The sequence below is a fragment of the Hibiscus syriacus genome, unplaced genomic scaffold (genome assembly GCF_006381635.1).
Source record: "Hibiscus syriacus cultivar Baekdansim isolate YM2019G1 unplaced genomic scaffold, ASM638163v2 tig00112339_pilon, whole genome shotgun sequence".
NCBI lineage: Eukaryota > Viridiplantae > Streptophyta > Magnoliopsida > Malvales > Malvaceae > Hibiscus > Hibiscus syriacus.
Window position 1 is genome coordinate 444,315 of NW_024063304.1, and position 72,089 is coordinate 516,403.

The window sequence follows — 72,089 nt, forward strand, 5'->3', positions numbered from 1 at the left end:
ATATAACACCTACCCAATCATGATATTTACCCGAGCATGTTTTTATTAGATAACAATCCTACCCAGACATGTTTTCTACCCACAATGATTTTTCAAGAAATTAATCCTAACCACATGGTATCTAGTTCGCATGCTTTTATTCAAAAAGCATAAATATATTCTACAAACTTAAATTAAAAGGTAAAGGTTTAGAAACGCTCCTCCTTTTTTGTACACTTAATTTGGCACCCACTGAAGGACAGAGGTTCAATATAGTTATACCTAGGGTGACCGTTCTACGGTTCACTATATGTATGGTTTTGGCTCTAACAAGAAAAGGGGGCTCGAATTGTCCTTGATGTCGGTGCCCCTTTGGGCTGCCAAACCCTTGATCCTCACCCATTACAAGTTTTGAACAGAACGAGTTCAATTCGAGGGGATTCACTGCCTTATACCCATACGAGGAATAAATCCATTCGAAGATATAAGGTATGTTATTTGCTAAAACTCATACGAAGAATAAATTCTTACGAGAGTAAAGCATTCACCTCGACTTATTTGGATCGAAGCTCATGTCTAGAGCTCATGTTATGCAAATGCACGTGATGTGCGTGAGGAGGAACGTACCTACCTTTGACTCAAAAATGGAAAAGAAAGAAAGAAAAAAAAACTCGGACAGAGCTGAAAGCAAAAATTAAAAAGTTAGTATGACAATTAAAAATAAATCAATTAAAAACTTCAATAAATGGATCATAAGTTAACTAAAGACTCAAATTCATAATTTCCACCATGACGACAATGTGTAAGCGACATACAACCTGACTCTCTAAAAAAGAATTTCCCAGAAGAGTCGCCAAGCTGTAATAATCATTTTTAAAAAACAATTAAATATTATTTTAAAAATAGTTATTACATTTTTATTTTGAAAAATTAGTGATTTAGGAATAATTGGAATTAAATTGAAAAAGAGTCTCCATTGACCTTTGGGTTAGGTAGGTCGAATACCTAAAAACGTCTTTTAAAACAATTTTAAGGAAAAATGGTTTTTAAGACAAAAAATTGGTTTGCGTTAACAAAGATTCGATTTAAAAGGGTTCGGGAGTTGGTAACGTGTAGGGAAGAGTAAGCACACCACAAAGCCCAAAAACTGGTACTGAATCACTTACACGTTGTCGTAAATGGTGGAAATGATTAATCGAATATAAAGTTAACCTATGATCCGTTTATTGAGATTTAATTAATTTGCCTCGAATTATTTAATTAGGGAAAATTCTTTAACTTGAAAAGAAACTTCGAGATTAGCAATCGTCCATCGGAAAAGCTATCTCGTCTATTTATTATCCGTATAAAATATTCCCTCATAGATAAATATGCGAATCAAATAAATAAAAAAATCAATGTTTACATACAACAAAATAAATTGATTAACTAAAAAAATGAATCGAATATAAAATGCAGAATGAAGATCGATAATTTGCATGAAATGAAAAAAAATTATTATTTAGAGACATTCATTGCAATGTTCGACTTAAAATGAAATGAATTAATAATTAGCAAAATACAATTAATTTATTTCAAGTTCGTATTTAGTTCCCGAATCCCTCTCTTTTTTTGTTTTCTCTCTGTGATTGTTGGTGATTTGAGTGCTCAAATAGGGTAATAATATCCTAGACATTTAGGATAATATTTTCTGATTTTCTGACTTGGATGATCACTGTTTGATGGATGTTGTCACTATTGGTGCAGGTTTGTCGACGACGGTGAGGGAAGCAATCGACTTGAGCAGCTCGACGACTGAGAAGTGTGGCGGTGCAGTGCACGCGTGGCTGGAGGTTGGAAATGCTGTTGGCGGTGGCTACTGTTGTTGGTGAGAGGAAACCTAATGGGTTTAGGGTTATCACATAGGCTCGGGTCAGATCCCCCTTCGGGTTGGGTTGGTTCAGGTCCACGGGTCTGGTCAGGATCCAGATCATTGCAATGGGTCAGTTGGGTTAGGTCTAAGTTGTAATCGGGATTGAGTTTGAGTGTAATATGGGTTGATGGTGTAATGGGCTTCTTTTGAGCCTACACAAAATATGTAACAAAATAATTAATAATAATAATAATAAATAATAATATTAATATAATAATATTTTTGGTAGACCCGGACAAAAACAAGTGTCTACGTAGTGCATAGCCATAAGATCATAATGACTACTCATATGCTTAGCAGGCTAAACAGATATGCTTAGGTGACAATGGATTTGGTTTTGGGAGGTTATATGGGTCTGTTGTAAGTCATATCAATAAGTCGTAGTTTTAAATATTTAGATCTTCAAGATCTTTCCTCCGAATATGTTTCCCTTATGTTTTATGCAGGTTCTTAGGTGTCGGAGTTTCGAAGATGCTCCAAAGCACTTCAGAGGTCCTTTGGTATAGAGTTGATGTGTGGAGGGTCTTTTAAGGGGGTGCAATATTTTCCCCCCTTAATAGAGGGAATGACATGAAGAGACTTGAACCAAGACTTTGAAGCGTTGCACACGTTTAATAAGTTGTTTATGGAAAAACATTGCCATTTCTATATCTTGAACGTCTCAGTAGCTTAAATGTGTGATGCATAATGTTTTGCGCTATGTAATGACGCATTATCCCGAATGTTGGAGACTTATCACTTCGTCCTGTTATATAAGGAGGATTTAGAGTGGCAGTCGTAAATCTTCTTGTATTGGTGTTTTCTCTTTGCGGGATAGTTTGTGAGTTTTGAATTTACTTTTGTGATGGTGAAAATGAGCCTTAAGAAGGCAGTGAGAAAAAGAGAGGAGATGATAGAGGCTAACTATCGACGATTAATGGATGACAGTACTTTTGAATGTACAACTTGCCAACTCGATGTTAAGAATCTCTTGATTCACATTGTATCAGTAACCATGAAGATGATAGTGATGGAAACCAGACATGGTTTTACCTTATCCTTTTCATTTTATAAGTTGGGTTTCACTTTCTCTTTGAGTGAGGTGTTAGATCAATATAGAATAGCACTGGTTCAATTGATTAGAGCTTCGTGGTGTATTCTTGTGAGCTATTTTATCTTCTGTATAAAGAAAAAGTGGATGCCTTCGATAGTCGTATTGTAGAATCTTTTTACCTTCAACATTGTAGTCCAAGAAACATGCGTAAGGTTCTTATGTTTAACGTCACAATAAAGGTTTTAAGATTGAGGAGTCAATTGTTGGTTGGATTGATGGGTGATGTTTGAATCTGGATTGCTCGAAGGTCATCAAAGTGACTCGAAAATTATCCAGAGGGTTTAATTTTCTCCCTGATTAATTATTCTCAATGAATGAACTAGAACTTATGCTCCAAAATTGGAGAAGAGTAAGAGAAAACAGTTTGATGCTATGAAGAAAAGTGGCTGACTAGACGTCTTGAAGGTGATCTTTGTATGAAATGTCTTCAAGTGATGCCTTAAAAGAAATAACACTAATGAGTTTAGGATTATGAGCGATATTTTTGGTCTATAAGTCCTCTAGGCGTTAGATATTGTTAACAATCATACCAAGTATGAGAACTCTCTTTTGTCTTGATGTCTTTCCCGTGTTATTCTATTTATCTCCACCCCTTGGACATCTCAATCCAGAAATGAAAGGCTTAACAGCCAAGTGGCTAAAGGCAATCAGAATAATCTGATTTCTTATGCTACAGTTTCGAGATTAACTAAGAATTTTCATGTCTGTATAAAGTTTTTAATTCTAAACAATAATCATCACATATAATAACAAAACCAAACAACATATAGATTAGATTCATGTGTTTATCAGGTTCATTCAATGTATGACAGCAATATGACAAATGATCGCCCCACTTTATTAGTTATTACTCTGAAAACTTTGATTTTCTAAGGCAAAATTTTAATTGTTTCAGTCTAATCGACGGAGAATTTTATTTCTAAAAGGACTAGATTTGTTGAATCGTTGAGACCCTGAAATCTTACCAAAAGCTGCTAAACAGCATACCATAAATCCTTCACACTGAACTCAAAGCAATTGCCATTACAACATTAATACGCGAAGATATTATAAGTCCATGGATGGTATAAAATTTTATGTTATAAGACGAATTTATAAATTTTAAGGAAGAGATTATAGACACATGTTTTTGTTCGGATTTTGTTTTATTAATTAATAATAATAATAATAATTTTAACAATACATTATATTTTGTAGGCCCAATACTGAAGCCCAAGACAGTTACAAGTCCCAACCCAACAGCAAAACCCAGGACCCATCAGACTTAGCCCAATTACAAGACCCGTAGCCATATTTGACCCAACCTAGCTACAACCAGAAGCCCAGATCCGACCTGAAACCCTAAGCACATTAGGGTTTCTGGTAGATTTCCAGTGCTGCTCAACTATTGCCCTTGGATCTGGACCCATCCAACGATCCAAATCACTTGAAGCTAGGGTTTCTGGTATGACCCATCTGCTGCCGCCTTGTTTTAGCCGTTGAATTTATCCATATCCAACGTTCTAATGATGCATAGGGTTTGAAACCCTAGCTGCTCTCCACTGCCGTCGCCTAGTTGTTCCCTACTGACGTCGTTGTTTCTACTTATAGAAGGAGAAATCAACATCAACAGTACAAAGCAGACATATCAATCAGTCTAAAAACCCCTAATAAAAAATGAAAACAAATCCTATTTGTGTCAATCAAGGGAGATAGGATAATGATATCCTATATCCTCGACAACAGCATCCATCACACATGCAAGATAAAAAGAAAGGGGAGAGATTAGAAGAGACACAGAGAGTCCAGGAAAAAAAAGAGAAAGCCCAGAAAGAAAGAGAGAAAAAAAAACAAAGAACTAACTAAAGAAAAAAGAGAGAAATAAGGAAAAAAACGAAAACTCACCTTAGATCTGTGGTCGTGGCCTCACCGGGGTTTGAAGAAACCATCACAGAAGGTAAAAAAACCTTCCTTTCTTAGATTTAGGGTTGTAAAGGGAGGGGGTTTTGGTTTTAGGGTAGTAATGGGTATATTTTAGAGGATAAAAGAGAGGGGGGAGGCCAAGGGTTGGTTTTCCACGCCGTCGCCACCGACTACGGCGGCCGGGGTTTCATTTTTTTATCTCCACGATGGAGAGAGAGGTAGGGGAGAGGAGAGAAGTGAGAGCATTTTGCTCTCTGGTTTGAGGAGAGATATGAGGAAAAAGGAAAATGGAGAGTTTGGCCGAGTTTAGACCTATCGTGGCCTTATATCCAAGGTCCTAAACGGTGCCATTTGGATAGGGGTGGGAGTGTAAGTTCAGCGCGTGGGTAAATTATGTATTGGGGCCTCGCGTTTTTGGGATTTTCGTTTTAATCACTTGTTGTAATTTAATCGTTTACATTTCATGCCTCACATTTGTAAATCTTGTATCATTGTCACCTGGCTGTTATTATATATACTTCGTGGATTTTAGACATTGTCCTTGGTGATTATGAAACTTACATTTTGGTCATTGTTTCTGTATTTTGGGTTAAATATCGAATATATTCTATATGTTTTACTATCATTATCGAATGTATTCTTGTGAGCTATTTTATCTTCTGAATAAAGAAAAAGTGCATGCCTTCGATAGTCGTATTGTAGAATCTTTTTACCTTCAACATTGTAGTCCAAGAAACATGCGTAAGGTTCTTATGTTTGACGTCATAATAAAGGTTTTAAGATTGAGGAGTCAATTGTTGGTTGGATTGATGGGTGATGTTTGAATCTGGATTGCTCGAAGGTCATCAAAGTGACTCGAAAATTATCCAGAGGGTTTAATTTTCTCCTCTGATTAATTATTCTCAATGAATGAATTAGAACTTATGCTCAAAAATTGGAGAAGAGTAAGAGAAAACAGTTTGATGCTATGAAGAAAAGTGGCTGACTAGACGTCTTGAAGGTGATCTTTGTATGAAATGTCTTCAAGTGATGCCTTAAAAGAAATAACACTAACGAGTTTAGGATTAGGAGCTATATTTTTGGTCTATAAGCCCTCTAGGCGTTAGATATTGTTAACAATCATACCAAGTATGAGAACTCTCTTTTGTCTTGATGTCTTTCCCGTGTTACTCTATTTATCTCCACCCCTAGCACATCTCAATGAGTAAGAACACAAGACACACAACAAAAATAAGAAGAATTTAACTAAGAATAATCTGATTTCTTATGCTACAGTATCGAGATTAACTAATAGTTTTCATGTCTATATAAAGTTTGTAATTCTAAACAATAATCATCACATATAATGACAAAACCAAACAACATATAGATTAGATTCATGTATTTATCAGGTTTATTAAATGTATGACAGCAATATGACAAATGATCGCCCCACTTTATTAGTTATTACTCTGAAAACTCTGATTTTCTAAGGCAAAATTTTAATTGTTTCAGTCTAGTCGACGGAGAATTTTGTTTCTAAAAGGACTAGCTTTGCTGAATCGTTGAGACCCTGAAATCTTACCAAAAGCTGCTAAACAGCATACCATAAATCCTTCACACTGAACTCAAAGCACTTACCATTACAACATTAATACGCGAAGATATTATAAGTCCGTGCGAAGATATTATAAGTCCACGGACGGTATAAATTTTTATGTTATAAGACGAATTTATAAATTTCAAAGAAGAGACGATCTTATAAGATTTTAGGAACGAAAATAAATTTTCAATAAAAATACAAATGAAATATCTAAAATAAGGAATTTGAAATATTTTAAGAGCACAGCTATCCCAATTGTCCCTCTATCTATCCTTATTATATTTTGTAGCCCATTAAGTTAGCTTAGCTCCATCCAACCCCGCCACAAGAGAGACAAAAGTCAAGCCCTGAAAGAGACATTGGGATAAGGTGAAATTGGAAGTCCTCAAGGCCTTCGACTGTAAAGTGTTTTCCACTTCTTATATGCATAAACTACTGACCGACTTACAGACCATATAATTTATTAATTATCTCTTTTATTAATTTTTTCTGTCCTAAAATTTAGTCTATGTCACATTCACATACGAAAATTTTGTATAATTAATATATGTGTACTCTAAAAAACATTTCAATGACCTGTTGTATAAAAAGAAAGGCTTTGTCCCTGTTAAAAACATTTTATGTCCCTTATATAATATTTTAAGAGTCTTTATGCTAACCATAAAAAAAAGAGTATTTATGGTACAACTACCCATCCCAGCAAACCCAGCTTGGAGTGCCGCAATTTAGTATACAAAGAATCAGCCTAACAACCACAATCATATTGTTGGCAGCCAACTTCCAACACGTTTACAGTAGATAAGGGCAAGACTTAGATTGAGTATGCTTTTAATTCATTTCAAACGAAATTGTTTGACCAAAAATCCTCTTCCCATTCACCATTTGCACACATCAAATTGTACCTTAGCATCTTCCAACTCACCAGTACAACTACTCAGAGATGCATGTAGAATTTAACACTAGAAGGGATCATTTTTTATAATTTTAAGCATGCTACTTATGAAATTTGAAACGACAAAATATATTATTAATAAAAAATATTTTAACTCAAATGGTAAGTAGTTTGATATCGCTCTAGTAAAGTCTCTTGTTCGAGTCCTTGTGTATGTAGAAAATCCCTATTAGGTGATTCACCCATCAAAATTAAGTGTGCGATTCGGATTAATCCCGATTCATCATCACGAAACCTTAGAACTGGGAGGATAATAAAAAAACTAAATAAAAAACATTTTAAATATATTATAATTCAAATTTTTTAATTGATTCTCGTTATTTCATCCCTGTGACCACTGATTTTTGCCGTATCAGTCGGCTTCGTTCTTTTCCTAGAACAAGAGTAACGGATCCATTAATTTAAAATTAAAAGTCTAAAACTTTAATATATTTTTGATAAATAGGTATATAATTTTTTTTATTTTCTCTCTTAATATATTAAATTATATTTAAAAATTTATATAAAATAATAGACATTTGACTCATAAAGGATATTTAAATATTTAACTCATAATATTTCTTAACAAAAATTATGAACTCTTATTTATATTTCTTAACAAAATATTTAAATAATATGAACTCTAATTTAACTCATAATAAAAAAATAAATATTTAAATATGTTAACATATAAAAGATATTAAATTTAAATTAATATGAACACTAATTTATATTTCAATAGTAAAAATAAAAAACTCTAATTTAATATATTAAGTAAAATTTAAAAATTAAAGATTACATGAAAAAAATAGAATAACTCTATCCACGTTGTTAGTAAATATAACTTAAGCACTCCACTATGCCTATACAAACTAATTTCATTAGTCTTTTAAACTCAATGATCTAATTTATATCAAATTACATGTTAATCTTTATAGTTTTATTTATTTAATTTGTTTTAAAGTATTTTTTTTAAATATACTTTATGGCAGACGTGCTTCCCATATGTCATGTCACCTCAATAAAGGCGTGCCCGCTGTTAGTTTTTGGCAAAAATTGGCCAAATCCCACATTGGAAATTAAAAAAGGATGGAAAAATTCTTAGCCTATAAATAGAACATTTCCCTTTCGTTAAATGTATGTCAATCACCAAAATACAAGTGGTGTACTAGAAAGCTATTAGCTATACTAGTAGAGAATTTAAAGGGAAATTCTCTTGGGGTGTACTTTAGCTTTTGGGCATGTGTGAGAGTTAAATATTTTGTAGTGTGGTTGTAATAATTTTCCACATAGTAAATATTTTTTTCTCTTGGTTGTCTTTTGACAACGCCTGTGGTTTTTCTCCATTTGGTAGTTTTCCACGTTAAATTATTGTGCTTTTCTCTCTTTTATTTTTCAAGTATTTTTGTTAATGTTGTGATCTAAAGGGATTGTTGGATTGCAAGGGGTTTATTTTCCCAACAATTGGTATCGCAGCCAATGGTTTGGTAAAAGATAAACTTTAAGGCGGTGTAGGAATTTCTTTAAAATTCTTAGTATGCTCTGTGGTTGCGGCTTTGTCCGATCTTCTACATCAGAAAAGATTTTTTAGAAATTGTTGTGGTCCAACTGGAGGTCCTTTAAATACGTTATTGTGTTTATTAGTGTGGTATTGTGTAAGTAAGTGCAGCCAAGAAAGTTTTGTTACAAAGGCTATAATCGCCTAAGGAGGTTGGGACTTAAGCGGTACCATTTGTGTCCCCCAATCTTTCCTGGAAACTTTCTTTGTGCATTTTGTAGACACAATTGTTCACTCATTATTCACGTGTGAGATCACTGTAGCATTGTTGAGCAAAAATGAGTTTCAGATTTGATATTGAGAAATTTGATGGGAAAATTAATTTTGGGTTGTGGCAAGTACAAGTCAAGGATTTAGTAATCCAGTCTGGATTGTATAAGGCCTTAAAGGGAAAGCCAGCTTCTTTGTCCGAAGGAAAGGAACCAGATAAACCTAGTGACAGAAGTGGAGACAACGGAAAATCCAAGATGAGTGAAGAAGAATGGGAGGAGTTAGACATGAGAGTAGCAAGTCAGATTCATCTCTGTCTAGCCAAAAATGTTCTTGCTAATGTTGCTAGATGGTCATCAACAAAGGAGCTTTGGGAAAAGTTTGAGGAAATGTACCAAGCTAAAAGTCTTTCAAATAGGTTATATTTGAAGGAGAAATTTCACAAATTGCAGATGGAAGAAGGTACAAAATTTTCTGACCACCTTAGTGCACTCAGTGTGATTGTTTCTGAACTGGAATCTATTGGAGTGGAGATTGATGATGAAGATAAAGCATTGAGACTTATTTGGTCTCTTCCATCTTCCTATGAGCACATGCAAACCGTTTTAATGTACGGGAAAGAGAATGTGAATTTTTCAGAAGTGACAAGTAAGCTGATTTCGGAAGAAAGAAGGCTGAAAAATGGAGAGAACAAATCTTCTGAAAGTGGAGTATTATCGGTTTGTGGAAATAGGAAGAATTATAAAGGCTCCAAAAGGAAAATTATCTGCTGGGGATGTGGGCAACTTGGACATCTAAAGAAGGATTGCAAAAACGGTGGAGCTAATTCAGCTAATGGCTCCAAAAGTGAGGCTACTAATGTAGTCGTCTTTGAAAATGAAGACGATGAATTTGCTTTGTAAAGAAAGATATATCCTCATGGCATGATAGCTACCAATTGAGTTGCCATGGAAAAGGATGTATGAAAAGGTAGCATGTCCACATTTACACATGGGCATTGGTTGACAGTTGATGCAAGGTGTGTGGTGGAATTGATGTCGATGGCTAATGAACTTCCTAGAAAGTCAACATTGGAAGTTGCACCATAACTTATTAGCAGTTTTTCGACATGAACTGGTCGAGGTAAAAATTCTTGGAGTTAGTGAATTCGAAGTGTGTATACTCTTATGGTGGAGTATGACAATTCTTGTTTTTAGAATTGTGACTATCATAGCTGATGGTGTTATTGAGGTAGCTGTTGTTTTTATGGTGAAGAATTATATGGAATTTTTGCCAAGGTGAAGATTTGTTAGTTTTTGGCAAAAATTGGCCAAATCCCACATTGGAAATTAATAAAGGATGGAAAAATTCTTAGCCTATAAAAATAACATTTCCCTTTGGTTAAATGTATGTCAATCACCAAAATACAGTGGTGTACTAGAAAGTTATTAGCTATACTAGTAGAGAATTTAAAGGGAAATTCTCTTGGGGTGTATCTTAGCTTTTGGGCATGTATGAGAGTTAAATATTTTGTAGTGTGGTTGTAATAATTTTCCACATAGTAAATATTTTTTTCTCTTGGTTGTCTTTTGACAACGTCTGTAGTTTTTCTCCATTTGGGAGTTTTTCACGTTAAATTATTGTGTTTTTCTCTCTTTTATTTTTCAATATTTTTGTTAATGTTGTGATCTAAAGGGATTGTTAGATTACAAGGAGTCTATTTTCTCAACACCCGCCACATGTATAAAGTGAGTTGCCTCCAAACGTGTCTCTATCTTGATTTTAGAAAGAGTGTTAGTTTTATAGATATTAAAAAATTGTCGGAATGATATTTTTTAATTATTTAGATGATTTTCGAATAAAATTACCGATGCCAAGAACATGCACCTCTGTTGAAGGATCCAACGTCGTGTAATTATAAGGAGTCTCATCAATCACAAAAGGATGAGACTTTCATTTCTACTATGCAGTATTTTTACTGAAATATACTGAAAATGTAATTTATTATTAAAATAATATTTATTCTAATTAATACTCGATATGAAATTTTGTAGTAAAAACGTTTTTTCTTCAACAGTACTTTTCAAAAGACGCATAAATCAGAACTACACGTTTTACGTTTTTAGGGTGTTTTTCCTATATGAGATGGTGGTTATAGCCTATATGTTCCAATTCAAAAATTGAACAAGTATCTTTTTTTTTATAAATTTTTAACGTATACTTCCACATCTACAATGAACCTTTATTCATAGATTTTAGGTTTAATTTTTCGATCAATTTAAGTGATCAATGTTATAAACATTATCATTTTAAGTGTTTCGGTCATAACAATTATTAAAAATCTCGTTAAATGACATGTGTAATATTCTGATAATTTTAAAGATTTTATTTAAACAAATTAAAATAAATTATTATAGTTTAAAATTTTTTAAAAAAAATCCCTACCCCTGTCCCCTCCCTCTGGTCTACCTCCCTTTCTGCATCTCTCTCCCACCCTTTGTCCCTCATCCCTTTTATTCAATATTAACATTGGGTGACGATGGCTAGAATGATTTCAAAGGTTAGGGACGGTGATTGTGTCGTCGCGTGGCTATGTCATCAGGTGAAGGTTCGATCGATAAAAATGGCAACAAACGATGGTGGCCGGCATGAGTATAAGGATTGGAATCAAGATTTTCAAAATTTTGAGGTCTTTTAAGATTTCTAAATATTTTGGGTTTTTTTAAAATAAGTTATATATTAACTTTTTTATTTTAAATATTTTAAAAAATTACCATAACTTGAAATGTGTCATTTAATAGAATTTTTAATATTGTTACAGTTATGTCAGTTAAAATGATAACATTTATAACATTAGATACTTAAATTGACTAAAAAATAATTTAGATACTTATATAAGAAAAATGATATAGTTTAAACACATTTTTTGAAAGAAAGACGGACCTCATTAAAAAAATCCTTCTACCAACAAAAGGTTAGGGTCCTATAAGGGGAAAAGAGTTTCCAAACACCATTAATCAATCCGGAAACAAATCGTTCTTTATAATAGTTGCAATGAACTCAAGAAACTCGGCCTCAAAGAAAAAGTAAGTATTATTATCGAGGGCTCGTTTAGCTAACGTACGAGCAACCTTATTTGCTTCCCTACAAAACATATGTTACAAAACAACTATTAAAACCATTACATTGCCACATATAGGTTGCATATGCATACCAATTGTAGAATTTGTACCACTCGCATTGTTGTACAGATTGACTACAATGGTGGAATCCATCTCAATAATGATGGCATGTCATCCCTCCAAAACCAGATTAATAGCTGCAGCAAGACTATGAAGCTTGGTTAAACCTAGCTTATAAATACCACCTGACGTAGTAGCTAGGTCACCAAGGACAAAATCAGAGGCATCACGAGCAACAACACCTACGGTTGTAATCTTAGTTATCAGATAGAAAGGACCATCCGCTTTTACATTTATAGTCTATCCAGTCGGTGACCTCCAATGGTTTGGAGGATAAACCTGTGGCACATTGGAATAGGGTATCTGCTGGGCCTTGAGAAAATCAGAATTCAGCACCTTTACATTGGCAGCAATGACCCAAGTAGGTTGTAAATGACCATCATGCACCAAGGAATTCCTTCCATCCCATAATAAAGCTAGAAAGCATGCAAACTCATCAAGTCCAAGCATAGCAACATCTAATTCCAACCATAATAAATGAGAAGTAGTAATGGAATTAAGGAACGTACCTGATAGACCTGCAACCCTGAAAACTTTATTCACAAAGGAACAATCCCGAAGCACATGGACTATGGTCTCAATATCTATCTTATATAAAGGAAAAATCTCATCACCTAGTCCAACCACTTGCATTTTACTACCGATCGGTAGTGCCTCTCACACCAATCTCCAAGAAAAGATATGTACCTTAGGAAGAATTCTTATCTTTGCGACAGTCTTCTAGAGAAAAGATATCGTTTCAATTGTGTGAGTTGGTCGCTAGAGCCACCAGTGAACGGAGCGAACAAAATACATACCCGAATCATGGGTTCCCTCACACTATAAAATCAGTAAAGCAATGTGTTATTAGAGTTTGAAGAATATGTTCAGCATCTTGATTAGCAAAAAACTCACGGACCTCCATGCTATAATAAATCTATTAAATAAATTCTTGGGTCGACACAAAACTACAAGACCAGTCTCCTCCCAAAGAGAAAATTATTATTCGTCGAAATTTCCTCAATGGGAATACTAGCATAGACATCCAAGCCGCACAATGTTTACTTCTCGAGTCTTCAAAGTGGACTTTATTAAACGCATCCCGATGCATTCGGAACTCATCACAACGGATCCCAACACTTCTAAAGGTTTGAAAGTTATTCTACCACAATGAACTCATAAATTCTTAGTCAACCAAATTTCTGCAATGAGATCTTCCCAACAAAAGAGTAATCTTCCTAGGAATATGCACTTAAGTGAAATATTTCTGAATACTTAGTAGATCACCATCACCAAAGAAATACGATGACAGAGTAAGATGACATTAATAATTTTTTCTTACACCATGAAATTGCAAACTCACGGGAGATTTAGAGATATTGGTCAAAATTTATTGAATTGAGACATATGATGTCCTTGATTTATAAATATTCCTTAAACATGTTTCACGATACTAAGGCTCGAATAAATACATCCTAGAGGAAATAAGGATAATACAATTGAATGTAGCATCAAACAAAAGCTAAACAAAATTCTAACAACAAGGTAGAGACCAATACGGTCGAGGGAGTTTTACCATACCCAAATTGTATAAAGCGTAACATGGAATAAAAATGAAGCTTACAAGTATTTTGTTTTCTCTAATAGAACTCAAAGAGAAATTTATAATAACTTGTTAAAAATTAGAGTTGATTGAATCATCATAATGAAATAGAACAATTGAGACTTAACAAAAGAAAGTCAATGAAGCACCCGAAGGATCTGAGGAATTCACAAATATAAGTTTCCACCCTCTGGGTTGTTTCAAGAATATGAGACATACTTTAAGGTCTAGCTTGATTATCAGACTCCATCGAGAACTGATCAAGGAATACCATTTTAGGATTCACGAGAAGGGATTAATCAAGGTCAAGGAAACTTGAATCTGAGTGAATTCAACAAGTTATGAGAAATTTTATGGTGCACAATTTGTAGAGATCCAAACACACATGTCTGATTTTTTTATAACAAATTTATATGTTGGAAAATGAATCCCTTAGTAGCTGACATACGAGTTACCACAATAACAAAACTCTTATTAACAAACATATAGATTATCACATTAACGACTCTTCTTAGAGCTGAATGTGATTATTTTAGAATTAATACGACCACTTACCTTTATAGGACATCCAACGGAGGACTATTATTAGGACCTTCAAAGTATTTATTTAGAAAGGCTAAAAAGATACTTGCTTATCAAAGCAAGGAAAAGATTTATTCGTCTACATATGAATACCAAAGATCACAAGTAGATAATCTTCAAAATTGAGGAGACTGTTTCATTAACGAAATGGTTTACTTGATTGTTTTAGATTTAAATCGAACACATAAGAACACCATTGATGGAATTAACCGACGAAATAGCACGATCATAATAAGAAATAGAATTCAGGAAGATTATGGAGACATCTATCATAAGGATCCTCCTCTAAGATATAATTAAGGACCTACTGCCTATAAAAAATCAAACAAAAGATTTCTTTTGATGACATACAAGTTTTATGAAATTTTCTCCTCACAGGTCATTGACTTAAAGGAATAACATATACCTTTTCCCCACAATGGTTTAGTTAGTTGAATAAGATTCACAAAAACGAAGTTCTAAGAGAATCTTAACTTCTAATAGAAATATTGGCACGAGTATAATCATTTTCGCTGCACACTCTGATTTTTCTAGACATGATCGAAGGAGAACTTAATCTCACTTACGTATATAAAGCTGATGAAAAGGTGATAGTCTAGTAGACTATTATTTTAATGAATCACTCATCATCATCATGAGATCATCCTTCCACACATATCTATTGCTGAGGTACAAACTTCTTTTTTTGTAACACTTTCTACACTTTTATCTGAGTATTTTTATTCATAGATTCACAAAGTACTTTCTTAGTTATATTTACCATGAGAGACTAGGTTCCTTACTCGAACCCTTTTCTATCTCACTAGGTTTATTAACCCCAAATTAGTCACCTCAACATATTTTATTTTATAGATTTATCTATGTTACTCATTTATTAGTCAATACTATCATATTAACTTACCAATCAGTGATGGACGAATGATATCAGAGTCTCAGTCTGCGAGTACACTTTGCAACTTTGAGGGCATGTAGGACTCAACTAGATTAACCTAGAACGTACTAAACTCTAGCTTTGATACCATTTACAAAAACTTTTTGTTTAAACCTTACTCACTTCAAAATATTTATATAAAGTATGAAATCATAACAATTTACAAAAATGGGGCCTCTAATTTAGAAACTCGGTTAAATAAAATAAATAAAATAATTACTTAAAACGTTACAAGATGACTCATTTTTAATCATGAATTCTATAAGCCCCACTAAGTCATCATCATTGTACTCTAGTACTCCACTTAGACTCCTTTGATGATGTCATTCTCCATTATACCCACGAAACCCGAAACCTACGAACGGAAACATATACCGAACGTTGAGCTCGCAAGCCCCACGACACACAATACATTTACCATATTAAATGCATTCATTACATGAGCATTACCATACATAAAATCATGAATATGCATAGATAAACATAACAAACACGAGATAAGACTAGCAATGTGGTCAGAGGAATTTTACGTGCATCTCGAACAACACACTAGCCTATCTTGAGACGTAGCAGTCTCAGGGTAAGAGCCAAAATTTTACGTGCGTCGGAACTTATCTCCCTCGTCTATCCTGCCTACCTGATAGTTTTCGGGGTGAGGACCAGAATATTACGTGTATCGAAATCTCACATCCTAAACCCATAGATACGGACTCTCGAGTGTTGGGTACGATTCAAAATTTTACATGCATCGGATGCGTACTTGATCATATAATATTCGGATATTTCATAAATAGAGGATTATCGTCATATAGCTAGAGTAACTTAGGTATCCTGACTGTTTTCAGAGCATCATGCAAATACCAATCTTATGTCACCCTAACTTGTTTGATTTTTAGGTTTGTTTTAAGTTAGCTTAACTATTTTCACTTGTATCGAATACTTGAGGCTTATCCGAACTTAAAACACCCCATACTCGAACATCTAAACAAAGGAATCAAATTCCCAAAAATCAACGATGGTATCAATATTATGCTAACATTATCAATACTGAACCTTGGGTATCGATACTCAAGATAAGTAACGATACCAAAAATGGCTTCTATGTTTTCAAAAATGTCTCGGTATCGATACTCCTATTGGGAGTATCGATACTCTACCCTTGGTATCGATATTCTCATGAGTATCGTTACCAAAATTGGCTACTGGAACTCTAAACTTACCACGAGTATCAATACCTCTTAAGGAAGTATCGGTATTGCCTTCACAATTTACCCTTATTTTTACACTACACGAAGAACAATAACAATACTAATACTGATGACCTGGAGTGCCCTGCTTTGGGCACAAAATTGCATCCAAGTCTCTCCCATTCACTCCCTTAGACTAGAAAAAGGTTATTAAAGTCTCATTTAAGGTCTTATGGGTCAAAATGTACCATCTTTCATGCTTACAAACACCTAATGTGAAATTTATCATGAATTAACTCTAGCATGTTTCATGAGCTAAACAAACTATAAATGTACATTTAATGACCTATTTGTGGCATGGTCAAGTTAGAATCATGTTACATATTGATTTGACTCTCACTAACATAGGTTATTTTATTCAGTTAAGTCCATATGGGCAATTTGGTAATTTCTGTAACATCCTCAACACTAGGTTAGTGACCAAATTGTAAAATTTTATAATTTAGTGATTAAAGTAGATAAATTGAATGGTTTAGGGATTTATATGAAAAATTTTATGTAGGATTGAATTGTAAAGAATGATAGATAGAATGTCAAAGTGGTCATTTGGTAAAGAAGGTAATTAATCTAATAGTGGTTATATTATAACCACGTGGATTGAAGAAAGGCAAAAATCAAAACTTCAGAGAATTCTTCTTCTTCCTTCTTTCAGTCGTGAACCCCAAGCTTGTTAAGGTGAGTTTCTTTTAGCTAGTTATTTATTAAATTTAAGTTTTGTTTATGTTCATTGGACAATACTTAAGCTTAAGGAAAGCTTAAGTTATTCTAAGATCAAAAGGTGAGGGAGTTAGGAAGAATTAAAGATAAGAGGGTGATAAGTGAAATCTTGGAAGAGAGTTAGTAAATAAAGTTTGAGACTAGAATTGACTTGTCATCAACTTAATTAAGAAGTATAAAGTGTTAGAATTGAGATTAGAATATGTTGAAAAATTGATAGGATTCTTGATTTCAATATATAGGAGGAGATTTTGAAGATAAGGATGTGTTAGATAAATAGAAATTGGTTTGAGTATGTGTACTTGAGTTCAGAGTATGAAAGGGGAATAAAACATGAAGGGCTTAAGCTGATATGGGTAAATATTTTGGGTTTAAAAAGTGAATTATGGGCTATGCGTATCGGTACTGCTTCATCCAGTACCAATACTTCAAGAGTAAAAAGAGTGATATTTAGTATAGGGATATCGATACTGATTGAACATTATTAATATCGGTTGAATAGTATCGATACCATAAGCCCAAATTTGACAAGTTATTCATGAGGTATCGATACTTGAATGGTAGTATCAATACCAAGGGTATCGGTACCATTTTTGAAATGGGGATTACAAAATACAAAATGGGTATCGACACCCAGGTTTGGTATCGATACCACAGCTAGGGAAGTATCGGCACCATAACTTGGGTACCGATACTACTTCAAATGGAAAATAGAATTAAGCCTTTCTTTTAGCCTAAGAAATTAAAGATCGAATTATGATATTTGGAATGTTGATACGTATATAAATGTATGATTATGAGATATTGAGAACAAGCAAGTTCTGGAACAACCGAAAAGTTAGGAACGATCAAGAAAGAGAAATTAAGTCATTGAAGTGATTGAGATCAAGTAAGGCCAAGGTGAGTGCATACTATAGGTGTAGTTCAATGGAAATGAGACTTGTGATAAGTTTATTTCCTATGTTAATTTCCATGGTCCAATAGTTATGAACATGCATATATTATGATCATTATAAACACATGCATAAATTGTATAGGTTTATATGCTTTGGTATATGATATATGATTCATGTGAACATACTCAAATAACATATGTTATATGATATGAGATTGATGGTTATATGTACATGTGATATGTGACAGAATAAAATATATATGTGATTATAAGAGAAATGACATGAGTACATGAAGATGTGGTGAAGTAATGATTATATAATGTATGGAACATAATGATAATGCCCATGTTATGTGATATGAGAGTTATAGGTATAGTTGGCATGCCAAGAGTCGAGGGTTACATATGTCCTTCGGGATATATACATAGGTCTTTCGGGACATACATGAGGTCATTCGGGATAGATTTCACATGCCACTTAGTAGACCCTTATACGAGTTGTGGTGGCATCATATGTGCAAAATCTCAATGTACTCGCATACCATAAGTTCTCAGTAATGTACATGGGTTTATAAAAGCTATAAAAAGTATTTATATGATTATATGCTATCATGCTATTATTGTTTACACTGAATCATATATGACATGATTAAACTATGATATGATAAGTATAATTGTATTTGAATAGTTAGATTGCATGTTCATATTTATAGGAAATGCATTGTTATATTTTTATATCTCACTAAGTCTATGACTTAGCGTGTAAGCATTTTACACGTAGGTACTAAGAAGCAAGAGGATCAGGCTTAGAACTAATAGAACTGCATACCTCCATTTGAAGATCAGATCAGAAGTACTTTGTACAGTATGTTTTTTATGTAATAGATATGTTGGCATGTAAACAAAGTCGTGAAGTATGTATGCTCTGATTGATTTTGTAATATTTTGAACATATTTATGTAAATGATTAACTTTATATTAATGAAAGTTTGAATTTTCCATGATTTCTATAAATGTAAATGTTTTGAATAGTCAATGTGACACCTCATATTCGTATCCGGGTCGGGTACGGGTTGGGGTGTTACATTTAATGGTATCTGAGCTATGGTTTAGCCGATTTTAAGCATAAATCGGAGTCTAGAGTGTTTTTAAATGTGTACATGCCAACATAATAGTGAGAACTTCTGATCTAATAAGAGTAACAAGTATGTTGTTATGCTAATAGAGTTATATGGTTATATCTCATTAGATGTCCAGACATGATAGCTCCCGAAGTGAAGCGGGAGATGATAAGCCAGTCGAGAGTAGTAATTCACCTACCCTGGCCAGGTAGTGTGAAGAACGGGCACCTTTTGGAGTGCCTGTACAAGATCAAGACGTTTTCTTCAGAACGTTGGACGCCGTCTTGATGCATTTCCAACCTCATGCCTCTTCAACTCAGAGAATGAATGTTGCGAATGAGTTGAAGGGATTAGGATCTCCAGAATTTAAAGGTGAAGACGAGGAAGGTCCTGTTGCTACGGACCTTTGGCTCAATGATGTGAAGATTATGTTAGATGGACTCCACTGTTCTGATGTAGAAAAATTAGATGGAGTAGTCTCCTTGCTTCGTGGGCAAGCGAAAATCTGGTGGACAAATGTTACCCTGAGAATGACTACTGATCAAGTAATATGGACCTTGTTCTTAGAAGAGTTTAAAAACAAGTATATAGGAGATCAATTCATTAAGCAGATGAAGCAATAATTCTTGACCCTGAATCAATTGAATCGTGTTGTGTATGAATACGAGTGCGAGTTCAATAAGTTGCATGTATCATATGGGAAATTATCATTTCCTAATGGCCGCCATTGTGCACTTAAAATATGAGATGTATTCATTACTAAAAAGGAACGGTCTGAAAACGCTGCATACTCGAAATTGGGGGTAAGAAATTAACCAATCTATCGATACTACATAACGGTCCAAACGTTCAGCAATTGTGTTGTCTGGATTGTTCCCGTGGAACCAATTAAATCAACCTTTAGTTGGCCTGCAATCCGATAGTTAATTCCGACCGATCGACATTCGAAATTTCATTTAGTTGTACTCTTGGCTTACGTCTTCCACCAACCTTTTCAGAGTCCGTCAATATCTCATTAAAATCACCACCGATTAACCTTGGTAATTAAGACTATCGTTTAAGCGTATCAATTAGTTCTCATGTTTTATGTTTAAATTTCGCATTAGAATGACCATAAATCCCTGTAAAGTGGAAATGTTTATTTTTATATTCAATAATAACATCGATATGATTCGAAGGGTATGGCAATGCTCAACGTCAACTTTATTATTCCTAACTTGTTCCTAACCTCACCTTGATTTCGACAAAGCTTGCTTCACTTAGAATATAACATGAATGAAATTATTAACTAGAAAGCGATCTAAATCTTGAACTGTTTTAAATTACCTAATCCTCCGCAATTCCAACATAATAGATTTTAAACACATAATTTTATATAATGAGCCTAGATTTTAAATGACAATAAAGATGCATTACTTTTGTTATAGAAAGTAGTGAATAAAGTTTGGAAATAGTAGTCTGAGTCGTCATCGATGTCTTTACTCGAACGAATTGAGGAAGGATGCTAGAGCTATGGAAAGCAATTTAACTTAAATCTGATAGGTTTCGATCCGAATCGATCTGATAAGGTCAAATTTTTTATCAAAAAAATTGGGTTCGGGTCGGTCAAGTCGAGGGTAAAAAAACTCCAACCCGGCCTGACCAGATGATAATAATGTAATTTCCTAATTTTTTTTAATTAAATCCTTAATTTATACCGAGTCAGGTCAGGTCAGGTTGGATTTATATTCTAAAAAATCTGGTCGGGTGGAGGATATATATTTTTCAAATTGAGTAAGGTCAGATGTAGGATATAAATTTTTCGAATCGGGTTGAATTAGAGTAGAGGATACCTATTTTAGGTTGGGTCAAGCTGACAAAAAACCTGACCCGTTACAATCCCTAACGCTAACCATTAACAATAGAGAAAATAACCTCAGTGACCAAAAATCCCATATAATATACGATTTTAACCAACTTTTTCCGGATTTGCCAAAATGACCAACAAAATCGCAATGCGATCGCTAATTCGCAACGCGATCTCCATTATCGCAAATCAGTTTCCAGATTCGCAACGCGATTATTACTATCGCAATTCGATTTTCCAATTTCGCGTTGCGATTTTCCCAATTCGCAATGCGAATAAGTAAATCGCAATGCGAATTAGGAAAATCGCAATGCGAATACGTAAATCGCAATGCGAATCTGACTATCGCAATGCGATTTACATAGCGCCATTCGTATTAACGCGTATTTTTTTTTCAAATTCCAAACATGAATTTTTTCTTAATATATCAGAAACTGAACCGTCCACAGTAATCGTAACTCATAACCTCAAACCTAAAATCACAACACTCAGTCTCATCTCCATCTCTCACTCTCTACGGCAAAATCCGTCCCCATCTCCGAAGATTTCCGTCCCCATCGCCGGCAAAATCCCTCACAACCATTCACGGTCAGAAATCCCTCACAATCATTCAGAAATGGAAAATCAACCTCCGAGGGTTAGTTTTTTTAATTATTTTTATTTTGAAATTTTTGCATTATTTTAGGTTTTAGGTTTTTCATATTGAAATTGATGATAAGTTTACTGGTAATTTCAATAATAGATTAACTATTTCACTTAGATTTCTTATTAAATTCATTCGATTGCTGCCAATACTGCTAAACTGTTTAGTATTTAACCCTGTGAAGTTAGTATTTGTGTTTGTTTTGTCTTTTGGTTGAAGTAATGCAGAAGAAGAATAGCTTCGAGAATGACAATCGCAACGCGGAAATGACTATCGCAACGCGAAACCAAAATCGCAATGCGATTTTCATTTCGCGTTGCGATTCTCTCGTTGCGATAGTCATTTCCGCGTTGCGATTTTCATTCTCTCGTTGCGATTTTCATTTCAATCAAAAGACAAAACAGTGTTGCAAATTTTAGTTTCAAGAATAAACTACTATTTATGTTTATTGTTTTTGGTATATCTTCATAGTGTAGTTTTTGGTATATCTTACTTGGTATGTTTATTGTTTTTGTAGAAATTTTTTTCGGCTTCATTGACATTAAGGAATAAAGTTAGCCTAGCCACTACAATTGCTTCGAAGCTTTCACTTGCACAAAGAAAATTGTTTGAGGAAACCTGCTTCGGGCCATGGCTGAGAGTACAGCATCCGAGTGGAGATGCTAATTTGACCCATTTGTGGCTTCAGACCATGACTAGCGATCTTTCTGACAATATACAACGTGGTGAGGAAGAGATATGGTTTCATTTTCCACCGACGTACACTTGTTTTGGGTGGAAGGAGTTCTGCTTAATCACTGGTCTACGATTCGGACACGATGATGTAGGCCAGTACACTCGTCATATCACCCGCCCATCATGGTTATCCAGGGTTTTTCCTGATGAGTCAATAGAGAAGCCGAACTTACACGTCGACGACATGAAGAAATTGTTTAATAAGAAAGATGGTTTTACTCGGATGAATAACGTCGATGTTGTCCGAGTATGCCTTCTACTACTTTTGTATGCCGGCTTTTTAGGCAGAGAGGCCAGACAACCTATTCATCAGGAGCTAATATTATTGGTAGAGGACCTAAATGCATGGAATCTGTTTCCATGGGGTTCGTATATATGGAAAGCTACATGGACTAAGTTGTCGTCTGCCTTTGATGACCGCAAAAGTTTGCGGGGCGATTGGTCGAAATACACTTTGTCAGGCTTTGTTTGGGCCTTTAAGGTAAGAATTTCTATATAATGTTTTCAAAATTATAATTAATTATTTAACAATTACTAATGTTTGTTATTATATTGTTTGTAGATTTGGATATTCGAGGCTTTCCCCAGCATGCGGATATATGCATTAAAAACCTCAAATGATATTCCTAGGGCTATTTCCTGGAAGAGGAAACGTCTGTTGGATTGGGAAGACTTAATACCATATGCGACAATAAATAATGTAATTTAACACAATTACTATCATATATAAACAAGTTATTAATAGTAGACGTTTAACTTTGTTTGAGTTTTTATATTTTTAGGAGGCCAACACTCCATTAATGAGACTGACACCCACGAAGGCTGAGCTTGCCACTGATTGGTGGCAAGCTAGTCAACGTTTTCTTGATGGCACGAATGATGAGCAACCTCCACTTCGAGAGCCATCACCTCACCCAGAGCCATCACCTGATCGACCCGACTATACACCTCTACAACGAGAGCCATCACCTATCCCGTCACATCATCGAGCCTCTTCTCCACCATCACCTCATGATAGGCGACCGGAAAAGATGCCACGACTTCTATCTCCCTGTTCTCCACCTCCACGGGATTAGTCAAGGGAGTTACGTGATGAGGTCAATGCCTTGCGTGAGGAGATCGGTACTCTACGCGATAACGATGGTGCATGGCGTGTGGAGGTGTCTACTTTACGTGGTGAGGTTGCCGCTCTACGTGAGATGGTAGTATCGTTGCAGAATGAGGTTCATACTCTATGCAATGAGGTAAGTTTAAGATTTTCCATATTTAACTTGATGATAAATTTACTCGTAATTTCACTTAGATTAACCATTTCATTTAGATTGCTTAGTAAATTTATTCGGTTGCTGCCAATACTGCTAAACTGTTTATTAACACTGTGAAGTTAGTATTTGCCTTTTGTTTTGTCTTTTGGTTGAAAGTAAATTTGTTCAGTTGCTGCCAATTCTGCTAAACTGTGTATTCTTTAACACTGTGAAGTTAGTATTTGTCTTTGTTTTGTCTTTTGGTTGAAAGTAAATTTGTTCGTTTGCTGCCAATTGAAACTATTCTTCTTCTGCAAATTGAAACTTGAATTAATTGCATTACTTCAACCAATAGACAAAGACAAATACTAAGTTGACAGTGTTGCAAGTTTGAAACATATTTGCCTTTGTTATCTGATGCATTTTGTGAACTATGATAGAATAATGACTTGGGTGAATTCAATGCAAGTTTGAAACATATTTGTCTTTGTTTTCACTGTTTAAATATCATGTCTGTTTATTTACTGATATTTGTATTTAATTATTTAGCGGACCGATAAGGTGGATGCTTTACATCGGGTTTTTCTTGTACGACAGAGTTCACGCATCAGACGGCGTGCACGTGCTATTAAGTCTCCGTACACCCCAATAGTGTGAAGACACTGCAAGAAGAAGCCCGACTCGCCTGTCATCCCTCAAGAGTCCACTCCTATCGTTGAAGAGGCCCCTATCATTCCTCGAGAGTCCCCTCTCACCGTTCAAGAGGCCACTGTCATCGTTGAAGAGGTCCCTCCCACCATTCAAGAGCTCGATTCACATGGCATCATATGTAGGATTCTTGACACCATATGAGCTTTGGATTTTGATGAGGATCCATATTTTGGTAGAGGAAAAGATGATTGTGATGGCACTGGTGATCCACATGTCAACCTTGTATGACCACTTTCCTTGCACCGACTATATGTCGATCTCTTCTTCTCTTCACCCTTAGACGGTATACGATCATGACTTTTTGGTCGGCCAGGTAGCCTTCTGTCCATGGCTGGTGGCAAAACTGTTTGTAAGTCATCTGGTATGTCCCACTCAGAAGGATGTGGAATAGGGTAGACAATCTCGCCATAAGTCTGTCGATATACTTCTGTAGTGTAGCAATCCATAGCGTATGAGCTTGAATCATCTTGGTTTAGATGAAGAGAAACTTTTATAACATGGCCACACGGATAACCAAATGTTTGCCATTTCATACAACTACACGTCTTTGCATTTAGATCGACAAGCCCATTTAAGTTATTATCCAGTACTTCAAACAAAGTGTTTGAACATGGGTTCAACTCTCCATGACGTTGACTTCACAACACGTTTCGTTATCTTTTTTTCTGTCCATAGTGTAACACGATGTTCCAATGTTCCTGTAAATTTAAATAAATAATACTTAGTAAAATATATATGATAAGTTACGAATTTAAAGAAATAATACCTGCATGGTTTCTTTTCTTGTAGTACCACTGTTGAATAGAGGCTCGAAAAAACTCCATTAACATAGTAATGGGTAATTTCCGGGAATGACGACTTAGAGCGTTGATTGATTCTGCACTATTATACGTCATGAAACCATATCTTGCTCCAAGTTGATGTACTCTTGACCATCTTTCAAACCCGACATCTTCTAGTGTTTGAGCACACTGAGGCAAAACACGTCTTAAACAGTTTATATGCTTATTAAAATCCACTTCCCGATAAGCTTTTACAGCCTTCCAGTATGTCCATTTGTGATTTTTTACACCAGCAGACCTTGATTTTAGATTTGTATACAAATGAACACCACAAAGTCCATGAAAAGCATCTGGGAAACACCTTCTAACAGTGTTGTCAATTGAGTTTGCCCTATCGGATATGATTGCCAGATTGCTAATAGGACCTATGCAATCCCTAAGATGCCCTATAAACCATGTCCATGAATCAGATGTTTCAGATTTGCCAACCCCGTAAGCTATTGGCAATATCCTATTGTTAGCATCCATGGCTACTGCTAATAAGTTTACTCCAAGGTATCGACCTTTCAAATGTGCTCCGTCAACTATAATAACTGGGCGCATGCAAGTAATAAACGAACGAATCTACAAAATAATATACACAAGAAATATAATCATTTAAATGTGAAATGCATGTAACTAACAAAAATGAGTCAACAGAATTATATTGATTTACTAACCGCAGCACCAATGGCAATAAACATCAACTCAAAGCGTCCATCTGTATCTGTTTTGATATGAGTTACCGACCCAGGATTTTTCAGCTTTAAATTGTGACAATAAGCCGGCAGTTGGGCAAACGATGCTTCTGGCGACCCCCTCAACAATTCCAAGGCATAACATTTGGCTCTCCAAGCTTGAGAATATGATATACTAATCTTGAACCGAGCATTTATGTTAGTCATAATTTCATGTCCCCGATATACCCTGCCATTCAAAAACATTAACTCAGCCAGAGAACCACCCAACACCTTTTTGTTTGCCTGTCTATGGTGAGGAAAAACTTGGGTTCTTGAACATGTATGTTTATCAATAAAAGTCCTAACTTGAAACATTTCGCAATCTTTTATCCTCTTTGCAATCATACGCCACGTACAGTTTTTGTCAATCATACACCTTGTTTCGAAACGATCTTTGCTTGATTTGTTAACTTTTAGTTGATAGCCATCTTCCACACATTTCTTATACAAAGCTATCTTCAAGTCTTCCTTTGTATCAAAACAATCATCTTTCTTGATACGAATAACTTTTGTGTAACAATCAACTGCTTTCTTTACCAACTCTTCTTCCGGTAGCTGAAGTAATTCTGGCATATTCCAGTTATACTCCCGTGGCATTTTCTTTTCTTCGGAGCCTTTTTCTTCTTCTTTTTCTTCTTCAGGATTATATGAATTACATAATGGATGTTCAACATGTTCATTCACAGTCGTAACTTCCTCCTCATTATCATCAACAACATCTTCCTCGACAACGGCTGTTTCATCATCAAAATTCGGGTATTGACCAATATCAAAATCATTACACGCAGGGTCTGTTTCTTCTTCTGAAACATCATCAAATCCGAGTATTGACCAATATCAAAGTCCGGGTATTGACCAAGATCAAATTTCGAATACTGACTAGTACTCACAATTTTTTCTCTTGGCTCATCATCGTCTAATTGGTCAATACGAAAACCGAAATTTGGTGCTGAAAGTTGATTGGGATTTGGATTAGAGAAAGGTTGTGGGTTTTGAGAAAAACTTAGTTGATTACTACCCGCTACTGACCCAACAATACTACTTCTAGGTTCAACAACATACAATGTAACATCATCACTTGAAACACTAATGTAAGCAATGAATCGTTCAACATCTTCATTGTCGGTTAACAAATAAACTTTACCATTTCTTTGATAAGATAACCTAAATCCACTTAGGGGCTCTAAATTCAATTTCTTTGAAACACGTAACATTAGAGTTTCATAAGTTAACTTTTTTAATGACAGTTTTAGTTGAAGATTCATGTGTAAAGGCATATATTGTAAAACACCATGAACATTCTTCCATGACCCTCCAAAACACAAATCTATCCAAACATGATCAACATTAGATGATTTCATGGTTGTAAATTAATTTACTAAACAAACGAGCTGCGAAACTAAGACCTGTTGCCGGATGGGGAAGGATGTCGTTGGATATAGGAACGGATGTCGCCGGAGAGAGTGATAGATGGAGATGGAATGAGTTGCGATTTAGGGATTTAGGTTATGAGTTGTTGCTGCTGCGTAGATATATACACAAAAAATTTGTGTTGCGAAACTAAAACCTGTTGCGAACTTTGAAAATCGCATTGCGATTCTCTATTATCTCGTTGCAATAGTCAGAATCTCGTTGCAAAAGTCAGAATCGCGTTGCGAAAGTCAGAATCGCGTTGCGATAGTCAGTATCGCATTACGATTTTCCAAGTTCGTATTGCGATTTTGTATTATCGCGTTGCGATAGTCAGTATCGCATTGCGATTTTCCAAATTCGCATTGCGATTTTGTTATTCGCATTGCGAATTGGGAAAATCACAACGCGAAATTGGAAAATCGCATTGCGATAGTAATAATCGCGTTGCGAATCTGGAAACTGATTTGCGATAATGGAGATCGCGTTGCGAATTAGCGATCGCTTTGCGATTTTGTTGGTCATTTTGACAAATCCGAAAAAAATTGGTTAAAATCGTATATTATATGAGATTTTTGGTCACTGAAATTATTTTCTCTTAACAATAACCTCGATGTCGGAGAATCTTTCTATCCATGGACAGAATTAAGAATTTAGCACAGCAGAGATTAAAATATTTTTCGTTTTCGTAAATACAATTTCTTTTAAATGATGATACTTGATAAAAAAATTATTTATTTTTTTAAATATATATTTGATATTAATTAATATTTAAATAATAATAATTGACCGTAAAGTTGCGGCCCGAAATCCTAGCTCACCAGCTGTGTCAACGAATTGGAAAACGAAAATCTAATATTATAAAAAGTCGTACATTTTGGCCGGAGATGAACAACTGTTTGACAGAATGAAAGTGTAGACCACACAATTAAGATTAGTCCTTCACACAAAAGCAAAGAAATTAATATGACTTCTGTTATGAGATTAATCTTTATATTGATATAAGGGCCATGTCTATTTCAGTGGTTACAACGCTTCAAGCTTCTAGATGGGTTTGGATATGAAGTTATATGGACATCATTTTTTACTTTTAGAAATTAATAATTCACGTGTCATTCACCTATGCTGGTATTGGTTAAAACTGAAGGAAATAAAATATGAAGTGTGGGAGTCGAACCAATCAAGTAATGGCTCTAAATAAATGATCCTAAATCAAGACTTTAAATGTCATTTAAATGATTCTTAATCAAGACTCCGTCACATTCGAGGTCTTCATTTGAAGGCTTGTGAGTTGTGACTGATAAATGAACAAAACACAAATTTTAAAAATATAAGTAGGTCATTGTGCCAAAATGCAGGCTCACGCATCATTTATGTAAGCAGAGAAAATTGTTTTAAGCTGAAAGAAACAACAACAAAATACCATCGACACTCGAGGAGCACAAAGGCTCCCCAAGCTTATTTGTCTGTCTGATTTCACAACTTAATTTCGATAAGCAGCGGCACAAAACCAATAATTAAAAGAAAAACACTATAGGCCTGATATCAATACCCAAATTCACTCTCCTGAACATGGCACAATATACCACAAGGCTATTCTTAGTATTTGTAGTCCTTGACGTGAAGGCTTTCGGCAGCACCCTCACCAAGCTTCGCATCACCCTTGTAAGTACCAAGGGTAGCCTCCGAATTGGCCTTGCACCTAACAAGGAGAGCATCTTGTGCCTTCTTCAAATTCTCCTCCTTTCCGGCCCACGCCTTGAGAGTGCTCTGCTGAAGGGCACGTCCGAAAGAGAACGAGAGTGACCATGGCTTCTTCGTCTGGAGCTTGTTCATGGCGTTAAGGTTAAGGGTAGCCTCTTCCTCACTTTGCCCACCAGACAAGAAGACAATAGCTGGGACTGCAGCAGGGACTGTACGCTGCAAGGCGCGGACGGTGTACTCCGCAATAACCTCTGGTGCAACCTTAGGAGAGTCAGAACCTGGGGTCACCATGTTGGGCTTCAAAAGAGTACCTTCAAGCATAACATGGTGGTCATTTAGAGCCTTGTAGCAAGCAGCAAGGACACGCTCTGTCACTTCAGCACACTTTTTGATGTTGTGTGGTCCGTCAACAAGAATTTCGGGCTCAACAATGGGGACAAGGCCACACTGCTGGCAGATGGCAGCATACATGGCTAGCCCGTTGGCATTTTCTTGGATTGCAAGTTCAGATGGCTCATTGGCGGCAATCTTGAGAACAGCACGCCACTTGGCAAAGCGAGCACCGGCTTCGTAATACTTCTGGCATCGTTGTGCGAGGCCATCAAGACCCTGAGTGAAAGTCTCACCATTGGTTCCATTCAGCTCAACAGTACCCTTGTCGACCTTGATGCCAGGGAGGACACCACCTTCCTTCAAAACATCAACAAACGGTTTGCCTGCATATTGTAAATCAATATCAGAAACCAATAACCACCCATACATTGTTTTTAAAAAGAATATATTAACAATTGAGTTCTGTAATAATACCTGAGGCAGTTTTTTGGTAGAGGGTTTCCTCAAAGAGGATAACACCGCTAAGGTACTGAAGTGCTCCAGGAGCGGTGAAGAGGAGCTCACGGAGAGCTCGCCTGTTTTCTTCTACATTCTCTACATTAATGCTCGAAAGACGCTTGCCAATTGTGCCAGTGGATTCATCAGCAGCAAGGATACCCTTTCCCGGGGTGCCAATGTAGGCAGCGTTCTTAGCTAACTCATCTACAAGATTCACAAGTCAAAATAAATAATCATGTCAACAACTTCCCATTAAAGATTTAACATATAGATCCAATTAATTAAAAAAAAAAACTGGAGCAACTTAAGGGTGAATGGATAAGTTTCAGGGATCTCAGATCTAGAATGGAAACACCACAACGCAAATAATTAACATTATCAACTTCATCAATCTTCCCCCAACCCCTTCATCTTGAATCGGATGATATCATGACAGTTTTAAGAACATCTAGGACTGATAAATAGACTAAAAATTTTAAAAATCATATATTGATAAATATCGCTCAGTTTAAAAACATGAAGAAAAGGATAGATTGTATGTATAAGAAGCGCATGCATGCTGATCTACATCTTCAGTTCAGAAATTAACCAAATAAAGAAGAAAACAATTTGAACGGATTTACTTTAAATTAAAACTTACGAAAAATCTGTCAAGTTTCTTTAGATTAAAAATCACCGAATAAATTTAGTCAATCCCCGCTGACAATCAGATCGCAACAACAAATGAATGATACTTAAGAAGATCTTAATAAATCTATATATCACTCAACTAATTTTGTTAAACAGTAACTAACAAAGTATCATCGTCAAACCAACCAAACAACTAAGAGATCACTCAGATCAATCCAAGAGATAAAGACTATAAACACAAAATTAACTACAAATGAAAGGGAAGAGTAATTACCGGCGTATTTGCTAATGAAGCAAGACATGATTGAGGTGCAAAGGATGAGAAGAAGTAATAGTTTTTTTTTTTTTTGAAGGAAGGAAGGGAGGGGTTAGGATTAGGGTTTTTTAAAGAGAAAAAGACTTAAAGGGTAAAATGGACAGTGAGAGAAAATAGCTTCGAGATTGTCGCTATTTTTCTTTTCCTTTTCTCGTCTTTTGCAACAAACGATGTATTACTGCCCCTTGGATCTCTTTCCTCGCTTATTCGCAGCTGTTTTCCTTTCTCTTTCGTTTACTCTTTTACCCCTCCCACCTAACCTTTTATTGGTCCACCTAACATTTTCGTCCGTTTTTATATACTTATAATATAATAACAATAACACCATTTTGACTAAATAAAACTTTATATTATTTAATAATATATATTAAAAATTTATTTAAAAATTTAATAATTATAATATGTATTTGTACATGAATAGAATTCTTGTAGGGCACGTGAATTATATGAAAATAATAATTAAAATTTATTATGGTATAGATAGAATTATATTAATAATAAGTTATAATTATTGTTTTAGATTGTTCATCAATTAAAACATAGAATTTATCTACTAATTAAAATTGAAATTTAACATTATACATAGCATTAATCAGATTCATGTTTATAATTAAATAACGCTACAGAAATCATTAATGAACAAAAATGAAGATTATCATTGACAAATTATAAGCATCTCTAAACGGAATGGAGTTTCAAAGAAGTATTGAGTTTATATTCCAATAATAATGGTGTTGAAGAGAGATGGAAAGTCATTTTGATCAACGATGTAATAATAAATAAAGTAATTTATTTAAATGATAAAATCAAAATTCAAAGATTACGTCGACAGAAATTTATAAAATTATAACATTTTTACAAATCATTAATACTTATCATAATTAAGGATGGACATGAAATTGTCAAATACTATATCAGTTGCGTTGCAGGTTGTATTGTCTAGTAATCGGGTTGGATTTAGATTTAGGTCAAGTTTTTAATCTATAAATTGAGTCGGGTTCAGATGGAGTAAAGTTTTTTGCATTCGGATCAAATAGGATTTAAGCAGGAATTACTTTTCTCGAATTAAGTTAATTGAAAATTCGTTCCAACTCGACTTATATCTATTCCTAATATTTATAATATTAAATAACAATTAAAGCATTAAAATAGATTTATAATATTGATAAGCAGCTATTGAAATATTTATAACGTTTATCCCAACTTTATAATATTAATAATTGACTCCATCTCAATTTTTTTTTATTTCCTCCCAATTTTAAGGCTTCGCCGATTAATCTGAATTGACATGTGTCGCACACCTGATTTTAGTAAGTGAGTCTCCCAACGGATATTTTTTGCATACACAATGACTCGAAATCGAGACATTAATTAAGCGATATCAAGCTAATCCAAATTGACATGTGTCGCACACCTGATTTTACTGAGTGAGTCTCCCTACAGGGATTTTTTGCATATACAATGATTCGAAATCAAGACTTTGATTAAGCGATATCAAGTTACATACTACTTGAATCAATCGGTGTTGTTTCATTTTTCTATTCGTTGATTCACAGTATCCCACTAAATAACCCTAACATAGCTTATCTCTTTGTAGAAATAAGAGAAGCATATTCACCAACTTGCAAGACCTTTTGGGTAAATTATGTGTTTAGACTTAAATCATCAATTTTGGTTTATTTTAATACTTAAACTTTTAATTTTTCAAAATTATACCTAAAATTTTAAATTTTTTCCATTTTAGTACCCCCGTTCAAAATTCAATGTTAAATTAAAAAAAATGAATTTAGTTATTAAAATATATTAAAATTGATAGTTTAAACGTGTGAAACTTTTAACGACAATTACTAAAATGCGAAGTATAGTTTTGAAAAAGTTAAAAATTTATATACTAAAACAGATCAAAACTGATAGTTTAACTATTAAATGTATAATTTACCCAAACTTCTTTTACAGAAAAAGTGAAACTCCACTCATGAAATTCACCACTTCACTTAGATGCCTTTTAAGTCTTTGTGTTAAGGAAGAGATGACCAGCTATCTTTCTCAGCCGCTGGTTTTTGGTTATTATCTAAGAAAACTTGCACGTTTTTAATTACCAAAAAGTAGAACATTAAATTACGTATTTAATATCTAATTATCAGTTTTTATCCGTTTTAGTATTTAATTTTTTTAAATCATACTTAAAGTTTAGTTTTTGTTTTATTTTACTACCCTTGTTAAAAATTTAATGTTAAGTTTTGATTTTTTTTTAAAGTTTAGGTACTAAAACAGATCAAAACTGATAGTTTAGGTACTAAACGTGTTAAGTTTTTAACGGAGGATACTAAAGTGAAATAAAAACTAAACATTAGATATGATTTTGAAAAAAATAAAAAATATAGGTATTGAAACAGACTAAAACTTATAGTTTAGGTACTAAATGTGTAGTTCACCAAAAATAAAAAGAATAAAATCTCACCTTTGATGCAACGTACAATGCTATACTTTGCCCTTTCCTTTGATCCTTTTATCCAAACTCCAACAAGCAAACTTGCCGATGCTAAATCAGAAAGTAAATAATATATATATATATAGGGTCGGGCGGGCAGGAGGGGCGCCCGCCTAAGGCCCATAATATTTTTTATAGTGCCTATTAATTTATAAATGTAATATTTTACATAATTAGGGGTTCATTTCTTTTATTTCGTCTGAGTTAAAAAAATAAAGAACATAAATAGGGCTCATTTGTTTTATTTCGTCCCGGGTCAAAAAATACCCAGAGCCGTCCTTGTATATATATATATATTATGGTTTTATATTACTATATTAACAATAGCAGTTACATACCTTAAAAATATAGCAGTTACATTATTTGTATTTTCCACAAGAACATACAACTTCCATAATTAGTATAAACACATTTTTTTTACTTCATTGACCATAAAGACACCCTATATATTTAGTATATTATATTGGCTAAATTACATATTTGATCACCAATTATTACTTAGTTTTTATTTTGGTTACTCAATTTTTTTTTAAAAATGACATCTAACGTTATGTTTTGATTATGTTTTGGTCATCTGTTGATATAAAATTAATAGTGATGCTGACATGATATTTTTTATTATTTTTAAATTCTAACGTGGCATTATCTTATGACAACATATCAGCATCACTATTAATTTTTTAACGGAGTGTGATCAAAATAAAACCGAAATATAACGTTAGGTATGATCTTAGAAAAAAATAGTTGATTGACTAGAATAGAAACTAAGTAATAAGTGATTGACCAAATAGGTAGTTTACCCTAGGAAATTCCTTTGTATGGATTGTTTGATAAGGTTTATGATGCTGAGTGTAGTCAAAATTAATATAAACGAAAGAAAGGTGATAAACCCAATAGACTTTTCCTTCACCTCTTTTGATCTTATTTTTCTTTTGTTTTATTTTTTTAAAAAAAGGATATAATATGAAATGAAGAGAGTGGCTCAAGGCTAGTGAGTTAAATAGTAGAAAATGGTGAGATCCTCAAGTCACATGTACACCTCTGTTACCTATATAATTTTATTTAATTATTTTTCAGATAACATCTAAATTTTTATGATCTTTATTCACCCATAAATAAAAAAATACTATAATTTGAAACTACATTGATATTTGCACCACAAGGCTCACATCAAAAGAAGATTGATTATTTTTTCCAATTGATCCACACAACGAAGTCTTGAAAAAGAAGATCAACAGACTTGTGATGACTTTTAAAATGGGATCTGAGTGTTATTTTGTCGACATGTCTTTTGGAGATACGATCGATTGTCTCTTAGCTTTCCAATGGTATTTGAAACGCGTCAATTCAATGTCGGGAACCCAAGATACGCCCATTTTAGTGAAGACAACGCACGCAGAAATTTATATATGTGATTAATACCATATTTTGTAAATATTATCAATATTTTTATTGATTATTTTTAAGATAATTTAATATAGATGATGCATTATCTTTGAGGATTAGATTTATTATTTTATTAAGAATTAAGATAGAGTTAAAAATTATATTTAATTTATTATTATTTTTATTCTGTAGTTACTTAGATTCATGGAACCCACCCTGTATAAAGGAGGTTTCATTCACCATTGTAAATCAGATTTCTTTGATTAATAATACAACGAGAGTTCGTTTCTGCCAGTGTTGATTGTCTTACCTTTGAAGCATTCTTCATCATTAAGTTTTTTAAGTTCTTCGTGAGGAAGATCTTTACACTTTGGTTTGCCTTCTCATTGCGATAAGGAGAGTTGGTTAGATTCAATTATCGAGTTTTCTTAGTCAATTGTGATTATAAGGGTTTGTAGGATAACTATCTATCAATCAACATCATCACCGTAGTCGTCATCATCAAATCACCATTCTCGCCCATCATCACCAAAACCCTAATTTTGACTAAGTCATCTTATCTTTATCTTCTTTGTCTTTGTTTATCTTATTGTCTTTATCTTCATTATCTTCATATTAATCTTTTTTTCTTATCTTAACTTTCTAATAATTTTCTTTCCCATTCAAAACCTTAGATTGTGACAATAATGTAATCCGTCTTTCATCTCGTTCTTTGATTGAGTTTAGATCACTGGCTTCATTTCGTTGCCATCCCCAATCATACATTCTCTTATATCATCTTTCAATGATATTATCTTGTTTGTACTTCAAAATACAAGCATCCATTTGCATTATAACGATTTAAGCTTTTCTTCTTTAAAGTGTAATCCAAGTCGTCTCGGACATTTTTGGGATACTGGGCAAAAACTTAAAAAAATCATAGGGAACCCATTGCACGGCCATTATTTTAAGAAAATTGTTAAATTTAGTTTAGTTTACTAATAAGAATAAGAAAAATTAAGAAAATTTGTACACCCAAATTTTTTAGATCCGAGTATTAAAATTTTGGACCATAGTCATTAAATTTTTTAGATCCGCCACTAATTATGTTGCATGTGTTTAAATACTGATGGGGCCGTTTCGTTAACAACAAAAAAACTACAGCTGACGGAATGTTTGGTGATGAGTTCATCCCGACTTTTAGTAAGGATCTTCGAATCCTTACGGTTGAATTGTAGGGTATTGGCCTTGTCTCTTGACTTTGAGAGAGTTACAGTCCAAACAAACAACACCGAAGTCTTCTACCTTCTCTCATTGGCTTCTTTTGAGAGCCCTTTTCCACATTTGATTTCGGATCTTCTTAGTAAGCCCGGAAATGATGGATTCATCTCTGCCAAAAAAGGTAAATTACTTATTCAGTCATTCATTGATTATTTAGTTTCTATTTTGGTCACATCACTATTATTTATTTTAAATCACACTTAATTTATGTTTTGATCTCTTGTCTTTAAAAATTTAACGGTGATGTTGGCGTGTCATCATAAGATAATGCCATATCATGATTGAAAAATAATTAAAAAAAGTTATGTTAACATCATTATTAGTTTTTAATGGTGAGTGATCAAAATAGAACCAAAATGTATGGTTAGCTAAGATTTTGAAAAAAGTAAAAGTCGAGTGACCAAAACATAAATTAAGTAATAGGAGGATTACCAAATAGTTAGTTTAACCTAAATAAAAAACATGTATTAATTATATTAAGAAAATTATATCATTTAATATATTTTTTCTAGATTTAATCCATATATATATAATTGTTATTATATTTTTAAATTAATATATATATATATTATTTTAAATAAAAATCTTGTTATGTTTATATTGATCCACAATCTATAAAAAAAAATTAAATTCACCGCTTATTAATATATTTTAATTCTCTGTCGGATGGCTTAGATTTCTTTCTTTATAGTGATATTCACGATCCTCCTTATTGAGGAACATATGATCTTATAATCCTTCTTTGCTTCATTGAAAAAACGCTCTCAAAGAGACTCTTCAAGAAAACATTTATTGTTTTATTTATCCGAATAAATATATGTCCAATGAATAAGATCTTATGTCTTTTGACCCTCAAACTTTTAATTTTTATCAAATTAACCCAACTAATAAAAAGTAACAGATCTATTAAGTTAACATCAACTGTTTATCTTTTAATAGATTAAACAATTTCAAACAATTTATTGTTATATTATTTTATTTTATATTTTTAATATTATACTTATTTTTTTTATTTTTATCATTTTTAAACTATAGTAAGGAACTTAAAAAGTTACTATTACTTAAGTGTAAAGATGATTTTAATAAAAATATATTTAATTAGTAGGAGTAGACTCAAACTCAAATTGATAAGAGACAAACATATATTTTTTTCTATGAAAGTATTTAATTTTTAATATTTTATAAATACTTTTAAATTCTAAATTCAAATAATTTATAATTTATAATTTTATATTCTTTTAAAAATTTAAAATATTTTATTTTTAAATAACAGCTGTTTCACATTTTGGCCAAATGTTTCTTTCAAACTTCCTTCAGTTACATGCACGTGATTTGTATCGCCTCTTTTAAATTGTGTTTTTATCATTTAACTATCATTCAGTTTCCATTTTTATTAGTTGTTGTTAAAATTAGCATTAATATTGATGTGAGTTAATATCGTGCCATCATTGAAAAATATAAAAAATTATCATGTCGGTAATTTTATTAATTCTTAATGATAAGTGATTAAAATAAAACTAAAACTAAAACGTATGTTAAGTATGATCTTAACAATAAATAGAGACTTGACTATTAAATAAACCTTAAACTTTTTGAAAAACTCAATTTGACCCTTGAACTCGATCATAAAAATTAATTTAACATATCTGTCACGTCATTAGTTATTGTGGACTGTAACTCAACACAGTGAATGATCGTGACAACATAGTAATAATTAGCGAATGATACCGTTAATTAAAGGACCACATTAAAATTATATATATATATATATATATATATATATATATATATATGAAGCATAAGATAAAGTTGATAAATGATAATGCTATTTTATTTTAGTTTTAATGGTCCTAAAAGTCAAAAAGATATCGGTAAACAAATAATGATATTATTATGCAATGCTTTTTTAATTACTTTTAGTAAATCAATTTGTAGAAAAGAAAGACCAAAGTCGCCCAAGTCCATCTGACGCCACTTTCAAAATTTTATATAATATAAAAAAGTTCAAGGGTAAATACATAAAATTGTGATTAAATTATATTGAAATTATCTTTTTTGGCTATTAAAGTTTCGTAAATCATTAAATAATCATTAAACTTTTCAATCGATTAAAAATGCCATTAATATTTATCTAAACTATTACAAAATGATCACTAAACTTATCAAATTGTCGCTATATAGTCATTAAAATTATTAAAATTCATTATTATTTTATAATATATGATGGCAATTTTATAATAATTAAATCATTTGATAAATATTTTATAATTTTTAAAACCTCATAAATTCATAAAGATCATTCATCATAATTGAATCATCATTTATATACTTTACCCTAAATTCAACGCTTATATTTTTTTCCAATTGACACTATCATTTAACTATTTGTTTAAATTATTGAGAAAATCCAAGGAATGGATACCTAATTTAAGGATAAAAATGACGAATTAAGTGTAACTGAAAATTTAATAAAAAGTATAATATTTTAGATTGGACACAATCTAAAATATTACTATCTTCTTAACATTTTCGGTTGAACCTAAAATGTTATATTCTTCATAAAATTTCTGGTTTCCAACCGAAAATATTATATTCTTGATAACATTTTAGGTTCAACTGAAAATATTAAGATATAAAATTCTTCATAACACTTTGTTGAGTTTAGTTGTTCATGCTCTTCAGTGTGATTCTAAAATTTTTATAATTGATTTTAGAATAAAAGTTAAGTAATAAAACAAATATTAATTTTTTAAGTTTAATGCTACAATTGATTTTAAATTTAAAGTTTAATGAGATATAAAATAGTTTGTTATATATATTATTATATTTTATGAGAATAATATCTCATAATTGAAAATTGTGGTTCTCCATCAAGATAGACTCTCGGACAAAATTTTCTACTTATCGGAGAGGAGTCTATATTCTTCGGGCATAGGCTTCTGAGTAGAGGTGCACAAAAAATCTAAATATCTGATTTTACGTAAAAAATATCTGAAATTAGATTTGGGAAAAATCGGATTAGATATTTTAAAATCGGATAGTATAATCAGTTTGGGAAAAAATTGGACTACCGGATTTTTTACCGGATTAAAAACCGGTTTGAAAAAAACCGGATAAAAAACTGGTTTTTTATCCGGAAAAAAATCCGGTCTGGGGTTTAAAAAATTGGATGACCGGATTTTTTACCAGATTAAAAATCGGTTTTTTAAAAAAACGGGTTTTTTTCAAACCGAAACCTGTTACACCAGTTACATCATCTGGCCCTCCAAACCGGTTATGATCCGAACCGATTTTTTTATAAACTGACTTTTTGGCTTAGTGAAAAAATCGAATCGATTTTTATCTGATCCGGATCATATTTAAATCCGGCTATGTGCATCTCTACTTCTAAGTCAAGTACGATCCGTCAAGACCTCTAATAGGTTCGTGTGACATACCATAATAAAATTTAAAATTTAATTATCAAATTTGTCTAGCTCATTAGTTTATAAATATTCATAACGATTTTATGTTTGACACCATCAACTAAGGCCACTTTAAATACCCTAACCAAAACTAGTAAAGGGGCCAACCTTCCATAATCTACACGAGAAACATAAGCTAATTATTATCCCTTCATCGATCGTAATTCTACGTCCAAATCAAAAGAGATGAATTGTCAATGACCGATGATATAAACTTGTTCCCATCAATGTATATATTCTGAATAATAATCTCTAGAAACGGTTAGTTCTCCATTAGAATAGACTCCTTGACAAACATGGACAAAGTCATGATTCTAAAAGGGAAGCGTATAACTAGCAATAGAAAATAAGAGGGACAAAATCAAAATAAATAAAAATTTGAGCAGTGAAAAAAATAATGATGGATTAGACGTAGAACCTTCTAAGAGGACCCGGTCTGACAAATTGTTGGATCCGGTTTGACATCGAATTTCTAGTTCACACTGATGCAATTCAATTCAAGTTATTATTTTTGGGTAAACTACATTCCCCTGACTATAAGATATTATTTATTAAGTCTTCTAATTATTAAAAATTACAAAATGGTCCTTCAACTATAGGGAGTAGATTTATTGAGTCTTTTGACTAATAAAAGTTACAAAATGGTCATCCAACTATTCATTATGTTCCAAAACCATCATTTTTCGTTAACAAAATTGACGATTGTCTGAGCTGTACGATAATCTACCGACTGAGATATGATAAAATATGATATCATAATCTTAAACGACTATCATATCTCAATAAATATGTTAACGTCCAACTCAGATGACCGCTAATTTTTTAACGAAAAGGGATTAGTTTAGAACATAATGAATACTCGAGTGACTATTTTGTAACTTTTAATAGTTGAGAGATTCAATAAAGCAATTCACTATATTTGAGGGACTATTTTGTAATTTTTAATAGTCAATGTACTCAATAAAACAATATCCTATAGCCGGAAGACTATTTGTATACTTTACCATTATTTTTTGAAAAATAAATAATACTAATTTTCATATACTCTTTCCATCAATGCTAGCACAATCGGGGAATTTCGGAGGACTCCATTACGAAGATATGCTTATAAAAGATTTTCATGATAATTCATTCATTAACTGTCAAATTAAATCTCAGCCAACCTGTAAAATATTCCAAAGCTGACCAAACAGATTGAAGACTTGAGAGCCATGTAATGGTAGCTACTATAATCATAAGCACATGTTTATAATTTATTTTTATCATAAAATATGACATAAATTGAATGACTAATTATTTTATAAAACCATAAGGTATTAAAAATATTATGGAAATAAAAAGTATAGATATTGCTAAATTTATATTTATCATTTGACGAGAGATCAGTTATAAGTACAAACAATAACTTATTCTTAAATCGCTATATAATGGGGTTATGGTCCTCAAGAAATAGATTATCTCGTATTTTCTTTTATCCCGCCAGAGAGTTTATACTTAAGAGAATTCTATCTTCATGAAATATCACAAGAAAGATTCAAGAATTTCGACTTATCGATTAATTTTGGTATGCTTCCACATCTAGTATTTTTATTCTTGATGATTAAATCCTGGTTAATTTTCATATTTTTGATTTGGTTCTAACAAGTGATATCATCATCTCGTCATGTGAAATCATTGAGAATCAATTGTTTCTTCCTTGGGAATGCTAAAGTTTTTCAAATCCAATGGGTTTAGGTGTATACTTTAGATTGTGAAAATCATTTAATTATTTCTTTAATAATCGTATGTATATAAGGATGAAAATCGATACATGGGTTTAAGCATTATTTTATTTGGTTTTAAGGAGAAATAAATCATTTTCTTTTGTTTTTCGAAACTCTAGACAGTCGATATTGCATGTTATGCTTTCTTTTGATGCAAGTATATGTTTCTGTCTTTTCTCAATTTGATTTGTAATTGAATGATTTTGTGAATGTGTATTTTATTATTTAAGGTTTAATATACTACATGGTTTGATATTATCATTTACGGTTATAAGATTTTAGATTCTTTACTTTAGCTTTTTATTATGAAATTGAACCGTACTTTTGATTATACAATTTTAATTTTGCCTTGGCATATATCATTTTTCGGTTCAATGAATTGTATCTTGTTTTGGTTTAATATGGTGAATGCATGATTAAAAAATTCTTGAAGAATAGTTAAAGATTTAGGTTTTTGGTTTCTAATAACGTCTTTTAGAAAATATAATACATCAAAATTTAGGCAAGTGACCAAAATGTAATTTTTGAAAATTTAGTGGTAAAGTAGAAATTTGAGAAAAGTTTAGGGACTAAAGAAATAATTTTAAAAAATAAGTTTTATCGTGAAAATGAATAGTTTACTTCGAAATTGATGTTTTCTTGGGAATCATAATTTTAATTCGGGATATGTATTAAAAGTTATAAAGTAGTAAAGTTTGGTAGAATTTCAAATAATCGGATCGAATCGAAATTTCAAGAAATTTTTAAGGAAGATAGAAAAAAGGTTAGGAATATTATTTCCATATTTTAGAAGGATGAAATTTAATATGGATCATTGGAATTAAGGTCGATTTTTCACGTTAAGCCGAATTAGAAGTTTTTAGTGACTAAATTGTAAGTTTTGAAAATTATAAAGGGAAAAGTTGGAAAGTGAATTATATTTGTTCATATTTGATTTTTTGATTCTTAAAATGGAAGATATTATGGGGACATATGAGAAATTATCAAGTTTCATTAATGGTAAAATGGTAAACTAACTTTAAATGAATTTAAAATTCATTTAATTAGTATAAAGACAAGTGTTAATAGATTTTTTTGTAGAAAATTCAATAATTTGGTGCTAATCTTCTCCCTTGGCCATGTACTCCATTAATAGGTAAGGAAGAATTTTCAATTTGATTTTTAAGCTTATTTAGTTGATTTTTTGGGCTAAGGTGTGAAATAGAGAATTAGTCTACATTAAATTCTATCATTTGGTATAAATATTTCTTGGTTTTCTTGCTTGGATCATTGGTTTGGTTATTAGGGTGGATGCAAAGCAAGTTGGATTTTAATGATTTAAGGATGAATTTTGATTTAGTAGATGTTGTTGAGTTGTTTCAAGCATATGTGATGAATAAAATCAATTGGAAATACATGTATAAGGATTTGGCTAAGGCTAGGGTTTGAAGGAAAGATTGATTTTGGATTGAATATGATATGAAAATAATTGAGATTGCTTGAGAATGATGTTTAGAAGATGAATTCATGTTTGAATCAAGTTAGATACACTTTATTATATTCAGCCATGAAGGAAAAAATTAGGGAAAAATATTGAAAATTTCCCTAAGTTTAGAAATGGTATTAGAATGATTCTACATCCTTTAAAATGTGATTTGGACCAATTTGGAAGTTTGTGAAAGTGTAGGGACCTATTCACATATTTTGAAAATTTTAGGGATTAAAGTGTAATTGTTCAATAATTGATGTATTATGCTGGAATTTAATGTTAGAATGTTGAATTTGATATTAGAAGGTGAAATTGGATCGTTTTGGGAAATTGGTAAAGTTTGAGGACCAAATCTCAAATATGAAAAAGTTAGAAATTTAAGTGAAAATTGTTAATTGTTGAGGTATTACGTTGGAATTAAATGCTGGAATTTTTAATTAAGTTAATTGAAGAAAAATGGAAAGGGTTCATTTTGAATAAATTAGAAAAGTTAGGGTGAATTTTAAAAGAATTCATTTCATTGGTCGATAATGTGAAATTGAGGTGAATATGGGGATTAGTGAATTGAATATGGATAGTAAGAGGATTTAAGTTTTATTTTTAAAGTGTTAAAGTAAGTATTGAAAATGCGAAATGGAGTTTATATCAAATATGCATTAATTGCATAATTAGCAATTTTTTATGTTAATATACGCCTATTATGTTAGTGTAGATGCTAACATATGCTTTTGATTTTATATGTTGGTAAATTATACTCGTGTAGATTGTACTTGAGATAGTGAGATGAGTAATCTTAAAGCTAAGGAAAAGTACGAAAATAAAGGCTTATACTGAAAAAAGAGGTTCACTAGTGAGGAATTACCAGATGAGTGCATTATTGTCTTTATACTAACATATTGATATGAGGACGGCTTGCGATGAGGTAACATCGAATGATTTGGAAAGAAAAATATTTAAATTATTTATGATTTATTTTTATATTGTTTACAAAACAATATTAAGATGATTTGAGTATAGATTACTCAATATATTTTTATATGATGTTTTATTTAATAATATTTAAATAGTTTCTCAAAATGGTTTCGAAATGTTTACATGGTATGAACTATTCAAATTATTTTATACGATTTCTAATATATGGTTATGGATGATTTTGGGTATGAATTGCCCAACACACTTTTATATGATATTTGGATATGCAGTATATATGAATACATTGAATATACGAATGAGATATGATTATGACGTAAAAGCCCATTGTATATGCATTGAGAGTCGTAGGTACAATTGGCATGCCATAAGGTAGAGTGATTATTGATTACTGAACTAGTACATTCGTGTACATTACATGTGGCACCGTTGGTGCAAGCTATATTAGGTATTTTCGAGTGCATATTACTGAAGAGACACTTTCAAGTGCAATTGATATATGATGGCATCTAGAGGGCATATTGTGCACACTCGTCTAACCGCGTACCTTGTATTATCATCTAACTTACATCGGAATATATTTATATGAAACTGAAAATTACAAGTTATATGATCTGAATATGTGAACAATACAAGTTATTTGATTTAGATGAAAGGAAATGGTTCACTATGTATGATGATTTTGGCATGATATGACTTTATTGTGATAAAGAGCATATACATGCTATACGATTTGAAAGAAAGCTAAACTTTTTCTTAATACAATGATTTAGCATTATATGCCTTATATATATGTGAAAGGATGATTTTACATGTTACAGTTGTAGTATAAGGAAAAAGGTTTGAATTATCAGTTTTATATAATTTTTTATGACAATGGTTGCACTTTGGTTATGTATAATCTTTTCATAGTTTAAAATGTATTACCTTAGTTTATATGCCTCACTAAATAAAGACGTAGTGTGTGATTGTTTCACGCGTAGGTAAAAAAAAGGCGAACGAAGTAGAGTGTAGTTTGACATCAATTTTGAAGACCATATCTGCCCCATAGTTTCAGTATGTTATTTTATAATATTTTGACTTTTCTAGCTGATATGTATATTGTATGAATATTATGTTGCTATGATATGATAGTTATAAGTCAATTTGTAAACTGTTAAGTATATCGACTAAATATGGACACTACTAGGTATAATTAGTAGATGCATGAATAGTAGTTATTAAGTTATATTTTAAATGTTATCAATATGGATTTTAAATTTGGCAGATTTTAGGCAGTTTTAATCTTTATATGAAATAGTATCGAACAACTACATAGCTGCATAAAATCGAGTTTCAAACGAATGATAAAATATTTTTTTTTGATTTTATGCGATTAAATATTTTAGTGATTGAAGTAAGATTTATGAATTTAAAAGAAAAACTAATTTTACCGACTTTCGACTAGGAAGTGTCTTTAAATAGCTTATGTGACATCTTTAACTCGTATTGAAGTACGTACACGGGTTAAGGATGTTACATACAACCTTATTATGGGTTACTTTGGAAACGACAACTTGATTAGCAAATTCAGCTTTGGTTTTTTGACTATTATGGAATGTATAAATATATTTGGCATTAATATATTTGATTCAGTTTAATTAAAGATTTAATTCATTGACATGACTTGATTTTGACTTTTTGTTAAGTATTGGTTATTTTGAATTCAGATTAACTTTGGTAATTTATGAAGTTATGAATTAAATGTAAGTTTAAGGAATTCTTCTAAAACAATCAAAGACTTGACTTTCTAATTTTTTATATCACCATTTATGTAACCTTATTTTACGTTATTTCAGATACTATAGTGCAATAAAAAAATTTCAGTTTTAACATTTGATTGTTATAGAAGTATTAAATTTGAATATTGATATTTATTTTGAGACGACTTAATTAAAGCAGTAAGTCGTTAAAGTGACCTCAGTTATGGAAAATATATTTTTTTTAAATATTAAGGTTACGTACATAACTTATGATATTTTAGTATTGATCGACTCAAATGAAGATTAATAGTTGACATAATCGCATGTACAACTTAGGTAATAAACATTTGACATTTATGCAGTTTGATGTGTGAGTAATAAATTGACACAAAAGAAGACTTTTGCTTGACATGTTCTCATTATCAGTGTTTGGTTACCGCACTAGATATCACTTAAAGTAAATATTTTATCTAAAGATGAAATATTAATGAAGCATCTAATATCTTGAGATAAGATTTAATTGTATTCATATTTATTATTATTTTGGTTATCTTTTAATTTAATTGAAAGATAAAATTACGAGAAATTGATTGATTGATAATATTTATATGATTTTATTTATATTGTTAATGTGATATATGCATATATTCAATTTGGTTTTTCAATTTTGATTGTTGGTTAATAGAATATATATATATATATATATATATATATATATATATTATATATATATTTAAACAAATTAATTAATATTATGACTATGTCTAATATTTTGATAAATTAGTTGAAACATAATGCTGCCAAAGTGAATTCTTTTGTGTATATTGATTTGTTTAATATATCAAGATGATTATGTGTTTTTTGTGATTCAAGCGTTTATTAATTGACCCAAAGGAAAGTTATATTTGGCCTGATTTCAACAGTGTTAATAACATGTGACAATTATAAGGTATTTTTTATATGAGAATTACATTAGTCCAAAGATTAGTCTTTTGTTCAACATAATTTATTAAAAGGTTTGATTACTGCAATAATAGTACTATTGAACCTATTTTGATATAACAATTTAAGGGCAAAATGTTTTTGGACTTGGTTGAATTTATTCAAAGTTTTCAAAATAATTTAAAGTCCATTAAACAAGAATTTGAACACAAAACTATTTCTTGGGTAAGTAGTACCGATACTATTCTAAAATATCGATACCGCATGAAAAATACCAGTATAGTTCTTAAGGTATCGATACCATAATTAAGAGAAGTATTAGTACTCCACTAATAGTATCAATACTACCTGTTATTTTCCAAAGTGTTCAAATTCCAGCAAGCAAAATTGGTACTGATTCTACTTTACACAGTATTATCGATACCATAAAACCCTAATATCGATACTAGTTAGCCCAACGGTCTTTAACAACTGGTTTATTTAAATGTTATAAAGGAACACAAATACTCTTGGCCCGAGTACCGACAATCTTTGTTTTGCGTAGTTTTGTTTTATAGAAAATTAATCTCAGATGGCTAGAAATGGCTACAAACTCATTCCAACATATAAAAACAAGTTAAGGGCACTTGAAGAAGGTTACAACACCTATTCAAGCAATCAAGGTCAAGAGAAAAACTTTTCATTATTTATTATTTCTTTTCTCTTGTACATAGAGTGTTTTTTGTGAGCTTAATTGTGTAAACACATACCTTTATGAGATATTTTTGTTTACTTTTTTTATCCTTTTGAAAATGAGGAGTGATTCTAGTTTGGCCATTAAAAACTAGGGAATTTGTAAAGGTTACTCTTGAGCGTAGAAAAAGAAAGAACAAATTAGTGAATTTGTTAGAAAATCTTTAGTGTGGTGCTAAGGTAGTGGATGTAGATTTGGTTTAGAAGTTGAACTACTATAAATCATTGTGTCATATTTTTCTTATCCTTTCTCCTCAATTCTTAATTTTTCAAAAAAAAAAAAAAAATTGTCATAACGTTTTTTAAAACAAAAAATGAATTTCCTTTTTTTTTAAAAAAAAAACTATGAGTTTACGTTTATAACTTATTTTGGAGAAAATTGGATTTTTGATAATTTTGATTTTAATTTGGAAATGATTTTAGATTCTCTATCGACCTTTGGGTTAAGTAGGTCGAATACCTAAAAACGTTTTTTTAACGAATTTTAGAAAAATTATTTAAAAGATGCAAATTGGTCTGTATATTACAAAAAATTATTTTTAAAGATTCGTGATTCGATTACGCGTGGGGAAGGATAAACACCCCCATAGCACCCAAAATTGGTACCTCTCGATTACATGTTGTATGAGTAGTGAGACTTTACATATACAAGTCTTAAGTTTAAATTATGATCCACTTGTCGACACTCATTTTTTGTCTCTTTTTTTAATATTTTATTATTATTAATTATTATTATTAATTTACATGCAGGCCAAATACAAAAATAAATTCCAGAGCCCATTACAAAGCTCAACATCAACCTATATGACCCAGCTTGAAGCTCAAGTACCACACTCTTGCAGCACCATCACGTGAAGCACCCAAATCTTCAGAAAACGTCATTGCATATGCCTAAATATTCACCTGCTTCAACCAAATATCACCAAAAACATAGAAAATTAACATACAACGACAAAGGATTCGGTGGAGACTAAAAGCTAAAAAGGAGGGAATCATTCGAGCAGAGAAAAAGAAAAAAGAAAAAAAGAGGGGAAACAAATTGTAAAAAGGGAATTGGGGGTTTTCTTCTACCGGATTTGAAAAAACAGAGATATTTGATTCCCAATATTCAATAGTCAATCAGTGTAAACAAAGGGTTTCACTCCCTTCATTTTCGAATTATCAGAAATCAATAACAGTTTATTGAGGTATATTTTTATTTTTGAATTCATTTTCGTCTTCAATTTCTAAAGTGTGTGTGTGTTTTTAAAAAAAATAAGAATATAAAATCAGCAACCATTCGGGTACCCAAAATCAGATTCGAACATTTTTGTTGGAGGTATATTTTTATTTATTTTTCGAATTAAAAAAAAACCTTGCATGTAAAAAAAATAAAGAAAAAATAGAGACCTTACCTCATTTTAAGACCTCTCACCGGTGATGAGTGGAGTTAGATCGAACATTTAAGGTATTTTTAGTTTATTTTTTAAGGTTTTAAGACTAAAAAAAGAAGAAGAAGAAGATGCTGAGAGAAAAGATGGAAGTCTGTCGCATAAACAAAAGGGGAGGAGGAGAATGAATTTGGTTTAGCCAAAACCTTGTAATATTTTATATATGTTAAAATTAAAATTACGTAGTTTTATAGATTAGGGTTCCCTCCTTATGTTGCATGGATAAATCGCGTGAGTGAGGTCTCTGAGTTCAAGGATATTTCATTCTGGTCCTTAATTAAAGTTTCCCAAATTTATAATTTTGCCTCTCACTTTTTGTGCACATTTATTTTGGTCACTATAGACAATATATTTTTATTTTCGGCATGTAATACTGAATTTTTATATTTTGGTCCTAACTATATGGGTTTATTACATTTTTAGTGCTTGTAATATGTGATTTTTATATCCTGTGTTGTGTTGGTTATTTATTTCGCTTTTGAGACATTAAATTTCCAGTTTTAATTATTTAGTCCCTCATGTTGTGTAATATTCTATTGTGATTTTATTACTTGCTTCTATGTTAGTCGCATATTAATTTTGATACCTTATTATATTTACACTAATATCTTTGTTATAAATAATTGTTTCGTGTGCACGTACATATATATTATTATATATATATATATATATATATATATATATATATATATATATATATATATATATATATATATATATATATGTAATATATATCTATTATATATATATGCATAACAGGCTTAATACTCCATGTATATATCATATTATTTTTATTAAATACGAATATATATATGTATAATTTACGTATGTTATTTTTTTATTAAACATCAATCTTTGAATATACATATAAAAGTATTTATGAAGTTTATATTATAAGTTTATTTATTTTTTGTTGTGTTAAATATTTTTTACTCTTATATGTAACATCTTTTATGCACTGATATTTTACGATTATATTTTACATGTATGAATATTTAATATGTTAATTAATCCCATATTTTGATTATTTATTATGTGCATGGCTAATATATATATATATATATATATATATATATATATATGTTAATGTTTTTTAGATGGTTGATAATTCAGTATTTGTACAAAAGCATTATTTTTGTTTGTCTGTATATTAGTTCATTTTAGTCATAATTAATCTCGCATGGTATCCTCATAAGCATTGCTTGACTCGAATTGAAATAAATTGACTAAGGGTAATATTCGATCATTTTAAAATTATTAAGAGAAACTTTCTAATACGTGAATATTTAATCCATTTTAAAATATAGCATTAAGTATTAATACTATAACTTATATTTTAAATTTGAGCTCTTAGATTCCTTAATTTTCATAATTTGACACTCTAAGTTAGAAAAGATCTTAATTTATTTTTAGTTTAATTAAGACAAATAAAATTTTGTTTGATTGCATTATATTTACAAATCTAAGGCACTGTTTACTTATTAAGGAATTAATAGTATATCTCTCGCGATCGTGCTCAGGGGTTGACTACTGATAATTCCTTGAATAAGTTGACATCATTTTCAAAACCACATCATGTTTTTAAAAAACGAGGCAATATTCGGTTATTAGACACAATAGCTGATCTCCCGCATTACGCTCGGGGGCGAATGCTATCGGTCTCGATAAATGAATACCCTTTTCAACTTTGCATCCTTAATGATTTTTAAATTAAATAAATATCGAACTCCAAATTTTTGATTTTAAATATAGGGTAATCAACTAGGTACCAATTTTTGGGTGCTTGTGGGGGTGCTAATCCTTCCCCACACGTAACCGACTCCCGAACCTGATTTTGGGATTTTGCAGACCCTGAAACTTGGTATTTTGATAAAAATAAGATGTTTTATTAAAATCACCCATTTTTATGGTGTTCCAATCTCACCTCAAATGATTAGTGGTGACTCTTCACCTTTCCAAACAATTTTTAAAGAGAAAACCCCCGAGTCGATATCGGTCTTTTCCCTCCGGGCGAAAAACGGTTACGACAGCTTGACGACTCCGCTGGGGACTTTTGGTTTTTAAAACAAATTGAGAGTCGAGCCACGAATTGGTTACCCTGTATTTACAATTTTTGAATTACAAGTTCGATCTTATTTAATTTACTGTTCATTATGTTATTTAAAAAAAAAAAGATTTCTCTCTGGTTAATGCTTACACTTTTGTGAAATATTTATGATTGTTGCATATCATAGCTCTACACTCGAGCTCAAACCCATTTTACCTAAGTAGGGAGAAACCTCACACCTCACGAGGAGCATTGGGCTTCCTTGTGTGGGTCTGACAAAGTATCTCTGGAAAGCACTCTAAGTTGCTTATCCGGATATCAGTTATGAGTTACGCTTTTAGTGATGTGATCCCCTGAGCTGAACTTGATTCACAAGTCTATAATAGACCAGAATCGGGGGCAACCTTAGCAGGTTGTAAAAGTGGCTTGGGAACCCTTTGCTAGAACTCAACTTCATTTAAAGAATTTAGTAAGCCTACCCCGTTAAAACCATGCGGATAACCTAGGAGAACTAGAACGCATACGGTTAGGACCATTAATTTCCTTTGTATGCTTTATTTTTTAGTCTCAACTTTAAGTCATATTTAAGATTTTTTTTGACTAATCATTTCAACTAACTTGATTCTTGTGGTCTTGTTTCTACTAACATTGATTTTTTTTTTTGTATGCTCTTATTGCATTTTTGCATGTATCATTGTCATATCACATCATTTCATAAACGATATTGATTCCCAGATTAACTATTTATTATAAAAGAGATTAAGGCAGCAATGTCTTTCGATGGGCTGAGAATACAATCAGTGTTCAGACCTAGTCCGAGTACGGGCAGATGCGGTTCAGAGACATCCTTGTCACTACCGAAGAATCAGTTTTGCCAGAGAAAGTAATTATCTGAGCCTTGTAGCACACTCAGAGATTGAGAGAGAACAAACATGAGGCTAACCAGGAATTAACACAAAGGCGAGCACAGATTGAACAGCTCGAAGCATAAATTCTTAGTATCGATGAGACTTTTCGGAACCCTTACAAGAGTCTTCAAAAAGAAAATGATATGTTAAAGAAGAAGATAGCGGAGCTAGAAGGAGCAGAGTTGATCCACTCATCCGCACAAGAGGTAACTATGCAAGAAAACGAGGCCTTAAAAGAGAAGATTGTTGAATTAGAAGTCATAGTGCATAAATGCCATCAGCGAATCCAATAGCTAGAAGAGAGCCGACCCTTAACTAATCCAGAGCTTGGAATTGCTCTACGGCAGGCTCAGGACACCATTCAAAGACAACATGAAGCAATGGAGAGAGCAATGGATTAGATCCGCGATGTAGCTCGCCAATTCTACGAATTACCTGAAGAAGCGACAACTTTAAGAGTTTTTATGATTCCAGAAACAGAGGAAAAACGGTGCATCATGGGATTGATGATAGAGCTCGAAAGATTAGGGAATAAGGTAAGATTCTACGTTTAGTATTTATGTCGATATAATCTCTATGCCTAAGTGATTATACGTTGTGTGTTGTTGAGTACTTTTTATATAAACTAAGTTATTTTGGAATCAATATCGGGTTGCATTTCCATTTGACATCCACATTTTCATTCGCATTGCTTTAATTTAAACTTTTTTACATGCATCAATCATGAAAACGTGAGAATAACTCATGAAAGATAATGTGACAGAAGCTCTAAAAGCAAATTGAAGTTACCCGAGGTGTGTTTCTGAAAAAAATTGAAAGAAATGAATGAAATATTAGTACGTGTTAGTAGGATCGAGAGAATCCAAGAGCAACTCGTAAGGACACAGCAAGAAATGACTGAGGAAGTAAGAAAGTTCCAAGTTGAGTCTAGGGAATAGGTTTCCAAGTTGATGAGTATGATGGTTACAGTAATACATGGGGAGAAATCGTTAGAGGACCCTATTATGCAAGGAAATATGATGAATTCAAGTGAGAATATGATTGTTAGTGGTGCAGCCAATGCGATGACAATAAGTGATCAAGAACCTGTTAGGGAGTGTGGTAATCCAGGTCAACTCAAAGAATCGAGCACGATTCTAGGAAATATGACAAATATCATGTGTGGAAAAGCAAAAGTTGAAGGTGAAATTGCTAACACAAAAGTTGAGTCTGACTCAAAGAAGAGAGGCATAGAGGAGGTTCAAATGCCAGTAAAGAAGGCCAAAAAGAATAGAAAGAAGAAGAAGAAGATACCTCTGATTCCGATTCTGATCTCATACTCAGACTTGTTACCCATTCTCTTTGAAAGTGGGCTCCTGACGCTTTTTCCTCCGAGGTACAATACTTATTCGCGTCTATACTGGCAAGATGTCAAAAATTCATGTGACTATCATATTGGAGAGTTTAACCACTCTACAAAAGATTGTACGATCCTGAGATTTAAAGTTTAAAAACTTATCACGGAAGGGCTATTATGCTTTGAAAATGGAAAACCTAAGCTCCCCGAAAGCTCAAAACTTGACGATGAAGGGAGATTTGCAAACCAATGTCTCTCCCAAGATTCTGGTCAAACGTTAAAACTTCAAAGCGAGTGTTTCACCGATCAATCACGAGGTCTTCAATCTTCTCATAATAATGGTAAGGAGAAAGTGAGGTCAAAAGAGCTTTCATACAGCCAGTTATATCACAAGTTGCTCCAAGCCCAGCTGATTGCTCCATGCCTGGCTAAGCCTCTGCTGTCCCCTTATCCGAGCTGGTATAATGAGAAAGTTTCTTGTGAATATCATGTTGGAGCCCAAGGACACTCTATCAAGAATTGTAGTAACTTCAAACGACAAATACAAGATCTTTTGGCTTATAGAGTTATAAAGGTGGATGGTAACAATCAGTCTATTTCAGTCAAACAGTTTAAAGTCAACCCTCGGAATAGAGTTGATGGGGTCGAAACAAGTAAAGTACATACGGAAAAGGAGAAGCACGAAATCAAGGAAAGTAAGGTATGTGAGGTAGAGATAAAAGACTCAACTCTCGAGACCTCTCTGACGCTAAAACAGAAGATAGAGGTGGGAAGTGACAAGAAAAAAAATCAAAGGAGAGGTAATCCGAGACTGGCCGCAAAAGATGTCTTGGGAAAATACGACCCTCAAGGTTTTTCAAGTTCCCATTTCTGACTTGCTATCCCCTTTAATCAAGAATCGGTACCTCACTCCAAGACCTTTAAGAATGAAGACTAGCTCATCCGCTTATGGCATCTAGGGGCACCCATCATTCTAGGGAAAATAGGGCATTCTAGCTGAACAAGTGAAGGTTATGATCCACCACAATCGCATGTTCCATTTACGACATCTTGTTTGAACTTGTTTTTTTTTACTTTCTCATCTTTATGTTTGTAAGGATATTTAAATGAATCTATGTTACTTTAAGGATGGTGAGCATTGAATCGAATTTACGACTTGAAATTCTTTGAATATCAACTGAATTAAAAATTCTTTAAATGACTAGAGTTATAAATCTTTGAAAAAATGACAAGGTTGAAACCTGATAAAACAAGGACCTTGACTTTATCCATAGAAGATAAAATCGAACACCATACATTTTTATTGCAGGGACCGATACAACCTTCTTTTATCATAAGAGAATGAACAATAGGCTTGGTATTCAGGTATGCATAGGAGCGGACAACATGGGGCATCTTTTGTGTATGATGTTACAAAACTAACTAGATCACACTTTTGTTGATGATGTTCAATGATGATTATGATCTTGACAGATAACCGAATTAAAAATTCTTTAAATGACTAGAGTTATAAATCTTTGACAAAATGACAAGGTTGAAACCTAATAAAACAGGGACCTTGACTTTATCCATAGAAGATAAAATCAAACACCATACATTTTTATTGCAGGGACCGATACAAACTTCTTTTATCATAAGGGAATGAACAATAGGCTTGGTATTCAGGTGTGCATAGGAGCGGACAACATGGGGCATTTTTTGTGTATGATGTTACAAAACTAACTAGATCACACTTTTATTGATGATGTTCAATGATGATTATGATCTTGACAGATGGAATAGTCGAGTAGGTGAATCTAGTTTAGGTCAGTTGCTTGGAAATTAAACTCTAAAGATGAGATTTTCTGACTTTCAATAACACCTAGAGTATAACAGGTTCTTCTTGACAAGCTTAAGAAATTGAATTCGTATACCCAAAATGTAATTATATATATACAATAAAGCTGAGCTATTCCGCTAAGGCAATTGGTTATAGAGGAAACTCGAAAGCCCTGGCTTTATGAATAGATTATATTCAAACCATGACATTGATCGGATACTTGACAGTTTGGTGTTTGCTCCACTACGATTGTCAGGTCGAGACTTTTTGATGAGATGAACCCTTCAACTAGCCCGATAAAGGCGATTATAATATGTATAATAAAGCTAATTTCAGCTAGCCAGACAATGGCAAATTAAATCAATTTTATGAATAAGGAGTTTCGATAAATATGAACTAAGGGAGTTAAGGAACACCTGTTATAGTCAATTTCACACAAGCACTCATAAATTTCATTTTTAGATCGATATTTCTGTACTGCCTTGGTTAGAAGAGTTTATGAAGCTTGAAAAAATGGAATATTTCAGAGAACTGAAATAGAAGTGTTCTAGAAAGTCTAGTAATTGATTATGCTAGTTGCATCATTTTGTCCGCATCCGATTAAAATACCAAGCCAAGAAAGAAGGGCATGTTGCGATGTTCGCAATGATCAAGAAAGAAATGACATTTTGGTGGTCGAAACCTTAGAAAATAGGAAGCCAACCCCTCAATTTTAACACTTGTCAAAGAGCTATAACCCTAAAAACATTAAAGAGATATTGATTCTTTTGATATTCTGTTAACTCATGTTTATGATTTGATTTGATTTGATTATGAGCCTGAATTAAGAGGCAATGTTTTATAAAATTCTTTCATTCTTTGATCCCTAAAATAAAAGAAAGGGGAAAAACATTTTCAAACAGGACAGTTTCATATGTGAAAGGTCCTTGAAGCTGGTGGGCTCATTGTACCTCTATTGGAGAAGAAGAATAAGCAATACCATAACATGAAGCATTCCACAAGCTTGAAGTAGATGGTCTAAGAGATCAGAGTGGATGAAGAATATGAACTTGTAACATTTCTTTGTGAGGTTGTCAATAACCTATCAAGAAGAAGATGACCTCATTATTCAGAAGGGGCACATATTACATCTTGTATAAAATGCAAGACATTTTGTTAGGATAATTGATCACTTCTTAAGTGTTTATGACAATGTGAAGAAACACTCTCAAACTATTTGATAACACTACTATGTAGTGACACCAGAATGAGAACATTCAAGTTAGGATATGTTGGGCACGAAGAAATCCATGAGTACCCACTTTGGGGCATGACTAGAAACCCAGATCATGTTGGGATGACAATAATCAGACCAAGAAGATATTGAGAATGAGTCTCACAACTTGAAGTGTCAGGGGAAGACCGTGAATTTGAGCAGACCTTACCTTGTAAAGAAAATCAACCGAGCTTCAATCAATTATAGAGTCCTGAAAGAACATCTGAGAAAGCATAATTGAGCCAAGGACAAAAGGGGGCCTCAAGATCATATGAATGGTCGTAGCAAAATTTGAGAAAAAAACACTTCATTCGAAATAAAGACAGAAAAAAAAGACCACAATATGGTTGGGCAGATCTTCAGAAGTTGCAAGCTACTACACCGATATCTGTGTAAACCCTAGAGAAGAATGATCAAGAGGAATAAGGCCTGGTTTCCCATCTTGAATGTAATACCCCAATTTAGGGGCTAAATTTAAGAAAATATAAATTGGTGAATTTAATTGGTATTTTTGAAAGAATTGGGGATTAAATTGTAACATTTCAAAGTTGGCGGACCGTTTTAAGAAGTGCAGGAAGTTCAGTGACTAAACTCATGGTTTACCCATTTTTATTATGAGTTGAATTATAAATCCCCCATTCCCGTATGTTTTCTGGAAAATTTTCCAGATTTTCCCTCTCCAATCAACCAACTTTCAACTCCGATCTACTCGCCGTCCGACCTCCGATCGACGAGCCGAAACCACCATCATGTTCGTTGTCAACAGAGGAACAAAACCCCTCAAACCTTTCGTCGTGAATCATCACCGTTCGTCGTTAATTTCAGTCGGAAGTATCGTCGTTAATAATTCGGTTTTAGTTGGTTTTTCATCGATTAACGATGATTGATCAAGTCATCCGTTTACGACACCTCCCGCACCATCGTGTTCGTTGCATCGTTCCGAGTTCGCCGGTGTCATCATTGGTCTCCGTCGACGGTGGCGCGTGAGGAGGTGAAGCGGTCAAAGTTTCTGATTTGTTGAAATCGAGCTCTCTGCCGTTCAAAATTGTGAACCGAGCTTTGTAAGTATCTTGAAATCGCTCAAAATAATTTTTAAGAATTTTTTCGTGATTTTTAGGCTGTCGGAAAGGGTCCCACGCGCCACCACTGCGCGTGGGGATGGTCCAAATGACCGGTTTGACCGGTTTTGGTGCATAGTTGACCGGTCAATAGCCGACCCGACCCGTTTACCCGACCCGACCTGTTGACCCGACCCGTTGACCGGTGATCGGCGTTGACCACTGTTGACCAAAACTTTGACCGGCTTTGAACGGGCATTAAACGACCTTTGACTTCGACCGAGTATACCTATCCTGACATTTTTCGACGTTCCAAATCCGATTCCACAGTCTGTTTCTCGAAATTCGAACCCGAAGGCCTCGAAATTTCCAGTCAAACCCGTTGACTTTGATTTTGACCGAAAATTCCAAATTTCCGAAAAGTCATATTTTATGCTTTCGACGTCCTGAATCCGAATACGAAGTCCGTTTCGCCAAATTCGAACCCGGTAAGCCATCTTTCACTGATATATCACCCGATTCGATCCGTTTATCGCAATTAAGCTCCGTTTCTGATATAATTTATGTTGATATGTATCTGAGGAATTATTGGAAGTTGAATTGAAGATCAAAGGCATTCGAATGGAATTTTTATGGCCGATCAGTATTACACGGAAATTGAGGTAATACTTTACTACCTCTTTATGCTTTATGGAACATGTTTATATTGATAAATGCATGAACAAGATAATGTTGGTCACTTTGGTAGAGTTGAATAGTTTATACACTCGATATGATGTGGTAGAAATTCTGTAACTAATTACGGATATAATGACTAATATAAGAGATTAAGGAATTGTGAGATTAAATTACAAGTTTGTGATTAGTGATAAAGAAATCAGCCCTGTATCTACAACTTATAATTTATTTCATCAAGGTAAATGTTAAAGGTACTTGGATGGGAAATTATGAGAATACTCCGGTAGGGTAAAATTATGAAAATACCCTTATGTTATAAAAAGACAAGATTTGAATATAGAAGTTAGATAAGAGGATTTTACAGACATATTGATCTGATAAAAATATTGATGTGTATAAGAAATGTTTGTTTTATTTGGAAATTATGGATAACCGGTTTTAATCATATGAGAATTTGTGAAGGATACTAGAAGTTTGTTGAGAGAACCATTTCAAGATCAGAGAGTATTCAAGAAAGCAATTAATCATAGGATCTCTAAATTATATTATTTTCGTTAAGAGCTAATATCGAAATTATCTGGTTAAGAAATTACGGAAATGCCTTAAGAGGTAGAATAGTCTGAGTTGACTCTGAATGAGAAAATACTTAGAGGATTCGTACTTAACTCGATTAAGTACGGATTTGATTGTTAAAATCCTGACTTAGTGCAGGAAAATTCCTGATGTTCCGTTTGTAAAATCTGAGAAGGCACTTGACCCGGAAATATCCGAGTTATGAGTAAATACCTGAAGAACAATTTGTCGGGGGTGTTCTGTTGTCAGAATTGTTCGAAAGGACTGAAATAAATGATAAGATTGAATTTAATAGTAAGATCAGACGGAAGGAAATGATTAAAGTACACTGAATCTATACAATGACCTTATGGCCTAAACTAAGTAAATACCTTGGATTAATTAAGGAATCCAAATAAGCATAGGTATTGGACTACCTTTAAAAGTTATGGAACATAACTTAAGTGAGCCGATCAACCTTAATAATATGTCAGTACCTGAACGACATAGATATTACTTGAATGCATATTCGTCTACTCAAGTTTAGCTCAATGATAATTTTGGAAGTATTCAGCTCAGCTCAACTCTAGATTGCATTCGGTACTAAGAATTCGATATTTGTTTGACAAATCAACCACGAATACCAAACTGAACTGAACGGAAGTACAATATGTATCTGAAATTCAGAAACGTACGGAATTACTCTGGAAAATACCGAAGTAACTGGAATAGACTTGAATGCTAAATGAACTAAGTAACCTCAAGCACTAAGGATTAAGTAAGTGATGTGAATGAGTCTGGAAACATTAATGAACATACACAATGTACTGTTCTTCTGGATCATGAACTACAAATCAAGCAAGTTATTATTTCATGATATATTGGAAGCGTAAAATTAAAATAAAGACATTGGAAGATCTATTCAGTGATGATTCCAAAAATGATCTATGGACAAGAGTTTGTGGTATTAAAGAGTAAATACTCTGGAAGAACAATGAATTGATCAATCGACAAGCATTAATTTTGGGAGTTATTCATTTAAGAATTGTTTGATAATCCGATCAATCGACATAGATTGTAAATGTCCTGAATCTTCATTTCTTCCTTACAGCTCAAGTCATATTCTGAATAATTGATGATTTTGTCAGTTATTGAACTCTTCCAATAGTGATTCTGAATTCTGATATTCTATCGGCATACTGAATAACTGTGTTTCTTTGCCTGATACAGGACCTCTAAATAATACCTGTAAACTCTGTTGTGTTCCCTAATTATATAAATATTTTATCTGATTTCCGAATTGAATTCTGTTATGATACGTTACCTGAATTCTGTTCTGATTCTGATCTGGATTCTGTTCTGATATCTGATATGAATTCTGTTTTGATTTATGATATCTCCGTTTACCGACGGAGAAATATTTTATCTGGGGGGTTTATTGTTAGAGGAAGATTACTGCAGGCTCCTCGGCTGTGTGCTCAGGGCCTTACTGTTACTGGTTGTTCGGCGTGTATGGTTCTGGGGAACCTACACAAACAGATTGTGAAAGGATGGAGGTGTATATATATATATGCTTTAAAAAAATATATATATCTTTTTACTGGTTTTATGGGAACAAACTAGAAAACCTATTCTGATCTCCTGAACTCAGTCATCCAAAATATTTTTCTGAACTGAAAGCTCATTGCCCGTTACCATCTGAAATATCAGTAGGATCTCTGCTCAGCATAAAAATCTGTAAATGTTTGGAAATAATAAGGATATGTATGTTTATCTGTATATGCACGTTCTTCAGCATCATCTGGTAGTTCTGTATTACTGAGCTTTTCGAAGCTCACTCTATTACTCACCTTTTTCAGGTTAAAAGAATTGTACCAGTGCATCTATCGACTTCAGTAAAGGAGTTCTTCCGGCGTTGTTGCAGAGTATGGTACATGTGATTAGGGGGTATGTAATTGTATTTTGATTTATATACGAGTCTGGAAATTTTTTTTAATTTTAAATAGTGACAACTGATTTTATAAGTTGCACGTTTCAATAAAAGTTTTAAATTTTCCGCTATTTTTACAGTGGGTCGCTCCGGTGGCCCAAATGTGACACCCCAGATCGGATCTGGTTACCCTTATCGGTCTGTGGGGGTTACATTGAAGTCAAAGGAAAACTGAATCAGCATTTACGCATGCATGAGAACATCATTTGCATAAAAAATGCATTGCATTGCATTCTTATTTCACACATAAACATTTGGTTTTTACATATCTTCCAGAAAAAAGATTCATGATATCCAAATCCCAACAAATGGAAGCTAGAATTCAAACCTCAATACATGTTTATCATGTTTAAAGAGGCAAAACCTAAAGAACATGATGGGTCTAATCCACATAGGAACATTGCTTTGAAGTGGGGCATGTTGCCCAACCATTAAGTCATTTTATAAGTGAAAAAATGAGAAAGGTTTATCATTCAAATTTGAAAATTGAATTTTTTGAAAAGTAAGAAAGGTTTCTTACCTAGTAAAATATTTCCAAAATTTATAAATCATTCAGGTCATCCATAAGACCTTCGGGCAGGATGTTTTCACATGAGAAAGGTTTCTCATTTAAATTTAAAATTGAAATTTTTGAAAAGTAAGAAAGGTTTCTTACCTAGTAAACTATTTCCAAAATTAAATCCTTCGGGTCATTAGGAAGTCTTCCGAGCATGATGATCAAATCCATCAGTAAGTCTTCCGAGCATGATGATCAAATCCATCTGTAAGTCTTTCGAGCATGATGCTTAAATTCTTTGGGCCATATTAAGCCTTCACCGAAGTGTAGTGAAGCAAATCCATCAGTAAGCATTCCGAGCATGACGATTAAGTCTTTCGGGCCATTTTAAGCCTTCACGGAAGACTAGTGAAGCAAATCCATCTATCTGATATTCCCTTTAGAAGAAGTGGAACATATCACTCTTTTTCAAGATTTGATATTCCCTGAGTAACAGCGGAACAAGTCTAGCTTGATTCAATGAATCAACTTTCCCATATCTGATATTCCCTCAGAGAAAGCAGAACAGATCCCTCTTTTTCAAGATTTGATATTCCCTGAGTGACAGCGGAACAAGTCTACCCTGATTCAATGGATCAACTTTCTCAGATCTGATATTCCCTCAGAAAAAATGAAACAAATCCCTCTCTTTCAAGATTTGATATTCCCTGAGTGACAGCGGAACAAGTCTACCCTTATTTAATAAATCAACTTTCCCAAATTTGATATTCCCTTAGAGGAAGCGGAACATATCCTTCTCTTTCAAGATTTGATATTCCCTGAGTAACAGCGGAACAAGTCTACCCTGATTCAATGGATCAACATTCCTAGATCTGATATTCCCTTCAGAAGAAGCGGAACAAATTCCTATCTTCCAAGATTTGATATTCCTTGAGTGACAGCGGAACAAGTCTACACTGATTCAATCTTTCCTGAAGAACAGTGGAATTAATCAACATCCCCAGATATGATATTCCATGAGTGATAGCAGAACAGATCAATGATTATCATATTTTAAACCTTGAAGTTGACTGGACGAAAAACACATTGTCTTTTCGTTTTGCCCTATTCTTGTTGACATAAGAATGGGCAAAGATTACACTCTAATTTTAGTAGTATATTATTATTAATAATAATTATTATTAATTTACATGCAGGCCAAATACAAAAATAAATTCCAGAGCCCATTACAAAGCTCAACATCAACCTATATGACCCAGCTTGAAGCCCAAGTACCATACCCTTGTAGCACCATCACGTGAAGCACCCAAATCTTCAGAGAACGTCATTGCATACGCCCAAATATTCACCTGCTCCAACAAAATCTCATAAAAAACACAGAAAATTAACATACAACGACAAAGGATTCGATGGAGACTAAAAGCTAAAAAGGAGGGAATCATTCGAGCAGAGAAAAAGAAAAAAGAAAAAAAGAGGGGAAACAAATTGTGAAAAGGGAATTGAGGGTTTTCTTCTACCGGATTTGAAAAAAACAGAGATATTTGATTCCCAATATGTCATCAGTGTAAACAAAGGGTTTCACTCCCTTCATTTTCGAATTATCAGAAATCAATAACAGTTGATTGAGGTATATTTTCATTTTTGAATTCATTTTCGTCTTCAATTTCTAAAGTGTGTGTGTGTTTTTTTAAAAAATAAGAATATAAAATCAGCAACCATTTGGGTACCCAAAATCAGATTCGAACATTTTTGTTGGAGGTATATTTTTATTTATTTTTCGAATTCAAAAAAAAACCTTGCATGTAAAAAAAACAAAGAAAAAATAGAGACCTTACCTTATTTTAAGACCTCTCACCGGGTGATGAGTAGAGTTAGATCGAACATTTAAGGTATTTTTAGTTTATTTTTAAGGTTTTAAGACTAAAAGAAGAAGAAGAAGAAGATGTTAAGAGAAAAGATGGGAGTCTGTCGCATAAACAAAAGGGGAGGAGAATGAATTTGGTTTAGCCAAAACCTTGTAATATTATATATATTAAAATTAAACTACGTAGTTTTGTAGATTAGGGTTCCCTCCTTATGTTGCATGGATAAATCGTGTGAGTGAGGTCTCTGAGTTCAAGGATATTTCATTCTGGTCCTTAATTAAAGTTTCCCAAATTTATAATTTTGCCTCTCACTTTTTGTGCACATTTATTTTGGTCACTATAGACAATATATTTTTATTTTCGGCATGTAATACTGAATTTTTATATTTTGGTCCTAACTGTCTTGGTTTATTACATTTTTAGTGCTTGTAATATGTGATTTTTATATCCTGTGTTGTGTTGGTTATTATTTCGCTTTTGAGACATTAAATTTCCAGTTTTAATTATTTAGTCCCTCATGTTGTGTAATATTCTATTGTGATTTATTACTTGCTTCTATGTTAGTCGAATATTAATTTTGATACCTTATTATATTTACACTAATATATTTGTTATAAATAATTGTTTCGTGTGCACGTACATATATATTGTATTATTTAAGTAATTATATATATATATATATATATATATATATATATGCTATATATAGTATGTGAATATATATCTATTTTATTATCCATATTATGTAATATATATATTATAGTATATATGCATAACAGGCTTAATACTTCATGTATATATCATAATTATTTTTATTAAATACGAATATATATATATATATATAAAATTTACGTATGTTATTATTTTTATTAAACATCAATCTTTGAATATAAATATATAAGTATTTATGAAATTTATATTATAAGTTTATTTATTTATTGTCGTGTTAAATATTTTTATTCTTATATGTAACATCTTTTATGTACTGATATTTTATGATTATATTTTACGTGTATGAATATTTAATATGTTCACATATTTTGATTATTTATTATGTGCATGGCTAATATATATATATATATATATATATATATTAATGTTTTTTTAGATGGTTGATAATTCAGTATTTGTACAAAAGCATTACTTTTGTTTGTCTGTATATTAGTTCATTTTAGTCATAATTAATCTCGCATGGTATCCTCATAAGCATTGCTTGACTCGAATTGAAATAAATTGAATAAGGGTAGTATTCGATCATTTTAAAATTATTAAGAGAAACTTTCTAATACGTGAATATTTAATCCATTTTAAAATATAGCATTAAGTATTAATACTATAACTTATATTTTAAATTTGAGCTCCTAGATTCCTTAATTTTCATAATTTGACACTCTAAGTTAGAAAATGCCTTAATTTATTTTTAGTTTAATTAAGACAAATAAAATTTTGTTTGATTGCATTATTTTTACAAATCTAAGACACTACTTACTTATTAAGGAATTAATAGTATATCTCCCGCGATCGTGCTCATGGGGTGACTACTGATAAATCCTTGAATAAGTCGACATCCTTTTCAAAACCACATCATGTTTTTAAAAAACGAGGCAATATTCGGTTATTAGACACAATAACTGATCTCCCGCATTACGCTCGGGGGCGAATGCTATCGGTCTCGATAAATGAATACCCTTTTCAACTTTGCATCCTTAATGATTTTTAAATTAAATAAATATCGAAATCCAAATTTTTGATTTTAAATATAGGGTAATCAACTAGGTACCAATTTTTGGGTGCTTGTGGGGGTGCTAATCCTTCCCCACGCGTAATCGACTCCCGAACCTGATTTTGGGATTTTACAGACCCCAAAACTTGGTATTTTGATAAAAATATGATGTTTTATTAAAATCACCTAGTTTTATGGTGTTCCAATCTCACCTCAAATGATTGGTGGCGACTCTTCACCTTTCAAAACAATTTTCAAAGAGAAAACCCCCGAGTCGATATCGATCTTTTCCCTCCGGGCGAAAAACGGTTACGACACCACTAATTTCTTTGAATGAATTTTGAAAAGAGTGATTTTTTATGAATATTTGACTCTAAAATGAATTTGGTTCACTCGATTTTATTTGAAAAGGATGTCCATTTACCTAAAAAATAACGGAAGTCATTATCCAGTCATATTGGACACAATTCCGTTAACACTCGATATAAAGCAATATTCCCTTTGATTTTACAAAAATGATAAAATAAATGTATGATTAATGAATACAACAATAATAAATGATATAACGCTCCAAATCTCGGGTTAGATGTTTTGGGCTAACCCAAGAGGATTTTATAAGCCCATTAGGGTTTTAAAAAGGCTTGGACCAATTAAGGTTTGGGCTTAAGTTAGGCCCAAATGGTAGTAAAAAGGGTCATTTTATTGTTTAAATAAAAGATGAAGGAATAAAAGAGCAATTGTACCATCTTTTCAAACAAATGTTGGTTTTGTTTAATGAGGATGATGTAATGTATCTTACCGACTCCTCTTATTTCTCTCACTTTCATCATTCCTAGTCCCATACTTTTCTCTTCATCTCTATCTTCTTTCTCCTTCAAGAAAACATAGCAAAGGTGAAAATCATGTTGGCCTACAAGCTTAGTTTGAAAATTTCAAAGTAAGAATCATGATCTCCTCACCCCAAGCTTTCATTCAAGATTTCAAACTCTTGGTTTGACCATAGTGACCATAGATAGGGTTTAAAAGGCGTTTAGGAAATTAAGGATTTCTAGATCATTTTTTGTAAATTAGAGTTAAGGAAAAATGTTCTTAGATTATTTTGATCTCCTAGACAAGTTAGTAACTCATTTTCCTTGTTATATTAGTGAGTGATGTTGGTTGAGTTGTGGATGTTTTCGACAACTTAAAGACCAAGGCAACACATTTCTAGTCTTTATATACCATTTATGGATCATTAAGTACACTTTTATAGCTTACATTAACTTATGAAGCATGGGAGCATATTCATGGTGAATGCTAGTTTATGTTGTTATTAAGCATGGAAAATGACCCTTTATGTCCGCTGATATATCACATAAGATTTAAACAATAATTGATGGGCTTAAGAGGGAAAATGAGTAGGATTAGGTTACATTTTCGTGCCCAAAAGAAGGCATTTATGGGTGACGATATTAGTATTATATGGACAATACCGATAATATTCTTCGAGTGGTCAAAATAATGGAGTGTTCTACCTGTGAGTATTGATACTCATTATAAGAGTATCGATACTGTCTCAAGGGTGCCGATATTCAAGGGGTAGTATCAGTACCATTTTAGGATTTAGGATTCTAGTAGTCTATTTTGGTATCGATACTCAAGGGAGCATCGATACTGGGGTAAGGGTATCGATACCTTAATTAAGGGTATTAATACTCAACTAATTTTTCAAACATCGAAGCTATTTTCGATATCGATACCCAGAAGGCAATATCAATACCCAAGAGACCAGTATCAATACTTTAAGGCCAGTATCGATACCTTCGTCCTGATTTGGGTAAGAAACCTATCACATCTCAAGTAAGTTGGGTTAAGAGATCAATGGCCATCTAAACTTCATAAATAAGACTCCAAGTGAGAAAACACTAATGACTATAATTAATTCTAGAAACGATATAAATTAGGCAATCATAAAACTAGCCTTGTGTGTTACTCGGGAAACGATCAGGACACCTGAGCTACTCTAGTAGCTAGGTAAGCATTTGCATGGTAGAATGTCCAGACAAGTCTTAATTAGTTCACAAGGAACTTCTTTACCGATCAGGCGTAGATGCCCCAAGTACTCGTATGAAGTAGGTTGGTTGGTTGAACTTTTAGATGTAGAAATTTTAGATCTAACCCAGGTAGGCTAAAGGGGGTGTGTGTCTATGAGATGTAGCGAAACCCTTCAACTACACCATAATGCCCACCTTTGTATGTATGTTTAGATTTTTATTTTCGTATGCAAATATTTATATTAATGAGCATGATCATATAATGGACGCATATAGTATAATTGGGTTATTAGTGTGACACTAAGCTTGTGAGCTCAACATTTGGAATTTGTTTAGGTGTGCAGGTTCTTAGGAGGAGCGTTTGAGAAGCTTATCGTACAATACATATTCTAGAATGAGATAATCTTTTGAGTATATTTTGAGTATATTTTTTAGAGGATATGTACTATATATGGACCTTTTGTATTCAAGTTGTAACTGTATTTTGAAATATTTCTTTGAATCAGTTTGGATGTATTTTGGAGGCTCCCGATTTGTAAACTTAAACACAAATATTTCATTTTATGTTTATGATGGAGGTTTTAAATTAGTCTTTATAATTCTTTTAAAAAGAAATTTTTTGGGTTAACTACGTGAGTGCTCCCATGTAACGTACTAATCCTTTGATCTTCGAATCATAGTGGATTAGAATATTACATTTAATGGTATCATAACGTCAGGTTTAGATGTTATTAGGACCAACGGGTTAGAGTCAATAAAGGTCAATATGTGTGCATATCCCTAGAGTATTGAGAGTACTTATGTGTCTGGAATAGCGATAATGACTCATTTTTTCTGTTTATTTTAGAAAAACGGTTATGGACAATAGTACAACCCCTAGTCACGAGGGTAGAGAGGAGAGTTGTGCCTCTTTAACAAGTGACACCGATGATAAGTTTATCTCAGACTTTGAGTTTGAGGTCCAAATAGATGTTGGGGTTGATGAGGCGACATTCTTTAGGGATCTAACAACAGCATTGCGACATATAGTCAGGTCCATCCCTAGGATTCTAGCTATACCGCCTACCTTGTCTGCACCACCAGCTCCTCCAGTAGTGACTCATCAGAAGTCCCCAGTCGAGGGACTTTAAAATTACCAAATGAATGATTTTGTTAGATTCGGATATGATGACCCTATCGCTACGAATAAATGGATTAGAGAGACCCTCCGTACGCTCAGACAATTGCATCGTACCCCCGAGGGTAACTTAGAGTGCGTCACTACCCTGTTGAAGGGTGACACCATAGACTGGTGGGAGACCATCGAGCTGGCCATGGAGCTTGAGAGGCTGACCTAGGAGCACGTTTTGGATGAGTTCTGCCAAAAGTACATAGGAGAAGCTCACATTGATGACTTGACATGTTTCTCCATCTAACCCAGGGAGACTGATCAGTGATGGAGTACGAGAGAGAGTTCCTCCGGTTGAGTCGGTATGCACCGAAGTTGGTGGCATCTGAGTACCACTACTACAAGAGTTTCAGGGAGGGCTTCCATCTCGACATTTTCATCCACCTAGCTACCGACCCACCTAAGATCTTCTTCGAGTTAACCTGTCAAGAAAAAATGAATGATAAGGTTCTAGGGATAAGGTCTAGAATATCGATTACTACTTCAGGAAAGACTCAGAGGATGATAAATTCTTTGAGACCCACTCAGGAATCAGCTAAGAGGGCCATATATTTTTAAGGTTCCTGGAGGACCTTTGTGAGCTAGTCCCAAAGACCGACTCAAAGTGTAGACTGTGGGGGTAGATCAAGGCCTATAGGAGACCCTTATTGATGACATCAGTGTGAGTGCTAGTGGATCTGTAAGGGCTCCGTACCCAACTTATTAGACATATAATAAGAGGCACCTCGGAGTGTGCCATTTCGAGACTAGAGTGTGTTTTGGCTATGGCTTGCTAAATCATTTTGTCCAGGATTATCCAGAGGTGTAGAGTGTGACCCCATCACTGACTCATATATTGGTTCAGATTATTTAGAGAGGTCAAGGACCCTCGATAGACGATATTTTTTTCTTTTGAACAGTATAATAGAGGTGTTGTTAGATCCATGGCTGATTTAGAGCCTCATGTAGCCTCCCACCAGTATGTCCTCTGGGCTTAATAGGAGTATGACACAACTGACTTTATCTCAGGTACTTTTCTATGTTTTCTATTATGGTTACAACATTAGTAGATCCATTCCAACATATGTTATGACTTAGTCCAAGAAAGAAACCTCCCAGCCGAAAACTTCAAGACATGAGTCAGAATATCTAGTCCTTTAGGGATAGATATTCTTGTCGACAAGATCCACCATCGATGTCCATTTGAAATTCAAGGTCAAATCTTCCTAGCCAATCTAATAGAGTTACCATTCAGGGAGTTTGATTTAATTTTAGGTATGGATTGGTTTTCAGAGAATGATGCTAGCATCAGGTGTAAGGCTAGATAAATCAAGCTCAAGAAAGATGATGGAACCAAATTGGTGATGTTTGTTGTGAAATCTGGGTGTTCAAGGATCGTTTTGGTAGTAAAAGTGTAGAGGATGATCGATTGGGGTTGTGAATCATTTTTAGCTTAAGTGATCGATACACAAATTTTTATCTGCACCATCAAAGATATTCAGACCTTTTGAGAATTCCCTAATATTTTCCCATAAGAACTACCAGGATTGCAACCAAATTGAGAGCTAGAATTTGGCATTGAGTTATTGTCGGATTACACTCCGATTTTCATGGCTCCCTATCTCATGGCATCGATGGAGCTCAATGAGTTGAAAGTATAACTCTAAGAGTTATTAGAGAAGGGTTTTATCTGACCAAGCATTTCTCCGTGGGGAGCACAACTCTTTTTGTGAAGAAGAATGATGGGTCGATGAGGTTGTGTATCGACTACCGTCATCTGAATAAGTTAACTATCAAGAACTGATATCCACTCCTAAGGATATATGACCTCTTTGACCAGTTTAAGGGAGTGTACGTGTTCTCTAAGATAGATCTAAGTTCAGGGTACTCTATTAGTTGGAGGTCAAGGAAGCCAATATAACAAAGATGTCATTTAGAATGATGTATGGCCATTATGAGTTCCTTTTGATACCGTTTGGGCTCACCAACGCTCTGGAAGTATTAATAGACCTAATGAATTTAGTGTTCCACTAATACTTAGACTAGTTTGTGGTGGTTTTCATAGAAGATATCTTAATGTACTCATGTTCGGATGTGGAGCATGACCATCACCTCCATATGGTACTTCATACCTTGAGGAAGCGTCAGTTTTTTGCCAAGTTCAATAAGTGGGAGTTCTAGATATCATAGGTATCATTTTTGGGCTTGTGGTATCAACAGATGGTTTTCGGGTTGATCCCTAGAAGATTCAAGTTGTTGTAGAGTGGGAACCACTGAAGAATTTGTCCAAAGTGCGTAAAAGGCTATATTATGTACCTTTTTACTAAAGTCATTGGTTGTGTAAAAGCCATTGTCATAAAATTTAGTAGAATTTAGTTGCATTTAGTTCATATTATTACATGTCGTGGAAAAGTTTTATTGCAGTATAAATTTATTGCTAAAACTGATGTTGTTGAAGAGAAAGGTCTTGTGGTTTTAGTGTTTACAGGTAAAGAGAGTAGCTGAGGAGAAAAGTTTCGTTGTAGTATTTTTTGGAAAGAAATCATGGGAGAAGAAAATGACAACATAGAAAAAAATATCAAGCTGCCAGCTATCCAAAGATCACGTTATTGCATTGCCCTGTTGATATTTTTGGAACCACCTACTAGCTTGCCTCATATTTACTTGTAGGATATTATTCCTAAGGCATAAAAGGATTTTTGGACCCAAAACCCTATAAAATTCCCCACTATAAATACCTAAGGATATCCTATATTTTAGAGGACTTTTGGGGAGTGCCTTAAGAAAATGAGGCGGTAGCTCATCTTCCTCCATTTTCCATCATCTTTTCCTCATTTTTCTTAGTGTCCTCCATATCTGACCATGGAAGGGGTAGCAACTAAGACCTCGAGAGAGGCTAGCTTGCTAAAGAGGTTCAAGGAAGTGGTTCTAAGATTCACGACAATAACTCATTTGGGAGTTTCTCTTATCCTTATGTTTTCATTTTTTAAATGGGTTTGTACTTAACATTGATGATGAATAAACTTAGCCCCGCCATGCACTAATTTATTTGGTGTTGGGTTTGCTTTGAATGATTTTTTTTGTTAATGAATGGTTAAGGCATTTTTATGTTTAAATGTTGTTTTACTCATTGTTTATATTTTAAATGCTTAGTCTTGTAAAAACTTTTGAGAGTTTACCATTTTCTAAGTATAGATACCTAATATCGAGAGAGTTAGGTTAGATCTACGTGAGCAAGGGAACTAAACTGGGATGGTTAGGTTCTAATCCGTGCTAAAGATAAGGAAAGGGTTTTATTCAACTAAAAGGGATAGGGTGTATTCGATAAGCTAGTGTTGCAGTTCACGCTAAGAGGTACTGTCGTAGCATTAATTTTATTAGTTTCCTTACAAGAGATAACCTAGGAGCACTTTTAGTAAATCTTGTTAGGCAACACATGCATAGAATACTGAGACCATTCTTGACATAGAATAAACTTTTGTCATAGCAAACCCAGCCAATTACCCCTTTATAAGCTTGGTTGTGTGAGGCTGTTAAGTCTTATTTCATTCTCCAAAGTTCAATTGTAATTCTTGCTACAACATTATTTTCTGTTACTTCACTTAAATTTATGCCACAGTAATATTTTACTCTTCACCTCTTCACTCGCCTAAAACTTTAGCCACAACTATACTTTCTCACTTGTTCATACTATTTTTTTCCATAACCAAACTTTATTCATACTATAGACAAATTGAACATCTCCATAGGGATATGAGGAATTTTAAAAGTAAGTTATAACGAAAGGGTGTCACTAAGTAAATCTATATATGTATGATGGTATAAACAAATGAATAAAGTTTGGTTGTGGTAAAAATGGTATGAACATGTGAGAAAGTATAGTTGTGGCGAACGTTTTAGTGAAATGATGAGGTGAATAATAAAATATTGTTGTGGCAGAAATTTAAGTGAAGTATTGAAGTAACAAAAAATAATGTTATAGCAAGAATTTAAAATTGAACTTCAAATACTGAAATAAGACTTGGCAGCCTCACACAATCAAGCTTCTATGGGGTAATTGGCTTGGTTTACTTTGGCGAAAGTTTATCCTATGTCTAGAATGGTCTGAGTATTCTATTCCTATCCTGTCCGACACGATTTACTAACAATGCTCTTAAGCTATCTCTAGTAAGGAACCTAATAAAACAAATGCTACAACAATACCTCTTAGCGTGAAATACAACACTAGTCTATCGAATACGCCATTTCCCTTTTAGTCGAAAAAAACTGTCATAACCTAATTTGGGGGTTAGATTTTATTGTATTTAATTAAGGGACTAAAACAAATAATTTTGAAGATTTTTGAGTTAATTTAAAAGGTTAGAGTGTTTAGGGACTAGCCCTATAAATATTTCATTTTTCATGGTCATAGAAAAATAAACTTCCTCGGTTCTGGAATAACCCCAAAATTCCCCAATTTTAACCCAAAATTCTAAATAAA

At 33.0% G+C, this 72,089-nt stretch overlaps 1 protein-coding gene across 2 annotated transcripts; it reads right to left on the minus strand.

The window, feature by feature from the left end:
• Positions 1-6,891: 6,891 nt before the first annotated feature.
• LOC120177863 (fructose-bisphosphate aldolase 6, cytosolic-like) lies at positions 6,892-48,790 on the minus strand. Of its 2 annotated transcripts, XR_005521478.1 has the most exons (6): positions 48,759-48,790; positions 31,053-31,107; positions 30,125-30,352; positions 29,144-30,033; positions 21,321-21,327; positions 6,892-6,903 (listed from the first exon to the last, which is right to left on the minus strand). XR_005521478.1 is itself a non-coding variant. In XM_039183852.1 (4 exons), the coding sequence occupies exons 2-4, from the start codon at positions 31,078-31,080 to the stop codon at positions 29,213-29,215; spliced, it is 1,077 nt and encodes a 358-aa protein (XP_039039783.1). In that variant the 5' UTR covers positions 31,081-31,107; positions 48,759-48,790; the 3' UTR covers positions 28,956-29,212. The 2 variants fall into 2 exon arrangements, 1 of the variants encoding a protein (XP_039039783.1); XM_039183852.1 differs by lacking the exons at positions 6,892-6,903; positions 21,321-21,327 and having other exon boundaries at positions 28,956-30,033.
• Positions 48,791-72,089: the final 23,299 nt, after the last annotated feature.

Bases quoted from the DNA above. Each gene is read 5' to 3' on its own strand.
- LOC120177863 (XM_039183852.1), bottom strand. From the start codon at position 31,080: ATGTCTTGCTTCATTAGCAAATACGCCG. The intron at 30,353-31,052 runs GTAATTACTCTT...TGAATCTTGTAG, and splicing joins CTTCATTAGCAAATACGCCG to ATGAGTTAGCTAAGAACGCT. The intron at 30,034-30,124 runs GTATTATTACAG...TACAATATGCAG, and splicing joins CTACCAAAAAACTGCCTCAG to GCAAACCGTTTGTTGATGTT.